Genomic DNA, 72,089 nt, shown 5'->3' with positions numbered 1-72,089 from the left:
ACCTGTGACCTCATTGGCATAGGAACTCCAGAGTAAGGAAACTCTCTGGGTCAATGCACGTACATACACCTGCTCTCTGCAACTTATAGTCTTAAAGAAATGGAGAGGTTAAGCTACCTAGCTCAAGCTAGTAAGAATTAAATTGGATTCATCATCCTAAGGTTTCCATATGCTCCACAACCCTGCCTCTATAGATTGAAACAAGTAAGAGAAAGGCAGTGTGGTGGAGTGGATAGAATGTTGGATTTGGCAACAGAAAGGCATGGGTTCAAATCCAGTCAGTCGTGTGAAGTTATTGTTGTGGTTGAGTCATTTTTTAATTGTGTCCAACACTCCATGACTCCTTTTGGAGTTGTTATTATTGTTGTGGGTTATTTGTTTGTTTGCTTTTGCAGTTATTGGAGTAGTTTGCCATTTCCTTCTCCAGCTCATTTTACAACTGAAGAAACTGAGGCAAATAGGGTTAAGTGACTTGCCTAGAGTCACATGGTTAGTGAGTGTCTGCAGGTGGATTTGAACTCAATTCTTTTTTACTCTAAACCTGGTTCTCTAACAATTTACAAGTCATAATCTCTCCGAATGCCAACCTACAGGGAACAACATGCATGGTGGAGTGGAAAGATCCTTGCTTCTAGAGTCAAAGACCTTTGGTTGAAATCCTCTTTGTGACACTCTCTCTCTCTTCATGACCTTAGGCATATCACTTGTGCTTCTTGGCCTTAGTTTCCTCATCTTAAAACAAGAGGGTTAGACAAGATGGCCCCTAAGATCCCTCCCTACCAGCTCTAAGACTATGGTATACGGTAGATAGTAGAGCAGGTGTTTCTTGATGGTCCAAATGATCTCCAAGCTTCCATTCATCTCTAATGACCATGGATGGTTTCAACAACCCTCCCTGCTGCTCAGTGATGTGCCTGTCCTGGACTTGTCTAAAAAGGGAAAGGACCTCTATTCTGATGCACCTTTAGGGGCTCAGAGCTCTTTCTTCCAAACACTCTGATGAGTTAAAGCAATGCTCTGGAACCATGAGCTTCTGGAAGTGTAGCTGGGTTACAACAGCTCTACCATGGTGACAAGATCACAGATCCTCAGTGTGATAGATGCACATGTCTGGAGGGCTTCCTGCCCACCAGCTGCCCTTCAGGATTCACTCTAAAAGAGCCCAAACATAAGAAGAAATATGGCAATCGGTGCCTGACCTTCAATACAGAAATGGAAGAGGCAACATGGCACCTAGACAACATGTGCCATGGACATGGAGTCAGGGCTGAAATCCTGCCGAACTCTCGAGATTCTTGTTTTGTTCCCCTTAAAGTCCCATTGGAATAGAAGTCCATTTCTCTTTTAGATAAGTCAAGGACAAGTGCATCTGAGGGGTCACTAAATCTGAAAGGACCTGAGAGATCATCTAAGCAATCAACAAACATTGATTATATATGTATACATATATATACATATATATATATATATATAACTATATACTATATACCAGACACAATAGGAGTTTATTTAATTGAGTGTAAACTTCTTGAGGACAGGGATGGAGCACACTGACTTGGATTCAAGGAGAGGAGTTTCATTCCTGCCTCAGCCACTTACTAGCTGTGTGTCCCTGAGCATATCGTTGCACCTTTCTCAGCCTCAATTTCCCCATCTGTAAAATGGAGATAATGCCCATCTTACAAGGTTATTGAGACAATCAAGTGAGATATTTGTAAAATACCATATAAATGCTAGCAATTATTATTGCTATTGTGTTCGTATCCCTGGTGTCTGGCATCTAATAAATACTTAATACATTCTTATTGATTGGTGTCTGAAAATGCACGCCTCATTCTAACTTCTATTGCCATGCCCAGGGCCTCCTAGAGGGCCTGTAACATAGATGTATAATCAATGCTCATTGAGCGAATGATTCATCATTTTAGAGCCCAAGCTTTCATTTACTAGATGGGTAAACTGAGGCTCAGAGAGGGGAGGCATTCTACCAAAGGTCCCCCAACTAGTCAGAGGCAAAGCCAGTAATTAAATGGAGACCTCTTCACTCCTTTCTCCATTGTCAAAGCCATAAAATGAGGAGGGTCCCCAGATTTTATTCCAGGGCTTCAAAATGGAAAGGGAGCTAATAAAATTTGGACTCTCTCAGCGAAGAGAAACAATTAAGGCTGGCACTGATTGGCCAGAATAAGGAGTTAAAATAAGGATCTGTGTGTGAGGGTTCTTTCTTGCTTCTGGGGATGGTGCACCAGATCAATTCTGCCTCCTTCTGCTCCCTTTTTCCCACTCTCAACAAAGGCTTCAGGTCCCTTTCTTCTCCCTATGGGACCCCTGCTACACCCTCTGCATGAGTCCTTGTGTCTTTAGGCTTCATATCTCTCCCCAAGCAGACCTTAGCAGTCATCTAGGCCAATCTTCCCATTTTACATAAGAGGAAACTGAATCACAGAGAGGGCAAATGACTTGTCCAGCATCACTCACATGGTGAGTGGTGGGGCTAAGCTTCTAGAGCAGGAGCTCTTTTTCCTCCTCTGGGTTCTCTGCCACCTGGATCCTGAGGCTAGAAAGCTTCCTAAGGGAAGAGGTGGAATTTCAGAAGCAAAAAGGAAGTGAGCTGGGGGGGCTCAGAGTGGGGGGAGCATTCACAGCCCACAGAGCCAAGAATCTTTGTGCAGACAAGGTAGCTCACTGAACCAGGGTCCTGGGGGGGGGGGGGGAAGACTGCCAACCCAGGACCCTCCTTGGCCTCTGCTAACCACTGTGGCATCCGAGCCAAGACCCCCTTTCGTCCACTCAGCATGAAAAAAGGCTCACGCTTGGGTTCTGGGAGGCTCGAGCCCTGCTGCACTTAATTTATTTTTCTTGGCCTTCACTGACAGATTTAGTAAACCAATTCTGGCTTGATAGTAAAAATAATTCTATCCTCCAGGCCCCTCAGCACTGCCTGAGTGTTTTCTATTGTTAGTTATTCACTTCAATGATAGGGAAAGAATCCGGGAGTCACTTTAGAGCTGGCCTGCTATATCTCAGCAGCCAAGGGAGGCTGAGGGAACCCCACCACCACCACAGTGCCAGCCAAGAGGCTTTCTTTGTGCCCAGCTGGATGTTTCCAGCTAGCCTTCGGGGTCTGGATCAGGTTACTTGGAGCATGTTAGCTCACCAAGGCGACATGAGAGAATTCTACTGCCCTTTCAGAGGAAATGCATGCTGGGGCTTTCAGAAAGAAAAATGGCTGACATAATCCAACAAGTGTTTACTAAATGCCTATGATGGGAAATTGAGAAAGAGCACTTTGGGAGAGCCAGATCTCACTTCTCAGCTCTTAAGCAGCCTGGTACAAAGTGGGACGAGCAGACAATTGGTGGTCAGAGGACCCGAGTTTGAATCCTGCCCTGCTAGTTGCTCTCTGTATATAATGGGCAGGTTATTTAACCTCTCTCTGTTTCCATTTCCTCATCTATAAACTGAAGGGGTTGGGCTTGATAGCCTCTAAGATCCCCTTTGGCTCTATATGAAATTTATCCTGGAGTCCAATTACCTTAGATTCAGGACAGGTCTGGGTTTGAATCTTTTCTGCTACTTAGAGGTTGGGTGACTTGGACTTCAGACCCAACTCTGTCACTTACTAGCCCTCTCTCAGCCTTAGTTTCCTTATAGGGATGGCAGTACCAACCTCCCAGGGCTAACAAGGGTTCAGTCAGATAAAATATTCCTAGTAGTGACCAACCAAGGAGTGGCTGTTTCTATGTTTCCTTTAATAAGAAGACAGAGCACACATGGGAAGGGCTGCATCATAGGGTAGCCTAGATGGATGGATGGATGGATGGTTAGACAGAAAGATGGACAGACAGACCGATGGATGGATGGATGGATGGATGGATGGATGGATGGATGGATGGATAGAAAGATGGACGGACAGATGGATGGATGGATGGATGGATGGATGGATGGATGGATGGATGGACATATGGATGGATGGATGGATGGATGGATGGACATATGGATGGATGGATGGATGGACATATGGATGGATGGATGGATGGACATATGGATGGATGGATGGATGGATAGATGGATGGATAGATAGATAGATAGATAGATAGATAGATAGATAGATAAATTTATATATATATATATATTTACATATAAGCCCTATAGCTATCTTGACCAAATGTCAGCTATTACTATAATTACTATTTACAAAGCACTGAGCTAGGCACTAAAAGTGCAAGTTAGACAAAATACAATCACTGCCTGCCTTGAAAGAACTAAAATTGTAAAAGGTCCATGGTGGGAGGTGGAGTAAAACAAAAATAAAAACAAAACAGATATTCACAAGTGAATTGGGGAGGGTCAAAACGAAGGATGGGGTCCATTAAACCTTCCCTCTCTTCAGGAATAACAGCTGTATATCTCTCTTACAGAGCTCTAACTAGCAATGTTGGTGCCTGGGGCAAACAGCTCGAAGTCCTCAAAGCAACTTTGTAATTCTATACTTAATAATACAAGAGGTAATTAAGACAAATGCAGTGGAGCAGAAGGGTGAATTAGTTGCTATAGTGCCTCACAGATGGATGCTATTAACAATGTACTGATCTGCTAGCTTCTGGTTTTAACTAATTATTCTCACTAAGTAGCTGCTGTGCTTGGTTGCTTCAAAAGAGGGATGAGTTTTAAATGTTTGTTCTAAATTTCTGTGCCCTGGGGCAAGGGCCTAGTTGCCCTGCCCTAGTTACATAGCTGCTCTATCATGTGCTTTGTGGCCTAGAAATCCAGATAAATACTAACCTTTTTCTGTCCTATAGGAATTTTCTTTCTTTCTTTTTTCTCCTGGTGGCAAAAAATAAAATAAAATAAAATAAAATAAAATAAAATAAAATAAAATAAAGGAAAGAGCAGGATGACTCATTAGTTAACTCATAAAGCAAATGTTTCCATCACCCTGTTTAAGACAAAGAGACCTTGTCCCATCTTCAAAGACCTTTTGGGAGTCTCCACTAAGTGTCTCCCAAAAGAGCTACAAGGAAAGACACTTTCACTCCCACACAGTAAAGATCTGGGGGTTTTTTTGGTGGAATTTGTAGCTCTTTCTGAAGTTGTATTAGACTATAGCAATCAGGTCCTAGTGACCTTTTGAATTATGATCTATTCCTGTGTGCTCTAGGGTCAGTGGGACAGAGAGGTGAGAGTTGTATGTAGAACCAGAGGACCTGGGTTCAAATTCTGGCTCTATGTGACCTTAGACAATCTCTTTCCTTCTCCAGAATTGGTTTCCTTCTCAGTAAGAGAGAGAGTGTACTAAGTGGTATCTAAGTACCATTTTCAGCCCCAAAACTAGGATCCTATGATCTGAGGGTTCTAGTCTCAAATTTCCTGTTTAATAGATGTTTTCCTATAGACAAATCACTTTCCTTTTCTTTAAACTAGAGAGGCAGTGTGGTGTAGTGGATAGAGTGACAGACTTGAAGTTAGGAAGACTTGGGTTCAAATCTTCAGATATATATAGTTATGTGACCCTGGTCAAATCATGTAGCCACCAGTTCCTCATCTACAAAATAAAAGGTTGGACTCCATAACATCTAAGATCCTTTCCAACACTAAATCTATGAAGGTAGGATCCTATGAAAATGAGGGATGGGACTAGAGAAACTGTGAGGTCCCTTCTGATGGGAAAGACCTCTATTCTAGGGTACTTTCCAGATCTGTCTCTATTCCCTGTTCTAAGAATCCTCCCAGCTCTGACCCCCCTATTCTAAGAATCCTCCTAACTCTGACATCCCCTGCTCTAAGAATCCTCCTAACTCTGACATCCCCTGCTCTAAGAATCCTCCTAACTCTGACATCCCCTGCTCTAAGAATCCTCCTAACTCTGACATCCCCTGCTCTAAGAATCCTCCTAACTCTGGCATCCCCTGCTCTAAGAATCCTCCCAGCTCTGATCTCTCTGTTCTAAGCCTCCTCCCAGCTCTGACCCCTCTATTCTAAGAATCCTCCTAACTCTGACATCCCCTGCTCTAAGAATCTTCCCAGCTCTGATCTCTCTGTTCTAAGCCTCCTCCCAGCTCTGACCCCCCTATTCTAAGAATCCTCCTAACTCTGACATCCCCTGTTCTAAGAATCCTCCTAACTCTGGCATCCCCTGCTCTAAGAATCCTCCCAGCTCTGATCTCTCTGTTCTAAGCCTCCTCCCAGCTCTGACCCCTCTATTCTAAGAATCCTACTAACTCTGACATCCCCTGCTCTAAGAATCCTCCTAACTCTGACATCCCCTGCTCTAAGAATCTTCCCAGCTCTGATCTCTCTGTTCTAAGCCTCCTCCCAGCTCTGACCCCCCTATTCTAAGAATCCTCCTAACTCTGACATCCCCTGCTCTAAGAATCCTCCTAACTCTGACATCCCCTGCTCTAAGAATCCTCCTAACTCTGACATCCCCTGCTCTAAGAATCCTCCTAACTCTGGCATCCCCTGCTCTAAGAATCCTCCCAGCTCTGATCTCTCTGTTCTAAGCCTCCTCCCAGCTCTGACCCCCCTATTCTAAGAATCCTCCTAACTCTGACATCCCCTGTTCTAAGAATCCTCCTAACTCTGACATCCCCTGCTCTAAGAATCTTCCCAGCTCTGATCTCTCTGTTCTAAGCCTCCTCCCAGCTCTGACCCCCCTATTCTAAGAATCCTCCTAACTCTGACATCCCCTGTTCTAAGGTTCCTCCCAGCTCTGCCAGTCTAAGAGTCCTCTGACTTCTCTCAAAGACTGGAAAGCTTCAGTCAATGGCTGTTGCCTCCCCTCTGTTTGGCTCTAGCCTTCACAGTGCACCAGGGGAAGGGCTCTGAGCTGCCATGATGGTTGCCATATAAGAACATAAAGACCCAAAGTGTCTTTGGACAAGGCACTTAATTTTTAGAGCCTGGAGTTAACTTGGCACAGAACAGAAATAACAGCCACTAGAGAAAGAGCTTCCACAGATAGCAATTACACTAGTCCTGTTGTTTGTTATTAAAATGGTTTTATTACCCCAGCAGAGAACTGAGCTCAGGTCCATAAAGGGCGGGTGGCTGCCAGGTATGTGTATATAACAGTCAGGCCATGTGGCCATGCCAGGAGCTCCTTCCTCCAGTTGTCCATGGAGCATTGATCTACACTTACCAACTGGCTGGACTGAACTCTCTTAAAATTGGCATGTGGGGGACACCTGGGGGGCTCAGTGGATTGAGAGCCAGGCCTAGAGATAGGAGGTCCTGGGTTCAAATTTGACCTCAGACACTTCCTAGCTGTGTGACCCTAGGCAAATCACTTAACCCCATTGTTTAGCCTTTACTGTTCTACCTTTGAACCAAAGGACAGAAGATAAGGGCTTAAAAAAAAATTGAGATTCTTAAGTTGGGGTCCACAGGGAGACTTGAGGTGCATAAACTTAACTGAGAAAAAAATAACTTCTTTATTTTCTTCAGCCTCAAACTGCACTTAAGCTTTCCCTTCAATTGCGTTGTTTGTTTGGTTTTTTTTTAACACCATTAGTCTGAGAAGGAGGCTACAGGCTTTACCCACTGCCAGTGGAGTCTGAGGTACAAAAAATGTTAAGAGTCCCTCCTTTAAAACCATCATCTCTGTGATAGCTGGGAGATTCAGTGGATTAAGAGCCAGTCAGGAGGTCCTGGGTTCAAATCTTACCTCAGACACTTCCCAGCTGTGTGACCCTGGGAAAGTCACTTAACCCCCATTGCTTAGCCCTTATCACTCTTCTACCTTGGAACCAATACACAGTATTGATTCTAAGATGGAAGGTGAGGGTTAAAAAAAAAAACAACTCTCATCCCAGTGGGTCAATAAGCATTTATTAAGGACTCACTTAGATAATACATGTATAACCCAGTGGAATTGCTTGTCAACTCCTGTGGGGGAAGGGAAAAGGGGAGGGAGACCACAAGAGTCATGTAACTTTGGAAAACTGATAAGTAAATTTATTAAAATAAAATAAAGATAATTTTTAAAGTAAATGGAATAATGCACATAAAATACATATTGATATTTTATTTTTTATTTTAATGTATTATTGATTTTTTTTTAACTCTTACCGTTCATCTTGGAGTCAATACTGTGTATTGGTTCCAAGGCAGAAGAATGATAAGGGCTAGGCAATGGGGGTCAAGTGACTTTCCCAGGGTCACACAGCTGGGAAGTGTCTGAGGCCAGATTTGAACCCAGGACCTCCCATCTCTAGGCCTGGCTCTCAAACCACTGAGATACCCAGCTGCCCCCATTATTGGTTTATTTTTAATTAATTAGGGACTCTCTAATATCAGAGAAAGGCAAAAATAGTCCCTGCCCACAAGGAGTTCCCATTGTAATTGGGAAGACTAGATGTAGATAACAAAATATGTGCTGGATATAAACAGAGTGGCTGGAAGGTCATATAAGAGGGACGTGCTCACTAGCAGCAAGGGGGACCAAGGAAGAGTCTCCTTGCAGTAGGTGGTGGGGGAACCTAGTCTTAAAGGAAGCCGGGGAAGCTTGGGGTCACCCGTAAAGGCTTAGAGTACTCCAGCCATCGGAAACAGCCAATACAGGGACCTAAGGTGGGAATTATGGGAAATCGCTTGTCTTGGGTAGAGAAAAAGTTCCTTAAATTTTTTAATGCTCTTATCAAATATTTTTATTAACCGCAGTGATTTTAATTTTCCTCTGAGCCTCAGTTTCCTTCTCCGTAATAAAGGGGGATGGGAATAGGTGAACTGCAACATTTCTTTCATCTCTAGCATTTCTCCATCCAAGGCCCCTTCTATCTGTCTAATTCTCCATTGGGAGGCCCCTTCCAGCTCGGACACTCCGTGTTCTCGGACCCCTGCGAGCTCGGACATTCTTTATCAGAAGGTCACTTCCAGCTCCGACCTTCAGCAATTCCATTGGCTTCCCGTTCAGGCTATCCAATCACCTCCTCCATTGTTTGGGGGAGTTTCCAGGGAATTGTTTGGGTGTTCTATAGATATCCGCGAAAATTCTTCCTTCCCGATAAGAATTGAGTTCCAGGTGGGAATCCGCCTCCCACTCGGCACTTCCTGACTCCACCCCCACCCTTTACTCATCCACTGTCCCTCGGAACCAGCCCAGCCCCAGGCTCCGGCTGCCTCCCGGAGAAGCTGTGGGAGGGTGCGGGAGCCCAGCCTGAAGCTGGGACACCGCCTTCGCAAGTAGACCCGGCTCCAGGCACCGAGTGTTCCGACGCCTCTGCAGTCCGATGAAACGGATTCTAAAGCGAGGGCTCCGTTAATGGCCCCGGGTGCCAGGGGGTGCCACGGCAGCCAAGAAACGCCTTTTGAGGAAGTTTGGCCATTCCCGGGGGGATGGCAAGTTGTCAGCCCTAGCTGAGAGCCGGGAGGCTTTTTAAAGGTGTGCGCGCGCGCGTGCGTGTGAGTGTGTGTGTGTGTGTGTGTGTGTGTGAGAGAGAGAGAGAGAGAGAGAGAGAGAGAGAGAGAGAGAGAGAGAGAGAGAGAGAGAGAGAGAGAGAGAGAGAGAGAGAGAGAGAGAGAGAGAGTGTTACTTGGATTGCACTGTGCACATTATTCTTTCCACAGATTTGTGGAGGCAGGAAGAATGGGCGAGATGAACTAGAGGAGCCCATATTGAGTCGCTTCTTTCTTTCCTTGATTTAAGAAGAATAAGATGGGAAGCGATAAAAGTGGGAAACCATCCGCTTTCTAGATGTCACGTTGGGAATCCCGAATGACAGAACCCAAATGTCCCCGTGGCAGTTCCAAGAGCTCAGACCCTGGTATTGGCTGTTCCCTGGGACTCGACTGTTCTCTGCTATCACCGGTGGTTCCAGGCTTTCCTGGTTTCCTTAAGACGGGGCTCCCACACCTCCTTGGTACCCCAGCTGCTAATGCTCCCCTTCCCATATGGCCTTCCAGCCCCTCTGCTTCTCTCTGGCACAAGTCTCTTATCTAGATCTAATCTCCCCAATTAGCAGTGAAGTCCATGCTGCCAGGGCATAGTTTTGCCTTTCTCTAATCTATGTGGTGTATTCTTCCGTCCTTCAGCAAATCAAACAATCTCCCTGCCCTCTTCAAAAAGATTTTTTTTTAAAGTTACATCCTTTGATAACACTGGTTTAAACTAAAAAAAAAAGAGGCTAAATTTAGAATGAAAAGATCTGGGTTCAAATCTCAGCTCGTCTAGTTACTACTTTTGTAAAGCTGTAATGCACCTCTAGGTGGCAATGATGTGGCAAGTCAGCAAGATTCACCTTCCTGAGTTCAAATCTGAACTCAGACACTTTCTAGATGACTGTGGACAAGTCACTTCACCCTATTTGACTCAGTTTCCTCATTCATAAAATGAGATGGAGAAGGAAATGACAAATCACTTTAGTATCTTAGCTTTGTTACTCTGGATAAGCCACTTCACCCTATTTGCCTCAGTTTCCTTCTCTGTCAAATGAGCTGGAAAAGGAAATGACAAACCATTCTGGTATCTTTACCAAGAAAATGACAATGAGAGATCAAAATGATTCCTGACTTAGGTTTGCTGTCTCCTAGCCCTGCCACCGCACTTCCTCTGCAGTAACTGGGGCTGACAGGCCCCTGATGTTCATGGTTATCATTAATACACTGCAGGACAGAAGGAGGATGAGGACTGGCTAAGAAGTGTTTAACGTGCCTGGCTTTGTGTGCTCTTTAAGCCATTCCCAGTTGCATGATGGGGGATTCAATTCTTGGCAGGGACTTTTTCGTAGAGATGAAACCGCTCCTGGCTCTCCTGCAGCATAACACATCAAAACGTTCCCAGCCAGGGTCAAATAGACCCAAAGAAAAGGGATTTCTAGGTCTGACGTCAATTTCAGATTCAGTTTTCTCCTTGGTGATAAGTGGGAAATCTGTGTGGAAGGAGAGGGAAGCAGGGAAGCTAGAAACCCAATTCCAGATTGCAAACCAAGCATCCAAAAAAGCCAGCCGGCTTTACAGAAAGGGGGTGGGGCACTGGGGAGTGTGCAGTGGACTGCAGGGCTGAAAGGAGCTTTTCAGGAAACCATGAGAATGGCTTTTCTTATGCACCAGGAAGCAGAGAACCTCGGGGCTGGAAGGGGGCTTAGAACAGGAAATGTCAGAGCTGGAAGGGGGCTTAGAAATGGGAATGTCAAAGCTGGGAGGGAGCTTAGAACAGGGAATGTCAGGGCTGGGAGGGGGCTCAGAACAGGGAATGTCAAAGCTGGGAGGGAACAGAACAGGGAATCTCAGAGCTGGGAGGGGGCTTAGAACAGGGAATGTCAGAGGTGGGAGGGACCTTAGAACAGGGAATGTCAGAGCTGAGAGGGCTTAGAACAGGGGATGTCAGAGCTGGGAGGGGGCTTAGAACAGGGAATGTCAAAGCTGGGAGGGGGCTTAGAACAGGGAGTGTCAGAGCTGAGAGGAACCTTAGAATAGGGAATGTCAGAGGTGGGAAGGGTCTTAGAACAGGGAATAGGCAGAGGGTTCTTCCAATGGGTCTACATTTATCTAACACTGAAAGACTCCCAGCCTTTCTTCCTGACAATAACCCTGACAGATAGGTGGTCTTATTATCTCCCTTTTATCATTGAGGAAACAACCTCAGTGCTGTTCCATTGACTGGTCCAGGGTCACCCAGATAGTATGTATACATAGGAGATTGGATTGAGACTCGGGTCTTCCTGACTGAAAGTCAAGGTCCTGGCTGAAGAGTAAGGAAGACCTGAGTTCCAGTCCTTCCTCAGACACTCAAGTTGTGTGCCCCTGGGCAACTCACTTAACTTTAGCAAGTCTTAGACTCAATTTCTTCTTCTGTAAAATAAGATTAATAGCAGCACCTACCAATTGTGAGGAACAAATGGGATAACATATGAAAAGTACTTTGTAAACCTTAAAGTACTATATAAATACTAAATATTATTATTTATTATCTTATAATGTTTGATTACTATGTTTTAAAATGTTAAATTCCCATTAACACAAGAGAATAGATTTAAACCGTTAGTCATCATCTCAGCTTGATTTTTTTTTAACTCTTACCTCCTATCTTGGAATCAATACTGTGTTTTGGTTCCAAGGCAGAAGAAAGGTAAGGGCTAGGCAATGGGGGTGAAGTCACACAACTAGGAAGTATCTGAAGCCAGCTTTGAACCCAGGTTCTCCAAATCCAAGCCTGATGGGTATCTACTGTGCTACCAAACTGCCCCCAGTTTCCCAATCTTTAAAGTAAGAGGGTTCAACTAGCTTGAGTCTTTAGCCTAGGGAATATGATGCAAATTTGATAGGGAAAAAGCAAATCACATCTTTATCTCAATATTAGTTTCCTTTGTAACCCTCTGTGCTTTATTTTATGCATTTAATTTTATTTGATGCATTCTTCTGAGGTCCCAGGCTTGACCAGAATGATAAATCCTGCAAAGATAAGAGTAGGAACCCCTGGGCTAGCTGAGCTCCAAGATGCTTTCCAGATCTATCCCTCTGTGGCTAAAGTTGTCTCCAACTTTGACAAGCCCTATGGTAGGTTGGAAAAGCTCCCATTCAGGAATGAGAAGACCTGAGTTCAAATCATTGCAAGCTCTGGTACTTTCTAATGCAGGAGGCTTCCAACAAGGTTCTTCATTTCTCTGGGTCTAGGGAGGTTGACTGGAAAGCCTTTGAGGTCAATTCCAGCCCGATTTGTGATCCTCATTCTCTTCTGCTTGTCCTGTGGATACTTAACTTTCACTGGCTAGTGGGGCAGGTGGGGGGAGGGATGGGTCCAAAGGAGAATAATAATGATTTTTCCTTTTTCAGCATCAGGGTAGTGTTTTGTGGGATAGAGATGGAAGATGGAGACAACGGAGAAAGTCTAAAAATAACTGGGAGAACAGCGCCCTCTGCTGACGAAACATAGAAATGCCTCTCCAATGTGTACAGTTAGTTTGGGTTCAGGCTTTCACAGTGTCTGGCACATAGCAGGGACTTAATAAATGCTTTTTGACTGACCGACTTATTGGGTTTGGCCTAGGCTAGAGAAATGGGCTTACAGGAAACGTCAGGCCTGGTTAGGACGGCAGGTGGAAAGGTAAAGAGAGGGTAAGGCCATCCTTGTTAAATTTGGATTTTTTTATTTCATCACTTTCTTTCATCCTACCCAATTCCCATATTTTGTCCTGATTAAAAGAAAAAAACTACTTAAAAACCAAGGGATAAATTTAATATATTACACTGTAATGTATTATTCATCCATTCTGTTAAATTAATATAATTTAATTATTATATAATTTTAATACTAAGAAATTAAATATTCAAAAATTCAATTATTTAATAATTTAATTTATTTAAATTTATTGATTAAATTAAAATTAAGTTTAATATAATTTAATAATATATTATATAATATATTGATAATATAATAATTATAATAGTAATTAGTAATTTAATAATAAATTATTTAAATAATTTAAGAAGCTGGGGGCAGGTAGGTGGTTCAGGGGATAGAAAGCCAGACCTAGAGATGGGAGGTTCTTGTTTTAAATCTGATCTCAGACACTTCCTAGCTGTGTTGACCCTGGACAAGTCACTTAACCTCAATTTCCTATACCTTACTGCTCTTTTGCCTTGGAAGGTATTTAGTATTGATTCTAAGCCAGAAGATGAGGATTTTTTTTTAATTTAAGAAATTGGACTCTCTTGATGAGTATTTCCAAAATGTCCTGTTTTGTTCTACCCCCAAAGGGGCTTGATTTTTTTTGAGGCTGTCTCCGGTAGTGGAAAGTCCACTGGTCTTGGAGGCAGAAGTTTGTCCCGTTGAGCTTTTAACTTAGGATCAGAGATTTAGTGCTGGAAGGAGTCTTAGAAGCCATCTAGTCCAGCTCACTCATTTTATAGGGGAGGAATCTGAGGCCAAGAGATGGGTGTCATATAGGGAGGAAATAGCAGAGCTGTGCCTGGGAACCCAAGATCTCTGATCTGAGTCCAGAGCTGGTGGGTTTTCCCTGCTGTACTCTGCTGCAACCCCAATATTGATTCCTATTCTCCTCAGGATATATATTAGATAGAAAAACCTCTGGCTTAGAAATAAGAAGAGCGGGTTCAAATCCCAGTTGTTCCACATCCAATAAGCAATCTATAGACTTTTGTGCTATGGACTTCTATAAAGAAAATCATATTATGGGCCATCTAACATTGTTTTTAAAATGACACCCAGTGCTGTAGTTTAGAGAAGCAGCATAATTTAGTGGGTAGAGACCTGACTTCAGAATCCAGAACTAGCTAAATTCAAGTTTCCCCTTTGGCACATGATGCCTGTGCCAATTCACCATTAGTTTAATGCAAAGACTAATGAATTTGGACTCATGGGACCTGAGTTCAAATCCTGACTCTGCCATTTATGCCCTGGATGACCTTGGAGAGTTCACTCAACTTTCCTAAACCTCAGTTTCTTTTTCTGGAAAATTGGGGGGGGAGGGGCTAGATGTGTATATGTATGTTTGTCAAGGATATCAACATTTTAGATCAGAAAATTAGAGCCAATTGCAGAGGGAAGGTGTCTTAGAGCATGGATTATCAGAACCAGGAAGGTTTCAAACACTGACTATTGGAGCTTGGAAGGCTCACGGGTCATGCTGTGTCCAAAGTGAAAGGAACCTTAGAACCTAGAACATGTCAGGTCAGAACTGGAGGGGGCCTTTGAAGAGAGAAAGGAAGAGCCAGAACATGGAGCACTAATAGGGGCAACTAAAATGTCAGAACTGGGATGAACCATCACCATCTCCTCCAACTCCTTCATTTTCAAAAGGAGGAAGTCAAGAAAGGAAGGAAATACACATTTAGGGGATGTTTGTTGTTCAGTCATTTGAGTTGTGTCACACTCTTTGTGGTCCCCATTTTCTTGCCAAAGGTACTGGAGTGATTTGCCATCTCCTTCTCCAGATTATTTTACAAATAAGGAAACTCAGGCAAACAGAGTTGAATGACTTGCCTAGGATCACACAGCTAGTAAGTATCTGAGGCTAAATTTGAACTAATGAAAATGAATCTTCCAGACTTCAGGCCCACCGCTTTATCCACTGAGCCATTTAGCTACCTATAGTCTTGTTCTAGGAACTGCAAATATTATCTCATTTGATCCTCACAACAACCTGGAAGATACGTACTGTTCAATTTATGATTTGACTGAATCTATTTAATTGGTCACCAGGGATTGAATTACTAAATTTCAAAAATGAATTGCTGAAGTCAGAATGGAATTTATGGTAGATTGTTTTACAATAGAGGGAAAATATTAAGGAAGAGAGAAAGAGGAAAAAAAGGAGAGAGGGAGATACAGAGAGAGAGAGAGAGAGAGAGAGAGAGAGAGAGAGAGAGAGAGAGAGAGAGAGAGAGAGCGCTCTGGCTTCCTCTGAGTCAGGTAGAAATTCCAAGGCCCCAGCCAAGGGAAAAGAGTCTCAAGATAATGGGCCTTTTCCAGAAGCTGACATCTCCAGAAAGGCCAAGGAAAGGAAGTCTTTACACTCACTACGTGTCAATTCAATCAGCAGATTCTTTATCAGCCTCCACTCCAGTAGAATGCTTCTTACTGGAGGCTCCACTCCAACTGTGTCTCTTTTAAACTCCCAGAAGAACCCCGTTCAGGCCCTTGTCTCTTTCTTTTAAAAAAGACGTTTTTTCTTGTGTCACTTCCTCTAATTGTACGTCTACCAATTACAGCTGACACTCTGTTCTGCTCTGCTCTAGGACTGCCCAGAAGGCAGTTAGTCGATTCTAAATCTTTACCCACTATTGTACATGTGGGTCACAGACCTCCCACTTCCTGATTAAGTGGGATATTTACACCTTTGGTGATTAGATGTAACATGGGCAGAGCTTCCCACTCAACTTTAAGTACTGTGCTTACATTTTGGGGGATTAAATCTAAAAAATAGACTGGGGATTACAATTTAGTCTTCACAATCAAGGAAGAGCTAAGCACCTTCATTGTTACAATCAGGGGAGAGCCAAATCCAATCTTCAGGGTACTATTGTTCTCATTTTATGGTTCTTGCCCATGGTCACACAGCTGGTTGGTGATTGAACCTGGCCTCAAGTTTTAGATTTCTGATTCCATACCCAGTGAAAAAGCAGGTGTACCTACTACATGAAACTGTTTCTATCATTTCCTTTTTTACAAAACCCTTACCTTCTTTCCTATAATCAGTGCTGTGTATTTGTTCCAAAGCAGAAGGACTAGGCATCTGAAGTTAGGTGACTTGCCCAGGGTGACCCAGTTAGGAAGTATCTGAAGCCCAATTTGAACCCAGGACCCTCCCATCTCTAGGCCTGGCTCTAAATCTACAGAATTACCTGGCTGCTCCAGTTTCTATCACTTTGAAAGCATTTGGTCCTCCTGACTCCAGGCATGGCATTCTATCTACTGTACCACCACCTCACAAATAATAATCTCTCAAACAATTGTTGACTGATTGATAGATTGAATCCAGCTCCAAGCTTGGGCATCCCTTTTATAGAATTTACCATCTCCTACTAAGTGGTATAATGAACTTGAGGAGGACCTGAATTCAAATCCAGCCTCAGATACTTACCAGCTATGTGACTCTGAGCAAGTCTGTTTGCAAACCCCGTTTGCCTCAGTTTCTTCATCTATCAAGTGAGCTGGAGAAGGAAATAGCAAACCGTTCCAATATCTTTGCCCAGAAAACCCCAAATGGGGATACAAAGAGCTAGACATGACCCCCCCAAAAAACAACTAAACAACAACATTATTATTATTTTAGTCAATATTTTTGCATCTTGTTCTTCCATTAACCTACAAGTTCCCCAAAGTATTTAGCCTCGTAGGTATTCAATAAATGGTTTTCAAAGCAATTACATCTTTGCTTGAGCCTGCTTTTCATTCACACACACACACACACACACACACACACACACACACACACAAGCACACTTTTATTTTATGTATTCCCTTTTGCCTTCCCAGCTTAAACCTGAGTAACAGTGACATCTTGACCATCTATGATGGGGATGAGGTCATGTCCCATATTCTCGGCCAGTACCTGGGCAACAGTGGACCTCAAAAGCTCTACTCCTCCAGCCCTGACCTCACCATCCAGTTCCATTCGGATCCCGCTGGCCTCATCTTTGGCAAGGGCCAAGGATTTGTCATGAGCTACATAGGTAAGTGTATTCCATTAAGTCATTCTTCCCATTGGACTCCTCCCTGTTGGACACATGGGTCATTTCCACTGGACACAGTCTTCCTTGGGACTGTTGACTAGAGCAAACCTTGATCATTGTATTGATCTCTGTGTTGTGAGAAGTCACCACTGAAGAGCAGCAGGGAGAATGTTAGAAGAACCACCCAGAAAACATGGTGGACCACATGTGTGGAATGAGGCAGTCGTATTCAGCCATGGCCAGTGGCCTGATTTATTTTTTTACTGAAGGCATTTCTTTGATAAAAGAGCTGTCTTTCATGAAGGTAGGAAGAAGTATTATAGAGAAATAGCTTTGAATGTTTTTGCTAGTTTTTTAAAAGGGGTAATGTAACAATGGACTGAGTACCAAGTCCATGAAATATAATACAGAGAACTGGGCACACATATATAATAATGGATGGATGGATTGGGCAGTGGAGTCAGGAAAACATGGATTCAAATCCCACCTTATTCACTCATTAGCTGTGTGATCCTAAGAAGAGACTATTTTGGGTTTTTTTTCAATCTTTGGTGCCTGGTATGTAGTAAGTGCTCAACAAATTCTCATTCTGACTGAATTCATTGTTGAGATGGGCTCTCCATTCCTTCTTTAGGTCTCAGGTCTTTCTGGGTATTTCATTGGTGTGAAGGAAGAAGAATCCCTCTAAATAAAACAGCTTAAGATGCATTATCCCATGCGGCCTGAGCAAAGATACCTCTACCAAACTCTCAGCACACCAAGGAGTCTCTGTGCCCTGCTTGCTTTCTTCCAGCTCAGTGATCATGATTCATTTTCATCAATGGTCTGCCCACCCCTCGGAGAGAGGAACATGGCAATCGATTGAGTCTGAACTCCTTGTTTATGTTTCTCTGGGGCCTCTTTACTCCCTGATTATGCTGATCTTTATATTTTTTTTTCTTCCGGATTTCATTTGCTGCCTTTCTGGGTAGGACTTCCCTTACAACTTCCCTGTCAGGGGTGCCCAGAGTAAGTGATACCAAATCTTGTAAAGAAAGGCAGCCATTAGTGGTTGTTTGGTTGAAATGCCCACAAAAGTTGCCTGCGTCTTTATTCAATTCATTTCAGAGTTGGAGGAGACATTAGAATCCACCCTCCCTTGGTGTTATATTTTTAACAGAAGATAGTGACTTTCCCAAGGTCACACAGCTAGAAGGGAATAAAGTCTGAAATTAAACCCACATAGTCTGATTCCTAATCCAATGGTTGTTTTGTTTTGTTTGTTTTGTTTTGTTTTTTTCCATGATGGTGTCTAGATTTGGGTCCATGTCTATACATGATTAGTCCAACCATCAGAAAAATCTCGAGAATCAATAGTTAATTCAAACTCATTCTTTGGCTTATTTAAGTCAACAGAATTTTCTATCTCAGATGACTGTCATTGAAATCAACATGGTTCCATAGTATAACTGTAGTCAGAGGCAGCAGAGGGGCAGGAATCCTGGGCTTGGAATCATACTTGGCACCACTGTTTATTGTCTATGTGATCTTGGACAAATGATTTTATCTTAGTAGGCTTCACTTATCTCATTTACAGAGTGGAGATAATTAATACATATATCACTTAACCTCTTGCAGTTTGTTTTGGGGGAAGCATTGTATGAATAAGAGTGATTCTCATTGTTGCTGCGTTCCAGACTCTGTCTAATATTGATTAATAATGTTGATTGGTTAGTGATACACTGGATAGAATGCTGGGTCTGGAGTTAGGAAGACTCATCTTCTACTCCAATCTGGACTCAGATACTTACTAGCTGTGTGATTCTGGGCAAATCACTTCACCCTGTTTGCTTCAGTTTCCTCATCCATGAAATCAGCTGGAAAAGAAAATAGCAAATCACTCTAATATGGTGATGGTGAACCTATGACACAGGTGCCAAAGATGGCACACAGACCACTCTCTGTGGGTTTGAGTCACTCCTCTCCCCCTCTCTGCATGCACTGAAGGCATTCCTCACTACATCACCCCTCCACCCAGCAGCTAAATGGGAGTGTTTTCTCCCTCCCTTGTGTGTGGGCACTCGGTGTGGGGGAGAGGCATGGCATTCGGTCTGGGGGTGGGTTGGAGGTGGGGCCTGGCACTCGGTCTCTAAAAGGTTCACCATCACTGCTCTAGTATCTTTGCCAAGAAAACATCCAATACGGTCACAAAGAGTTGGATATGTCTACGAAATGCCTGAACAACAAATAAATGTCAGCCAGTTATGATCTAATGCCTGGTGAATTTCAGTATTGGGGGAAAATAACCACTTTTAAAATTGTTCAATCATTATGTTGTTTATGAAGCAGTAATAATACTTCCTATTTAGATAGTGTCTTACCGTTCACAATATACTTTCTGAAAGTTTTATTGCCATTTTATAAAGGAAGAGACTGGAACTATCAGGAGAGAATTTTCTTGATTTTTTAAAACTCTTACTTTCCATCTTAGTAACAACTCTAAGACACAAGATAAGAGCTAGGGAAACAGGGTTAAGTGACTTACCCAGGGTCATACAACTAGGAAGCATCTGAGACCAGATTTGAACCCAGGTCTCCCTGACTACAGAACTACATAGTCTATATTATGCCACCTAGCTGCCTTGAGGGAGAATGTTCTTGCCCTTAGTTATACAACAAGTTTCTGAGACAGAATTCTAATGCAGGACTTCATGACTCTGAGACCAACACTCTATTCCCTACTCCATGATACTTACTACTAATAATAGCTGACACAAATTGTGAAGAAAATACTTTTTAACACTAAAAGAACTAGCTAAATGTCAGTTGTTCAGTCAGCTAGCATTTATTAAAATACCATAACTCTTTATTATTTCACTCAATCTTCACAATAATCCTGGGAAGCAGGTGATATTATTATCCCTATTTTATAGTTGAGGAAAGTAAGACAGAGGGTAATTGACTTGCTCAAGATCACACCAGCAGCAAATATCTGAGACAGGATTTGAATTGAGACCTTTCTGACTCTGAATCAAGCCTTTCATCCGCTATCCTCTATAAAATTTTGGGGGGGTTGTGGTTCTTGTTTCTGCCAACATTAGGCAGTGCAGACATGAGTGTGACCTGGACTTAATTCTAAGTCATGTCCCTTTCTGAAGGGGGCTAGATTGCTTTATGACATACCAGGGTAACCCTGGGGTTCATGGACTGCCCTGAATACTAGAGTCTATTCTAGAAGTTGAGGATCAGAGTAGATTAACCAGGGACTGTCCCCACCTATACCAACTTGTCTATACTTCTGGGATTCCATTAGTCCTAAGAATTCCTTATTGTTTCTTGCTTTCTACCTAGCATGAATACCAGAGATCAAAGGGAAGGAAAAGGGAAAACAAGAGGGAAAGGAAAGGGGGGAGGGAGAACTCCTGCAGAATTTTCCAGGGAGAAACAATTGACCACAGAAGATAGAGTGTTGGACTTGGAGTCAGGAGATCTGGGTTTAGATCTCATACTGAAACTTGTTATGTGATCCTGGACAAGTCATTGTGATGATCATGTGATTGTTGAGCCTCAACTTCCTCATCTGAAAAGTGACATGAAGGAGAAAGTATTTCCCCTCTCTTCACATGACACACATGACAAGTTGTGAAGAAAAATATTTTTAAAACTAAAAGTACTAGCTAAATGTCATTCATTCAATCAGCCAGTATTTATTAAAATACCATAGGGGCAACTAGGTGGCTCAGTGGTTGGGGAATCAGATGTGGAGATGAGAAGTCCTGGCTTCAAATCTGATCTCAAATACTTCCTAGATGAGTGACCTTGGCCAAGTCACTTAACTAGCCCTTACTGCTCTTCTGCCTTGTAGCCAATACTTGATATTGATTCTAAGACAGACGGTAAAGGTTTGATTTTTTAAAGTTTACTATGTGTTAGACCAGTGATGGTGAACCTTTTAGAGATGGAGTGCTGGGCTACGCCTCTACTCCATCCCCCCAGACTGAGTGCCATGCCCACCCACTTCCCAGACACTGCATGTCATGCCCCCCCCCACATGCTGGGTATACTCTGCCACTCCCTTTACCTCATGCTGGGAGGGAGAAAGTGCTCCCATTGTACTGCTGGAAAGAGGGATGGGTAAGGTGAGGAATGTCCTCAGTGAGTGTAGAGAGAGAGAGGGAAGTAGCCCAAGTTCTCTGCACTCCTCTGGCTCTGCCACCTATGAGCACCCCACCTTACCCCCTGTGCATTCCCATTGGGCTACTGGGCAGAGAGGCAGGTGATGTGAAAAAATGTCATCAGGCATGGTGGAGAGGGGAAAAGGAGCAGCTCCACCTGAGTCCCTCTGCCTTTCTAGTAATGAACTCTGGGGGCTGGGGGAGGGTGGCTGCATGCCCACAGAGAGATCTTGGTGTGCCATCTTTGGCACTTATGCCATAGGTTCACCATCACTGTGCTAAATGATGATGATATAAAGAAAAGTAAAGACAGTCTCTGCCCTCAAGGAGATCACAATCTAATTGGAGAAACTAACTAGAGATATATGTCATACTATGTGCCAACCACTGTACTAAACCCTGAGAACACAACAAAAAACTAAAGCTAGTGACCTATTTCTCTTATTTGATAGCTCCATACTTTGGGGGCCTGTTCAAAATATCCTCACTGCAAAAGTAAGTTCTCTGGGTATTTGTCAGTTCTCAGCCATTGACAAACCAGGGTCCTCAGAGAGAAACAGTTTGGCCAAAGCAGCATTTTAAGCAAGGGTTGCAATGAACAAGCACATGATATAGCAGAGGCAAAACACCAGATAGAGGAGAGACCCAGAAGGGCAGTGATGTCTCTGGGGAACACCTTGGTGGCTGCCAGAAGGCACTAATCCCTCAGAGTAAACTGCAGAGTACTCCTGTCTGACCTTGGAAACTGCTGTAAGGCTTCCCTGGGCACTGGGAGGAGAGGCTGCCGCAGGAGACAGTTCTCTAGGGTCTGATATCACCCGAGATCTCTCTGGGTAGACCTGAAGCAGACCCTACCAGCTGACAACCAATGAGGCTTATTATACTCTTGGGAAAGCCCAGATCTTCTCCAAAGACCACCCACTAAGCAGATTTCCCCAGGCTTGGTGGGCTTGGAGAGGATGTGCTTCTTTTCCAAAAACCTGAAAAGGAGCTGTGTGCCAACCACTGTACTAAACCCTGAGAACACAACAAAAAACTAAAGCTAGTGACCTATTTCTCTTATTTGATAGCTCCATACTTTGGGGGCCTGTTCAAAAGGGAGGTGGGAGACTTTTCAAAGAATCCCAGATTTAGACTTTGGAGGTCATAGATTCAGGATCATCAATTGAGAACTGGAAAGGATCTAAGGGACTGTCCAGACCAATCCCTCACTTTATAAATGGGAAAACATGAGGCCCAGAGAGGTTAAATCTATATTACCCTGCCTAGATTACCCAATATGTATATATCAAAAGTGAGATTCAAATCCAGGTATTCCAGGCTCCAAGTCCACTATATTATATTTGTTGTTGTCATCTTTTTTTCAGTCATATCTGACTCTTTGTGAACCCATTTGGAATTTTCTTGACAAAGACATTTCCTTCTCCAGTTCATTTTACAGATGGGGAAACTGAGACAAACAGGGTTAAGTGACTTGCCCAGGGTCATGCAGCTAGTGTCTGGTGCTGGATTTGAACTCAGGTCTTCCTGACTCTAGACGCAGCCACCTAGCTGCCCACCTTTGTGTTACAGAGGAGGAAAGTGAGTCCCAGTGAGGATGACTTTGCCCAAGCAAAGCTATAACTAGGAAGCAGAGGTATTGGTCTATGCCTATAGGTAGATCTCTCTTTGAACTAAATATTCTTGTTGAGTCTGTTATTTCCCTCTTGCTGAAAAACTATATCTTTATTGGGTATCATGTATATTTAGCATCCCAGGGCTACCACAATGTCCTAGTTACAGCTCTGTGTCTGAGGTCACATGGGTAGGAAATAGTAGGGCTAGGATTAAAACCCAGGTCTTTGGACTCCAGATTTAGTGCTCTTCCCACTATATTTTAATGCTTGTCCCTTTATTCCAAATGGAGAAGCTATGGCCCAAAGAACACAATTGACTCATGGTGAGGTACCATATTGAGGAAAGAGCCCAGAAGCAGAATCCAGGCCATTCCAGACATCTCACCAAATTATTCCTCCATTTTCACCCAGACAGTGAACACCTTATAACCCCAATCCAGGATTCTCTTGGAGTTTTTAAAGAGGAATAAAAATAGGGCTTCCCTTTCCCATCAAGCCATTTTAGACTTCATTTCCCTGTCCCTTCTCTTCACAGACACCCAAGAGATTGCTTCTTCCCAGTTAGAATCATGATAAAATCCCAGAAAAAGCTATTGCTTGTGTCTTAGAATTACTTCCAGCAAATGAGCCACAGCATTCTGCTATCCCCGACTCCCCAAAAGCACATAAGGACCGCAGATTAATTACATGACATAATTAGCTCTCTTTATGGAATCTGCATGGTGGGCATTTCTGAGCTGGGCAGCTATGCTGGTGGCACATGGGATTGTTACTTACATAACAGGAGGTCAGGGTGAATGAGAAGGTGAGCTCAATTGGAGGGATTTCATTATGAATAAAGAAAATGTTTCTAATGAGATCTATTAAAGGCAGCTAGGTGGTTCAGTGGATAGAGAGCCAACCCCAAAGACAAGAGATCTGGCTTCAAATCTGGCCTCAGACACTTCCCAGCTGTGTGACCCTGGGCAAGTCACTTGACCCCCATTGCCTAGCTCTTACCACTCTTCTGCCTTTGAACTAATATCTTGTATTGATTCTAAGACAGAAGATAATTTAAAAAAACTATCTATATATATTTATAAATTTGTATATATAAAAATGTGATTTTTAAAAAATGAAACATGATAGAATTTATAAAAGAATAAAGGGCAAGATCATAGATTTAGAGTTGTAGGGGACCTCAGAGTTATGACTGAGTCCGACCTCCTCATTTTACAGAGGAAAAAACTAAGGTGTGGAGTGAGAAAGTAACTTGCCTAGGATGACAAAATAAATAAGTATCTGAGGTGGGATTCAAACCCACTTCTTCCTGATTTGAGGTACAGTACTCTTTCTCTTACTACTACTACTAAGAGTGACAACAAAAGCTAGGATTTGATGCTTACAACAACTCTGGGAGTTAAGTGGAATTATTATCACCATTTTGCAGATGAGAAAAATGAGACAGAGGTTAAGTGACTGGTCCAAGGTCACACAGCTATTAAGTGTCTGGGGTTGGATTTAAATTCAGATCTTCGTGACTTCAGATCTGAATCCCTATTCACTCTGTAACCCAGTTGTCTATATTATGATAATAGAATTAGAGACAATTATCAGAAGACCTTAGTTCCCCTTTCCTTAGCTCTGGTTGGGAGACTACACTAAAAAGACTGAATTCTGTTTTAAGTAATAAGTTAGGAAATGCTAACACTGATAATAACAACTCATATTTAGGCAGTACTATAAAGTCTGCTGAGAGAGCTAAGAGACATTATAGAAAAGGAATCACCCACGAAAAGCGTCATGAAGGATGATATAATTCTATATTAGGATAGAGAGACCGACAGATAGATAGATAGATAGATAGATAGATAGATAGATAGATAGATAGATAGATAGATAGAAAGATAGATAGATAGATAGATAGATAGATAGATAGATAGATAGACAGACAGATAGACAGACAGATAGATAGATAGACAGACAGACAGACAGATAGATAGTTATATAGATAGATAGATAGTTAGATAGATAGATAGATAGATAGACAGATAGACAGACAGACAGACAGATAGATAGATAGATAGATAGACAGATAGACAGATAGACAGACAGACAGACAGACAGATAGATAGATAGATAGATAGATAGATAGATAGATGATAGATAGATAGATAGATAGATAGATAGATAGATAGATAGATAGATAGATAGATGATGGATGGAGATAGATAGATAGACAGATAGACAGACAGACAGACAGACAGACAGATAGATAGATAGATAGATAGATAGATAGATAGATAGATAGATAGATAGACAGACAGACAGACAGACAGACAGACAGACAGACAGACAGACAGACAGATAGATAGATAGATAGATAGATAGATAGATAGATAGATAGATAGATCAAAAAAAAAAGAGACCAATTTCATGGCTAGAATAAAGAATGAGTGACTCAAGGATATCCTTCACATTCTATTAGTGTGCATGTTATGTCAAGAAAATCTGAGAAGGACCCATATACATGCATACCCACATACTCCTCAGAAATTAATAGCAATATATAGATGATATTGCTACAATTTGGGTAGGTGTGGATAGTTTGTGATGTGGGTACTTGGAAGAAATTTCTAAATTAATGAAATAATAGGTCTAGTAGAGTACTGAAGATTCAATTCAATTCATTCAATCAATTAATCAACAAGAATTTATGAAGCACCTACTATGTTCCACACACTAAGTTAAGCAATGAGGGCATGAATAAAAAGTCAAAATAGTCCTGACACTCCAGAAGCTTATACTCTAAAGGGAGAGGCAATAGGGACAGATAAAGATAGGTCTAAAATATAGAGAGAGGAGCTAAGTGCTACAATGGCTAGAAAACTGGACTTGGAATCAGGAAGACCTGAGTTCAAATGTGATGTCAGATACTTATTAGTTATATGACCTTGGCCAAGTCACTTGTTCTCTGTCTCAGTTTCCACATCTCTAAAATAAGATAAAAATGGCACTTATCTTTTAGGGTTATTGTGAGGATAAAAAGAGATATAATTTACTTTACAAACCTTAGAGGGTTCTATAAATGCTATCTAGTATCCATTGACTTAATAATTATTAAACAAATGAAGGAATGTGGCGTAGAATGAAGCCATAGGAAGAGAGGTGTAGCAAAACTACTGAAATCACACTGCTGGAACTTAGAAAGCCTTTGAGAGAGAGAAAAAGAGTAGCTCTTTCTGAGAACTGGAAGAGAGATTCAAATTCCACCTGCTGACTTTTACTTTCTCTGCAACCCTGAGCACATCATGCATCTTAGTTTCCTCATCCCTAAAATGAGAGGATTGGCCTCTAACGGTCCTTCATTCTTTAGGTCTATCATTCATATTCCTTCCTCTAATTCCTCTAGATTCCCCAATCCAGAAAAAAAATTCTTACCTCTGATTTTTCCTAATTGTGTAACCATGGGCAAGTCACTTAATCTCTATGAATGTCTATTGCCCTAATCAGTTTAATCAACCAACCAACAAACATCTGTAAGTCACTACAATGTTCTAGATACTCTGTAGGCACTGAAGATACAAAAAAAGAAGCAAAATGGTCTCTCTCTTCAAGGAACTTGTATCCTATTAAAAAAGATAACAGTGTATATGTGTAGGTATTGCCAACACGCATATAAAGCAAAGAAGGTAACATGGGAAGAGAAAATGAGGATGTTGATACCAGTGATGCTGGCTTCATGAGGATTTTGGTAAAGTTCCAATAAGTTAGCAAGCCTTAAAGTTCTTTATAAATGTCTGGTCTTATTAATATTATCATTAGATGTGGCATATAGAAGATTGAAGTTAATCATTTGTTCCTTTCTCTTAAAGAGGTGTCAAGGAATGACTCCTGCCTAGATTTGCCTGAGATTCAGAATGGCTGGAAAACCACATCTCACACAGAGCTGGTTAGAGGAGCGAAGATCACCTACCAGTGTGACCCTGGCTACGATATCGTGGGCAGTGACACCCTCACTTGCCAGTGGGATCTGACATGGAGCAGCGATCCTCCTTTTTGTGAAAAAAGTAAGAGAAATCTCAGGTTTTCCTCTGAGTCAATAAGGGATCTGGTTGTAGCTAGAATCTATTTTGGAGTTTGAGGGTCTAGATATAGGAAAGTTAGGTTAGTGGTATAGCATTCAAACTTCCTTCATGTAGGACACCAATGAACCCTTTTTTCCTGAGGTTGAGCAGGGAGATGAAACAGAAAAAGGCTCTCTGTTTAGGATACTGCATGTACTCATGAAATCAGAATTGGAAGAGATCTCATATCTCATAAAGTCTAACTTCTGGCTGAATGGGAATCCCTCTATAATACCCCCCGTAGTGGGTGGGGAGGGCAGCTGAGTGGCTCAGTGGGTTGATAGCCAGGCCCAGAGATGGAAGGTCTTGTATTCAAATCTAGCATCAGACATTTCCCAGCTGTGTGATCCTGGGTAAGTCATTTAACCCTCTTGGCCCATCCCTTACCACTCTTCTGCCTTGGAACCAATACACAGTATTGAGTCTAAGACAGAAGAAGGTAAGGGTTTTTTAAAAACCCAAAGTAGTTGACCAACTTAATGCTTAGAAGTCTACAATGAAAGGAAGTTTGCTGCTTATCAAGGCAACCATTGTGCTTTCAGATCATGCTTATTGTTAGGAAGTTCTTCTATATATTGAACTACTCTCTCTTTGTCTCTCTATCTGTCTCTAGCTCATTTCCTCTCTCTTTCTTTCTTCCTCCTCTTCTCTCCTTTCTCTCCTCTTCCCACTTTCCAGAAGCCCATATGCTGAGACAGAATGTAAATATGTGTACCAGTGGGCCATTGGAAGGGGTAGGAAGGAGATCATTTAGCACATAGACACATAACACTTAACAAATATTTGTTGACTGCCTGCCTAACTGGTAGGCGGAAAACCAGACACTGCACCATTTTCTCAGAAACTTTTGGCTTTCCAGATAGAACCCATTTGACATCCTCCACCAGAGACATCATTTCTAATAGGCCCAATCCACTTAAAATCTAGGGAAACTAAAAAGTCCATAAAATATTTTTTATTTTTATTAGTATGATAAAAATTAAAGCAAAGATCTCTTCTTGAATATGTATAAATGTTACTGACTATATCTTGATTACATAGTATATAAGTCAATAGACATATATATGTATATATATATATATATATATATGAAATCTAGCCCACTATTCCCCACCATCCCCCTGCTCTATGCTTATCTAGGAAGAGGAAGGATATAATATCCTTTGTGACCTTTTATTTGAGCATTATTGCTGGCATATATGTGCATGCATGTGTGAGTATTTCTTAATTTTTTTGTCTAGACCTATGATTTAATCATTGTGGGAAACATATGGTCTAGAAACTTCCTCTGTTGTTCAAGGTCAATATCTGGATCATTTATCTGAAACTTCTCATCTTAGTGAGAAACAAAAGTCATAGAGATGCTAAATGACTTGCCCAGGGTCACACAACAAATATGTGTCAGAGGAAAGATGAGAAGCCTGATATTTTCTGACCACAAATCTGTATTCACTATACAACACTACCTCACCTGTAGATATGAATAGGTAAATTGCTCATTTAATCCTTGAACATATACATGTATGTCAAAAGTAAGTAATTTTGAGATTCTTTTCATTACAAAATCATATGTATCAGAAGTTAAGAACTTTCATGCTTGAAGTAAGAGGGTAAGACAGCACAGTAGATAGGGGTGGGAAGAGTGGAGCTCATCTCTACCTTAGCCACCACTGGGGAAGTTTTGACCCTGCTGGAGGACTGGGGAGGGAAGGATGAGGCAGGAAGCAAGGGGAAGAAATATTCCCTAGGATTATATTGTCATCATCCCTGAAATTTCAGCACCTTGGACCAAGACATCCACCAACTTTCCTTAATTATAGCTCAGAGATTTACTTATAAAAATACTTTGATAAAAGGGCCTCTGGAAAAAAAAATTCCTAGGGACTCTAAGGACTCATAGTCTATCTCTTTCTCTCAGCTCTGTTCTATATTTAGCTGGGAAGAGTAAGACAGAGACAGAGGAAGGAGGGAGGTGGAGGGAGAGAAAAGGAGAGGAAAGAGGGTCACTATATCCTTCATGACCCTTTAGTTGACCATTTTATTACCTTAATTGGTATTGTGGTCTATTGTTGGGAGCCATTTGACCCAATTGAAATTTCACTCAAGGATAAAAATTCACTCTTAAAGGAGCGCTAAATGGCAGAAATACCGCCTGTCTTTTAAAAGTCCACTTGGTTTCTTTTCTCTGATAGTATAAGACCATATAAGATGCATTGAGTGAAATGTAATCTCCCTGAGGGTAAGAAACATTTCATTTTTGCTGTTGTAATATATAAGGCAGTCTTCGGTACATAGTAGGTGTTTACTCATTGTTTCTGGAAGTAAATTGAATCAAGTTGGATTGGACAATAAAGGATGAGAGAACCTGTGTGTCTTGTGTTTTTTCTTGTTCAGTTATGTACTGCACTGACCCTGGGGAAGTGGACCATTCAACTCGTTTGATTTCGGACCCTGTGCTTCTTGTTGGGACAACAATCCAATACACTTGCAATGCCGGGTTTGTTCTTGAAGGAAGTTCCCTTCTGACCTGCTACAGCCGAGAGACAGGAACACCCATCTGGACATCCCGGCTCCCACACTGTGTCTGTGAGTAGTGTTTATTGACAGAATCCATATGGGCTCTGTGAACTTTGCTCTACAGTCCCTTGGCCTGCTATTGAGTGGGATATTTAGAAAGAGCCAATGCTACATTTTGGGCAGTTAAGTCCAATTTTTGGAAAATTGGTGAGCCTACAGGCTACTAGAAGGGATAGTCATCAACAATTTTCAGCCATTTACACAGAACCACCAAATTTTCTAGGCCTGAAGTCCCAGAGTTGGAAAAGACTTTAGTGGTCATCTATTCCAACCCCCTCATTATATAGAGGAAACACACAGAGACTGAGTAACTTGCCCAAGGTCATTCAGTGGCAGAGATACTCCAACCAGAGACAAATAATACTATGCCAGGAGCTTGGTGGAAATTTGGTGCATCTAATGGACCACAGAATTGGTGATGCCATTTCTTCACCTCTAAATCTTCTGGAGGCAATTATGGGTCAGGCATGGACAAAACCTGTCTTGTATGAAAAAGACTTGGAAATGTTGATGGATTGAAAAGCTCTATTTGAGTCAACAATGTGAGGTCAATCAGTCAGTCAACAAATACCAAGTATTAACTGTGTGCCAGATACTGTGCTAAGCACTGAAGAGAAAAAGGCAAAAGTTCCCTCAAGGAGCTCAAACTCTAATGAAAAGATGCAAACAACCATGCATGGGCCCAATATGTACAGTAGTCTCAGTAGGGTTTGGGTAGAGGACTTGGAAATTCTTATTGTAGAAAGTATAAACCAAGAAAGCAAATCCTTTAAGCTCCATTAAAAGAAGCATAGTGTCTAGTCCTGGAGAAGGAAGAGTCCTGCTGTTCTGAGCCCTGAGGCCAAGCAAATATAGTGTGCTGCATTTTATTCTGAGAGCTATATTCTATGGGGAATATGGTGGACCCCCTAAAAGTCCAACCACATCGGGATAAGTGAAAGGAATTAAGAATATTTTGCTTAGAGGAGAGAACACTTCATGTAGACACATAGTAGCTCTGAACAAGAATTTGGTTTTTTAAATTTTTTATTTTAATAACAAATTTCCACATAAGTTTTCCAAAGTTCTATGATCCATATTGTCTCCCTCCCTTCTTCTCTCCCCCCCCCATAGCTGACAAGCAATTCAATCTGGGTTATACATGTATTATCATACAAAACATGTTTTCAAATTAACTGAAGACGAATTTGAAGAGCTATCATATGAAAGTAAATTAGTTCAAGAGATATGTTCAGTTCCAAAAGGTAGAACTTGGGACAATGTTGAAAACTAGCAAGCTTTGGGGGCAGCTGGTTGGCTCAGTATATTGAGAGCCAGGCCTAGAGACAGGTGGTCCTAGGTTCAAATCTGGCCTCAGACACTTCCCATCTGGGTGACCCTGGGCAAGTCACTTAACCCCCATTGTCTAGCCCTTACCACTCATCTGCTTTGAAACCAGTATACAGTATTGATTCTAAGACAGAAGGTATGGGTTAAAAATTTAAAATCAAAAAAGAAAAGTAGCAAACTTCTGAATGATGAAATCTGTCCCAAAATGTGGTGGGCTGCCTTAGGAACTAATGAGTCTTCTCTCCTCACTGGTGATCTTGAAATGGAAGCCAAGTGATAACTAGTTGGGTAGGTTAGGGAGGATTTTTGTTTTAGGTTGCCTTATAAGTCCTCTGTTTTCCCCTCTGACTCTGAAGGGCTGTGTTTCTCTATAGGCATGTTATCTCTTGTGGCAAGGAAAAAGACCTTAGCAAATTTCACAGAGCAAAGTCCATCCTCATATTCCAATAAGGATTTAGAGAGCAGAGAATCATGAGATTTAGAGCTAGGAGGGACTTTGGAGATGAATTCCTCTAACCCTTTCATTTTCTTTTCCAGAGGAGTAAATTGAAACACAGGGAAGGGATTTGGCTGGTGCACACTCATACAGGGAATAAGTAGCAGAGCCAGGATCCATACGCAGATTGTTTTACTGAAACTGCAACTCAAGGACTTTTTTCACTGTAGCACCTGGCATAAGAAGGGAATTAGAATCAGACCACACTATAGTCTAGAATACAGTCTAGACACAGACCGCACATTGCCAGAGCTGAGAAGAACCTGAGAATGCAGAATTTTGGGGCTTTGAGGGGATTTAGAAAACAGAATAATAGATTTGCAATGTATTTTGAACCAGAGAACTAGGAGGAGCCTTGAAACAGAAAACTTCAGAAGCGAGAGGGACCTTAGAACAGAACATCAGAGCTGAGAGAGGACCTTCAAACAGAGGACATAAGGGTTTGGGGTGGGGGGAAATGCAACTTAGAACAAAGAATGTCAGAGCAAGAGAGGGACATTAGAACAGAGAATTCACAACTGGGAAGGGTCTTAGAATAGGGAATGTCAGAACTGGAAAGGGTCTTAGAACATGGAATGTTGGAGCTGGGAGGGGCCTTAGAAGAGAGAATGTTAGAGCTCAAAGTTAGAATAGGGAACTTCAGAACTCAAAGGGAACCTTAGAATAGAGATTGTCAGAACTGGAAAGGATTGTAGAATCATACAAGTGGAATTCCTTTTTACAGACAAAGAAATTAAGGCTCAGAGAAGGAATTCCTTCTTTTCTAATTCCCTTTCCTCCATCCTCAAATTTTAGAAAAGTTATAACTAGTCTATCAACACTTGTTGGGTTGAATATTTTTTTTCTTATTGACTGCAGGAGGTTCCCACCAAAATGTTCCACATGGTAGGAGCCACCAGGAATCTATTCAGCAAATGAAGTCACAGAAGACCCAGAAAGAGAAATTATAAACAAAAGCTTATTTTGAAATGCTAAACAGTGAGATGTTGCTAAAAGGAGTAGGGGAAGAGAGGGGCAGGTTTAATAACAAGATATTAGTGTGATGGCCCTCCAACACCCAAGAGATTAGCTGTATTCTCTACATCCAAAGTATCTTCTGCTCCAAAGATGCCTCCCTATGTGCATTATCTGTGCCATACCAAGTCATGTGGGATTCCCTACCACTGAATGCTAATGGTTTCACAAGCCACCAGGGTGTGAGGTGGCACTCGAGGCTTTAGGCATTCAGCAGAGAAATTATGATTACCAAGGCCTGATCAGACTTAAACTGATAAATTTGTCAGGACCATGGACAGGAACTGGTGCTCTTCAGCAATCCACTACTATATGGAGTTTGGGATCCTTGCTCTGAGTGTTTTTGAGATTGAGGTAAACTGATAGAGGGAATTTAAAAATGTTTCTGTTAGTGAGAAGTCAGAGTAGCCTTCCTATTAGGGACAGCTAGTAATTCTCTATGCACTTGGTAAAATCTACTCAAGTCCTCAGAAGCAAGACACACAAACTTTGTTCATAAAATAGTATTGGTAAGGATGTTTGGACATATTGAAGTGAGAATTTTGTGGGAAAATATCCAGGAAACTACTTAGTCTGGGTACAGAAAGCTTCTCCCCAGAGAAGATGCAGACCCTGTGTAAATTCCAGACCCTGGGGGCACCTCATGTGTATGAGCTAGTCATTTAACTAGAGCTTTGGGAAGTCACATCCAAATTTGAACTCCTGATATTTATCTAGGGCATTATTATTTGCAAAACACTTTATAAATATTACCTTTTCTGAGTCTTACAATAACCCAGTAGAAACTATATAACCCCAATTTCACTCATGAGGCTCTCAGATATTAAGGGATTTGCCCATGGTCACAAAGATAATGAGTATCAGAAGTAGGATTTGAACTCAGGTCTTCCTGATTGTGTTCAGCATTCTATCCACTACATAGGATTTTGTATTTTAGAGATGAGAAGGAGAGTTCTCAGGTTGAAAATTCATTTGAATTTCAGACTGCACTCCTTACATGAATTTAAGAAATAGTCTGCTCTCAATTAGAAAGGAGCATTGTTTGATAACATGTCACAGATCCAACTGAATGCGCACATATGAATGCAGTCAGGAAATTAATTTATTGACAGAGAGGCAGCATCCTTCATCATCTAGAGCTTGGGAGAGGCCAGGGATGATGCTAGATTTGAAATCAGAGAGATCTGGGGTTAAATCCTATTTCTGACTCTTGAGACCTTTGTGGCCATGAACAAATCATTAAACCTATGTAATACTCAATGTTCTATGTGGCCCTTCCAGCTCTGATATTTGATGTTCCAAAGTCCATTCCTTCTCTGATATTCTTTAATATAATTCTTCCCATCTCTGATGCTCTATCTTCTAAGGCTCTTCTCAGCTTTGACATTCTCTGTTCTAAGGTCCCTCCCAATCCTGACATTTTGTATTCTAAGCTCCCTTGCCACTCTGACATTCTGTGTTCCAAGACCTCTTCTGATTATTTACCCATAAAGTGTATTCAGTGAGTAATTATACTTTAAACAAAAATTCTTAGAGGGATGTCATGGGCCAGAAAGTCCAAAAGATCTATGGCAGTTTAGAGTTCTATTCAATCAAATAGCTATGTTCAAGTTGTAAAATACACACATCTTTAGATTAGTCATCATGACTTTATCAAGAATACTTCATTAGTGGGCAGCTGGGTAGCTCAGTGGATTGAGAGCCAGACCTAGAAATAGGAGGTCCTGGGTTCAAATCTGACCTCAGACACTACCCAGCTTGTGGCCTGGGTAAATAACTTAACCTCCATTACCTAGCCCTTACCACTCTTCTGCTTTGGAACCAATACAGTATTATAAGATGAAAGATGATGGTATAAAAAAGAAAGGACATTGAAAAGCTGGGACATAGCCCACAGAGGTTGGTCAGAAGGACAAAATTATTTGAATCCATGCCAAATATGAATTGGTTAAAGAATCTTATAATACTTAGCTTAGAAATTAGAAGACTTGGGGCATGTTTGGATGGGATAGGAAGAAGGGAAATGAGATCATAAATTTAGAACTACAAAGAACCACAGAATCCATCTCATTCAATCTGTTAACTTGTCACATGAAGAAACTTAGGCCTATGAGGATTAAGTGATTTAACTCAAGTCTCACAAGGATTGAGTGGCAAAGAGGGGATTTGAATCTAGGTCCTAGTATCATAGGATCATAGACCTGGAAGGACATAAGAAACCACCCAGTCAAATACCTTCCTTTTATAGCTGACCAACTAGGTGCCAGCTAGGTTGAATAATTTACCAAAAACCATACAGACAATACGTATCAGAGGTAGGATTTTAATCTAGATTCTCTGAATCCAAACTCAATTATCTTTCCATTATACTATACAGTTACTTTCAAATATTTAGAGAGGCATCAAATAGAAAAAAGATCAAAGTTGTTCTTCTTGGCCCCATTGGGAGAACTAGGATAAATGATAATTGCTTAACATTTTCAATCATGTCTGACTATTCATAACTCCATTTGGAGTTTTATTGGTAAAGATACTCACGTATTTAAGCAATTTCCTTCTCCAGCTCATTTTACAGATCAGGAAACTAAATCAAACAGGGTTAAGTGACTAGCCCAGGGTCACACAACTAGTAAGTGGCTGAGGCCAGATTTGAGCATTTCAAGGAGATGATTTCACTTATTTAAAAGAACTTCCTCATAAATTGGTACTTTTGCTTTCCTTGAAATGAAAAAATATTCCTTGAGAGTTTTCCATCATTGGACACCTCCAAGCAGATACTGAAGTATCACTTTTCCAGAATACTATAACTTTATGCTTCAGGCAAGATATTGTACCAGGCAACCCCTAGGGTTATTTCCCAATATTTTAATCTAAGACTCTAGGAATCTAATATAATTCATAATTCTGAGTTTCAATTATTCCATGCCACCTGCTGGCATTTTAACAGCACTGCACAGTTTATTGAAATGCTAAAGATATTCCAGAATATATTACTGAAGTGACAGTAATTCCGACCACCAATCGGGAGACAGAATGACAATTAGGAGAAGCTTGATTTTTCCTCCCCTCACCAGTACCCCTAGCCTGATTCTCATGGTTATGCTGCTGGGGCAATAGCTGGGGAGGGGGGTGAGAATCAGGGCATGCTAGCATAGATGATTCCTTCTGATTCCAAATCCAGTTCTCCTCTTATCAAGCAGCTGAGTGTTCAGGATCTGAAGTATAGATGGGATTCTAAAGGTATTCCTTTGTGAGGTGGAAGGTTAGTCGCAAAAGAGACTCTAATGTCTCTTTTAATTATAAAAACCTATAAGTGGACTCCATGGTTGAAGGAGACCTCTGCAGGGCCAGTTGTTTGGTCCAAGCAAGAATCATAGAATCACCAAACTTAAGAGTTGGAAGGGATTCCAGTGATCATCTAGTCTAATCCATTCATGAAATGAATCAACACTATAAAATGCCCAGGATATTGTTACCCAGTATCTTCCTAAATATCTCTGAGGAGGGGACAGCCTACTACCTCTCAAGGGAGGACATTCTACTTTTAGATAGCTCTCCTTCTTAGGAAAAGGTTTTTTTCCCGGTGTTAAGGTCAAGCTGACTCAGTTGGAATTCCTACCCATTGCTCCTGAAGTTTTTTCTCCAAAGTCAAACACTCCACCTCCACAATGGAAGCCTACCTTATTTTCTCTTCTCCAATCTAAACATACCCAGTTCTATTTCCTTGACTCTCACATGACATAGACTCAAGACCCTTCACCATCCTGGTTGCCTCCTCCAGGTATCCTCCAGATTATCAACTAATCTTTCTTTTCTTTTCTTTTTTGAACATTTTATTTAGTCAATTTAGAACATTATTCCTTGGTTACAAGAATCATATTCTTTCCCTCCCTTCCCCCCCTTCCCGTAGCTGATGTGCAATTCCACTGGATTTTACATGTGTCCTTGATCAGAACCTATTTCCATGTTGTTGATTTTTTCCTAGGATGTTCATTTAGAGTCTACATTCCCCAATCATATCCCCCTCGACCCATGTAATCAATTAGTTGTTTTCCTTCAATGTTTCTGCTCTCACAGTTTTCCCTCTGAATGTGGATAATGTTCTTTCTCATAAATCCCTCTGAGTTATTCAGGATCACTGCATTGCCACTAATGGAGAAGTCCATTACATTCAATTGTGCCACAGTGTATCAGTCTCTGTGTACAATGTTTTCTTGGTTCTGCTCCTTTCACTCTGCATCACTTCCTGGAGGTCTTTCCAGTTCACATGGAATCCCTCCAGTTCAACATTCCTTTGAACACAATAGTATTCCATCACCAACATATACCACAATTTGTTCAGCCATTTCCCAATTGAAGGGCATCCCCTCATTTGCCAATTTTTTGCCACCACAAAGAGTGCAGCTATGAATATTCTTGTATAGGTCTTTTTCCTTATTATCTCTTTGGGGTACAAACCCAGCAGTGCTATGGCTGGATCAAAGGTCAGGCAGTCTTTTATCGCCCTTTGGGCATAGTTCCAAATTGCCCTCCAGAATGGTTAGATCAATTCACAATTCCACCAGCAATGAATTAATGTATTCTCTCTTTTCTTAACCCATGGGACCCAGAATGGAAACTCAATCACCCGATAAGATCTGATGAGGTTAAAAAAAACACACACATGGAACTATCACCACCCTATTCTTAGAAGCTCTACTTCTCTGAATGTGGCTCAAGACTGCATTACTCTAGAGCCTCTAGGTGGCCCCAACTGCCTTGTCCTTACCACTCTTCTGACTTAGAACAATACTAAGCATTGATTCTAAGATATATGGTAAGAGTTTCTTAAAAAGATTGCTTTATTCTAGAGCTCAATGTTTTTGACAACCTGTAAAGCCCAACAATTTTTTGTCTAGATGACCATATCACCTAATGACCTAATGAATTCTATGGTTTGTCTTGGGAAGAGGGAGAGAGACCCTGAAATAAATCTTACCTGACTGAGGACATTTCCCAGGTCATTTTTTGACTCATTGCAGTGTGTAAAATATAAGGAATGCCTCCCAACAGTTCGCCTCCTATTTTATAGACTGGCTTCTGCAATTTTCCATTTCCCAGCAACGTGGGGATTATAGAACCCTCCAGGGACCATTTATGAGAAATCCTTGACTCTAGGAAATACTGTATCCATTAGTCATAAAATGAAGCATGGTAATCCTAAGAATGAATGAAAGAAAAAGCATTTATTAATAATGTAGTAAACCTAGAACATTGTATGAAAAGTGCTGGAGATACAAGTAGAAAAGTTAGACATTTGATGTTTACAAGGGACTCACAGTCTAGTGGAGGAGGCACCACATAAAGGAGGGCTTAGCTGCAGGGCAGATGGAAAGGCTAAGCTGTTCACAGAGTATAGCAGCAAAGCAGATAATAATATTATGATCCTAATGGCAATCACAGAGTGAGTGAGCCCCAATGCTTTTTATTCCACTGTGTCCTCTTCCTGCTCCTTCCTTAGTTGCCTAAGGGGTTGCTACCCACAGGGATCTAAAGAAACTGGTCTTAGAAAAATGTATGCATTCTCTAATGCCAGAAGGAAACTAGAAGCATCCCACCAAAAAACACTAGCAAGAACATAGAGTCTTCCCATCAATGATCCATACTTGAATATTATCATCCAGAAAAAAATCACAATAATATCTACATGATTGAATGGATTTTTCATTTTGAATTCTGGCATGATGTAGTCTCCTTTACACACACACACACACACACACACACACACACACACACACACACACACTGCTAGAGTTGGAAGGAACCTTAGAAATTATGGAGACCAAGTCCTTTATTTAGCAGAGGAGCAAATCTAAGTTCAGAGGAAGGAAATCACTTTCCCTAGGTCACACAGCTAATTAATTAGTTGTAATAGTACTTGAACCCCAAAGACTAAGCCTTTTGACTCTGAGTCTGGTGTAATTCCCATTACACCACACTGGCTCTTTTGACAAGTTAACACTTAATATGCACATAGCACTGTTCTGTAAAGATTACAAAAAAGATTAAAAAACCCACTCCTGCCTTCTGGAATGTCATAAACAAATTGGAAAATTATGGAGTTTCAGAATGTCTGTCCATGAATGTGAAAGGCCATTAAGACCAATAGATACATTTAAAAAAACTCCCCTACTCCAACACACTCAAGTTGTCACTGAAAACTTTTTAAAAATTCTTACTTTCCATCTTAGAATCAATACTGTGTAGTATTCCAAGGCAGAAGAGCAAAGAGGACTAGGCAAGAGAGTTAAGAAACTTGTCCAGGAAGTGTGTGAGGCCAGATTTGATCAGTGAAATTCTGAAGACCTTTTAAAGGCTATTCCACCAGGTTTTCCTGAAGGACTCAAATTCTGAATAGCGTAGATTATTTGGAAGTTTTGTTTTGTTTTCCTCCTGTCACCAAGAGTAAATATACTTATTTGAAATCTCTACCTTCTCCTCCTAATTCTACTTCTGGATCCCTTTAAAACAAATCTAAACCCTTTTCTATGTTGTGTTATTGTTCAATCATTTTTTTCAATCATGTTCAACTCTTTGTGTCCCCAACTGGGGTTTTCTTAGCAAAGATGCTGGAATGGTTTGCCATTTCCTTCTCCAGCTCATTTGACAAATGAGAAAACTGAGACAAACTGGGATAATTGACTTGCTCAAGATCACTAAGTGTCTGAGGCCAGGTTTGAGTTTAGGTCTGACTAACTCCAGACCTGGCTCTCTATCCACTGGACCACCTAGCCATGTTACTGCCCTTTAACATCCTACCTAAGCATTCTCTTCTCCAAACTAACCATTCCTGGTTCCTTTGATCTTAATAATGGCAGGCCTGAACTCAAGACCTGACCCTTCACCATGGTTCCTCTCCTTTGGACACTCTCCAGATTATCAATGCCCTTCCTAACCTGCGGTGTGAAGAATTTAATGCAACATCCCAGAGAGGGTCTGACCTGGGAACACTATCCTCTAGTGTGGTTGTCATATCCATGAAGCAATGGAGCTCAATATCACATTCAGTTGGGGGAGGGTAAACGAACCAAACAACAAGGTTAACAGTTTAGCCTATACATAATCAAACTCTATTGAAACAGCAGAGATCCTATGGCAAAGACCATGTGATTAATCTAAAAGATAAGCTCTGTAGGGGCTGAGATGGTACATTCTGGGCATGAGGAGTAAACTGTACAAAGGCCTGGTGGTGGGAAATAGGAAATTATAATGCCCCTCTCTTCAGTACTCATGAGATTAGCATTGCCCATCAGATACTTGTATTCCCACATTGGGTTTCTACTCCCTCATGCTATAAGGTTTGTTAGAATGTAAGTTCCCGGAGGGCAGGAGCTATTTCATTATTGTTTCTGTGACCCCCCATCTAAAGAAGTTCCTGGCACATATTAGGTATTTAATGAAAGCTTATTGAGTACCTGATTGGTTGATTAGTGTTTTGGAGTGTAGGTGAAGTCATTTGAGACATACTTTAAGGAAAGTACTTCATAAATTAAAAGGTTTTATAGAAATGGGTAAAATGGTGTTAATGTCCCTGGGAAGGGGATCAGTCTGCAAGCTTCTTGCTCTGAGACTACATAGACTTTGAATCTACTGGAAGGGCTAATTGCCAGTAGCTGTTTGCTAAGTACCCTAGGTTATGTAGACCACAGGCAAACAAATCCCTGAATCCTTGAAACCTAACGGTAACATTCTGCTTTCATTGCAGCTGAAGAAACTCTTGCATGTGACAATCCAGGACTGCCTGAAAATGGCTACCAGATATTATACAAGCGGCTCTACCTGCCGGGTGAATCCCTCACATTCATGTGCTATGAAGGTTTTGAGCTGATGGGAGAAGTGACTATTAAATGCATCTTGGGTCAGCCTTCCCATTGGAGTGGACCATTACCTGTCTGTAAAGGTAAAGAGCCATCTCTTCATTCATCATGGTCACACTGAAGGGTCACTCAGAGCTGATCAAGAGAAAAACATAGCCTTCCCAGCCTTCTCAGACAATTCTGGGTATGAATTCTATCTCATAATGTTGAAGCTGGGAAGGAACCTTGAATGAATGAATGAATGAATGAATGAATGAATGAATGAATGAATGAATGAATGAATGAATGAGCGAATGAATGAATGAATGGATGGATGGATGAATGAATGAATGAATGAATGTATCAATGAATGAAAAACATTATTGATATTTTCCATGTGCCAAGCACAGTATTAACCTCCTAATCACACACAGTAGTCACTTAATAAAAGCATATTGACTGACTAATTACTAAGTTACAAAAACAAAAGTGCGACTATCCCTACTTCAAGAATCTTCTAATTGGGGAAGCCATTACATATCATAAGGTAGTGGGGCCAGTGAGTAATTTTGCCCTGGGGAATCAAAAAGGTGCTGAGTAGTATAATAGAATGGTCCATTAATATACCCCTTCTCAGACAGCACGATAGCTGATTTAATTCTAGTTCCCGGAGAAGAAATCAAAAGGAGTGTGTTGAGGATGGGGAGGGATAGTATGTAGTAGCTTTGGGGTGGACAATGTGGTCCATGGTCCCAGGGAGTCCAGAGCTGAGTGGTAGAACACAAGGCACAGACTATGGCAGCAGAGTGATACTTCAGAACATAGAAAAAAAAGAATGTTTAGTGCTAGGACATAGGATGTCATCTAGAAGTAAGTGACTTTAGAAACAAGCTAATCTAAACTCCTCATTTGACAGAGAAAAGAAGCTAAAGTCCAGATGGGGAAATGATTGGCCCGATTAGCCAAGTGGCAGAGCTAGGGCTTAAACTCAAGTCTCTTGACTCCATATGCAATATTCTTTCCCACACTCTATGCCATCTCTCCATGAAAGTATTCTGAACTTGACTCTAAACAATCAGGATGTGCTTTGTCACAATTCACAGAGTCTTAGATTTAGAGTAGGAAGAGAACCCCCAGAGATCATCTAGTCCAACCATTTCACAGATGAAGAAACTGAGGCTCAAGGAGAATAAGTGACATGTCTAAGGTCATTCAGGTAGCAGGGTCCAGAGGAAAAGTTTAAAACTGGGTCATCTGACTCCAAAGCTAATAGAATCTTTCTAGTATACCACATAATCTCTCCTTAAGTTAAAACATACAAATATAAAAAGTCTGTGTGTAGACAGAGTAATCAGCTATCTTTGTGATAAAAATGAATAGGTGATGGATAAGTCCCTTTCTAGCCTCCATCCTGAAAGAAAGTATTTATTCATTCTGCTTATTGATTCCCGGAATCACACTGTTAGCAACTCATTCATCTGGCTATAAAAAAAAAAAAACAAGTGTCTTTGGGAAAGACAAAGAGTCTTTTTTGCTAATCAAGTAATTTATGACTTGGAATAAATGATTTTTTAAAATCTCCTTATCTGAATACAGTCTTTCATGGAGGTTAGAGAACACACATGAGGTAGACTGGGTACCCTGGACACAGACTTTGCAGACTTCTCAGTTTTGTCAAAGGAGGACCAGCCCTAATATGCATGTTTCTCTTTAATAGTTTAAAGGTTCTGATTCTCATGGTGAAAAGAGTTGTGATTTCTAAGAACAGAAGTACCCTCTATCTCCTCTATCTTCTGACTATTACAAAGTATCCCACGAGCACCTTTGTTTCCATGGAATATTTAACAATGCTTTTTCTTACAAAGAATCCATTTGTAATTTTATAGAGAACACCATATTCTGTGACAAAGTAGCCTATAACTTCTACACCATTATAAAGTACCCTATAAGGATCTTTTTTATAAGAAGAATATCTATAATCCTTGCTACTATAAAGGATCTTCTAAACTTCTGGTGTTACTATGATACATAGTATTTTACTGGTACAAAGTATCCCCTTGTATCATCACAAAGCCTGCTATTAAAGCATTAATTAATAATTACTGAGCTTCCCCACCTTGTGAGCACCTAATCTATGACTCAGTCTTGTTAGAAAATATTCTATCATTCATATAGGGTTATATTTTATCCTAGAATCTTAAGAAGTATTCTATAACTCCCCTACTTAGCAAATAATTCGTTTTTAGTATTAATTCTCTATAGGAGGGAGGAAATTAAAAGGTTTCTCTCTTGATACATGGACACTACAAGAGAGAATATTGATTCTCACCTTAATTTAGAATCATGGATCTTGAACTCAGAGCTGAAAGGGACTTTTTCAAATTATCCAGCCAGTAAAAAGGTAATTAAGTAGCCAAGCTGGTCCAGTCTTGAATTCAAGACTTCTTGTCTCACATCCTATGCTCTCTCCACTTTATTGAGCCCCAAGGAGAGAATTGGTGTCTGGATTAAAGTCACATCATATCATGAATATTCTTTGGCCTCTAACCCACAGCTCTCCCAAGGATGTCATCTGATTTCCTAGGTAGCTCTTCCTGTACTTTTTGGGTTCTGACACTAAAGTTTCCATCAGTATAGGAAATTCCCTCTGCCAGTATAGATGCATGTATGCTCAGCAATTTATAGTCTTAGAGAATTATCAGGGAACACTTAGAGTTTAAGAGACTTTCCCAATCTCACACACCTGGGATTTGTCCAGGACTAGCTCTTGAAGCCAAATCCTAGATGATTTGTTGGTTCTCCTTCTGCTGACAAAACCCCAGAGAATTTGTGTATTTGTGGTATTTGTGGATGTACCAGGCACTATGCTGAGCACAAAAAATAAAAATCAAAGAGCTTGCATTGTACTTGGGGGAGGATGGAGTCAGGAGGTGCACCATGGAAACTGATCTGTGGATACAAGGGAATTTGAGGAGGGAGAGAACACTGCTTCCTGGAGAAGAAGGCATCTTAGTAAGTGGTGATGACAATGAGTCTTTGGGCATTTATTAAGCATCTGCTACATTCGAGTCATTTTACAAAATGCTAAAGAAACAAAGACAAAAAGTAAAAAACAGTGCCTGACCTCAAGGTGTTTATATTCTAATGAGAGTGACAACTCATGCACAGCTAAGTATACATGAAATACATGCCAAAATAATGCAGGGAGGAGACAAGTCATCTCACAAATAAAGATGAGAAGGGAGGACATTTCAGGTGTGGGTGATGGCTTGTGTGAATGCACCATGACAAAAGACAGAAGGTTCAGAGTTAGGCTGGAAGTACAATTTGGCTGAAAAGGAAATATGAAAGGCTGGGAGGGAAGATTGGGGCCATATTGCAAAAGTCTTAAATTCCAGGCTGAGAAGTTTATACTTCATCCTAGAGACAACGGGAAACCTCTGAAGATTTTTGAGCAGGAGAGGGACATGGTCAGACTTCCCTCTTGGGAAGATTGTTTTGGTGGCTTTGGGGAATTTCCTTTAAATGAAGGATAGAAGAGGAAAATGATTTCTTTAATGGAAAGATCCCTGTCTTTGCTGCCATGGGACACATTGTACGGGGATCGGATACCCACACAAATGCAACAGCTAAATGCCTGACTGTGAAGGTGCCTGGTAGGAAGGATTTTGACTGGCATTTACTTTTTATGTTTCATGGGACTGGGATGAATGCATTTACCATGTCCCAATATCTCCCACTTTCTCTTTCAGTTAATCAAGACAGCTTCGAGCATGCTTTAGAAGGTGAGTTGCACAATGAAAATCCCAACAACACAACATAACAACAGGAAAGATGGGGGCAGGTCACTGAGTGTCTTTATCAAGTTTTCACAAAGCCCATTTCCATCTCTGCCAACAGCTGCATGGGCAGGGCTATTGTGAAAAAATAATTGGATATTCATCTTGGATGCCTAAATACTCCAGGATAGCAATTTGGCACCAATCCCTTGTACAGGAAGATATAAGAGAAACTGACATTTCATATGTCAGAGAAACAGTTTATTCAAATAACCCAGTTGTAAGATTTTTCAGCCAATTAAGCAATTTGACTCATCACTTCAGGGACTGCATTAAGCATTCTGATGATAAGTAGCACACCTGGAAATGGGGACTAGGTGATGTCAAATCCATTGGCTATAATTGATGGCACTTTTAAAGGGACTCGGGGAGAGGACCAGCCATGGAGAAGGAAGGGGAGGTGGCAGTAAGGGGTGGCCATTTATTCACTCATTTTGAGAAATTGAAAGTGGTTGTTCTCATGGAAAGGCCAGAAGGTGAAGATGAAATTCCTTAATTGAGAATTCTGAACTTAGAGTCACAGAACCTTTGTCCAAATTCATATACTTGCTCTTGGTCAAGTATTTCCCCTGCCTGGACCTCAGTTTCCTTGTCTGCAAAGGGTTGAATGAGATGAATTCAAAGAACCCTTCCAGCTCTAAATCAACGATCCAATGATTGTTTTGCTGCTGAAATGCTCCTTTTTTATGCTTGAGAGCAGGGGCTGGAGGGGAAAGCAGTGAACTATGGGAACTTCTGAAATGCCTTAGCTGCTTGATATCAATGAAAGTATCAAAGGAATGATAGACATTAATCAGGAATTCTTGATTGAAGAATTCTTTCTAAATGACTCCTTACAAGCGATCTCCCTACCTAGTGCTCATTCTTAGCTCCATATAAATAATTCCTTAGGCATCATTCCCCCAAGGAATAAGATCTAGCTTTGCCCAAATCTGGAAAGTGACTCAGAAAAGTGACCCTCAGAGTCTCCTATCCCTAGAGATACAAAAGACGAGTAATTCATAATTCAGCCCACAAATCACCCCTCCTGAAGCCATAACTACGATAAAGCAATTAGAGCTTTTGTCCCAGGGCTAGAGAGAGAGCACACAGAGAACACTGCCTTTTGCAGTATAAAATAGTACAATTTAGTATGTAGTTAGCAAAAATAGTTCAACAAGATGTCTGAGTGAGCTCCCTCTCCTTCTCTTTATACTCCCTACCACTGTCTCCTAGAATAGCATCTTTGTGCCAGTCTCAGAATGTCTCCTTAGCCCTACCAATAATATTCTCCCCTCAAATGAGGTGATACTTTATGCTAACCAGACTGGTTCTGTGGTCCTTTCTCTGAGCCCAGAACTCTGGTTATGACACTGGCCCCCTTCCTCAATTCCTTCCCCCTTCACTAAGGCAAAACCCCTTCCCTTCTACTTACTTCAAGGATGCAACCAAGTACAGTAGAAAGAATGTTTTATTTTAAGTCAGAGAACTGTGGTTCATATGTCTAAATACCATTTCTATTACTTGCCTACTGTGTGACTTTGGACAAATTATTCCATCTTTCTGATCCTTAGTTTCTTCATCTATAAAAATGAGGAGGTTGGACTAGATGACCTCCAATCATCTCTTTCATCTCTGCATCTATGACCCTAGTGCTTTTTTTTCTGATCTCAAGGCTGTCACATAATCTTGGAGGTATCTGGCACTTTAAAAATCATTGGGTCCAATGTTCTCATTTTAGAGATTGAGGTCAGTTGGTGAAACATGATTTCACCAAGGTCACACTGAAAATTAATAGCAAAATCAAAGCTGGAGATCACAGTTCCCAGTGCCTAGTCCTGAACTTTCTCTACTATCAAACTAGTTCTTTAAAACCCTATAATGGGGGGCAGTTGGGTAACTCAGTGGATTGAGAGTCAGGCCTAGAGATGGGAGGTCCTGGGTTCAAATCTGATCTCAGACACTTCCCATCTGTGTGACCCTGGGCAAGTCATTTAACCCCCATTGCCTAGCCCTTACCTCTCTTCTGCCTTGGAGCCAATACACAGTATTGACTCCAAGATGGAAGGTAAGAGTTTTAAAAAAACCTATAATGTTTCTTGTCCTCTTTACTGTAAAAATTAAAATTAATGTGCAATAATAAAAATATCATATTTTAGGAGATTTATTAAAGGTCATTATAAATAAAGGAATAAAAGGGATACAAAATAAAAACCATGTGCCCATGTTCAAAACTCCCATGCTTACCACCACCATGCTTGAGACATCAAGCCAAAGAGCTCAAAAGTAGAGCCGCCCACTCAATATATTCCCTATCTACAGGAAGTACGTAATGATAGGAAGTCAGTGGGTTCCCAGGAAATGTAGTTCTTTTTTAGGGTAACAGATTTTCAATTATACATTACCCACATTCACTCTTCTGGACTCTGTCTCTTCTTCCTCCTCAAGATAATCATCTGGCACTGAAGAAATCTAGGCTTTTCTACTTCAGAGGAAACACTAACTGACTAGCACCCTATAGAGTATGTAGGGTGGACAGAAGAATCAATGACAGAGTTTTAGAGTTGGAAGGGACATCAAAAGACATCTAATCCAATCTTACCACAATAAAATTGTGGTTCAGTTGTTTCAGTCATGTTTGATTCTTTGTGATCCCATTTGGAGTTTTCTTGGCAAAGATACTAGAATGATTTGCCCTTTTCTTCTCTAGCTCATTTTACAGTTGAGGAAACTGAGGCAAACAGGGTTAAGTGACTTGCTCACGGTCACACAACTCAGTTCTTCTGACTCTAGGCCTGGGCACTCAATCTACTGAGCTACCTAGCTGCCCATAACCAGAATGAAAATTCCCTCTAAATACTCCCTGACAAGAGATCTCAATTAGCCTTTGAATAAATACTTTTAGTTAGGTGTTTATTCAAGATATATATTATTTCTTAAGGAGGTCCATTCCACTTTGAGGCAGTGCTGATTGTTAGGAAACTTTGTTATTTTGTTGATGTTTTCCCATGAAATCAAGACTATCTAATAATAGGTCTTGATCAATGACACATGTAAAACTATGTTATGGGGCTATGGGAGGGGAGTGGAAGGAGGGGAGGGAAAAAAAACATGAATCATGTAACCACAGAAACATTTTCTTAATTAATAAAAAATTTTAAATCACAAATTAAAAAAATAAAAATAAAAGACTATCTCTAAGAATAAAGGCATTGCTCCTGATGTGACATTCTGGGGTAAAATCTCATCTCTCTTCCATAGGATAGCCTTCCAAACAGCAATCATGACCCCCATGAGTCTTCTTTCCTCCAATCTAGGGCAGAATGCTATTCCATGGTAAGGAGAGAGAGACATTCTGGGGCTCTGGCCCAAGGATATTGTGCTGGGGGAGAAAGGTAGGGAGTGTGAAGAGGTAGAGAAGATCTCTCCAGGCACCAGTTTCTCTTCCCAGTTCCTTGTTTTCAGCAGGTTTGCAGGGCAGGGATGTCAAGGAGCCAAACATGAGTTCCTCTAAGGATGGAGATTGCTTTTAGGTATATCCTAGGAGCATAGAATTAAAGTTGGAAGGAACCTTTGCAATCCACAAGTTAAGAGGGACATAGAGTTATCAGGAAGGCAATCAGGATGGTGAAATGTATTGAGTGCATGCTGTATTGGAGGAATTCCATGTACAGAGGGAGAGAAGATTTAGAGTGGGGGGGGGGGTGCTTGTGAACAGTTACCATGTGGAGGAGAGATTACATTTGTTCCATGTGGTCCCAGAAGGCATAACCAAGAATCACAGGAAGTTTGTGGAAGTTGCAAAGAGGAAAATGTAGGCATCCAATCATGAAAATATTCCTAACAATTAGCACTGTTTTTTGGACAGCAGAATGAATGACCTTAAAGGATAATGGGTTCCTCCTCCTTGAAAATCTCCAATTACAGGCTGGATGACCACTTGTCAGGGATGCTGTAGTGACTAGATAGCCATTAAGCTCTCTTCAATTCTCTGTTATTCTGTGAATCCCTTTATTTTATGTTAAGAGGAAACTGAGGCCCGGAGAAGTCAAGTGATTTTTCTAGGATTATATAAGTTATAAGTGATTGAGCCAGGATTCAAATCCAGATCCTTATGACTCTAAATCAGTTAGTTAGCAATCATTTTGAGGCCCTTCTGTAAGCCACACACTGCTCTAGGAATTGGGGTTAAAAAAAAAGCAAAAACAAACTAGTCCTTGACCTCACAAAGGCAGGGACAGAAAATATGTGCCCATATGGGGAAGGGGGAAAGGCACACAAGACAAAGAAAAAGGAGGAAGGGGAAGACAAGGCAAGGTAAAGAAAGGGAAGACAAGGCAAGGGAAGGAAGAGAAGACATGGGAAAGCAAGACAAGAGAAGAGAGGGGAATGGAAGGCAAAGGAAGTCCAGAGAAGGGAAAGGAGTATATCAAAGGAAAGTATGTAGAAACTAGAGATTTCAAGAATCAGAGGTAAGGAGGGCACTGGGAACAACCTATGCAAAGGCAACAAGATGGAAAACAGAGTATGTGGAAAAGCAATAAAGCTACTTTGGCAGGCACAAATGGTTCCTGAAGGGATAACACATATAATAAATAAGGTTAGAAGGTTTGGCTAGAGCAAATTGTGAAGGGCCTGAAATGCTGAACTAAAGAAACTTTTATCCTAGAGGCTAATAGGGAGCCGATGAAACATATTGAGCAGGGGAATGATGTGGGCAGAGTTGCCACAACTCCTCCCTCAGTGCCTCCCCTATCAAACCTCTAAAAAAGAGTTCCTAACAAATGTTACCTTTTTAGTAGCAGAAGCGGCCGCAGAGACCTCCCTGGAAGGGGGAAACATGGCATTGGCCATCTTCATTCCAGTGCTCATCATTTCCCTCCTGTTGGGTGGGGCCTACATCTACATCACCAGGTAAGAGCCAGCCAACCATGATGGCAGATTGCATGAATAAAGCATTCTCTAGAAAAATGCCTCCAATCCCCTTTGAGAGTTTCATTAAGCCACACAAGCCCAGGTAGAGTAGGGCAGGGGTTCATTCTTTCCTAATGTCTGGGTCCTGTTCTTGTTACTACTGTTAAGAAGTAAAATGATGATGGTTAGGTTTTATTTAACTAAGGGAAGAACTTTGGAAGTGGCAATGGGATCTCTTTTAAGACTTTTGAATTATTCAACCAATTAGCGAACATTTATGAAACTCAGGCACAGTGCTAAGTGCTGAGGATAAAAAAAAAATGAAACAGTCCCTGTCTTCAAGGAGTTTGCATTCTTTTGGGGGCACAACATCAATGAATTGACAGGCATTGATATATTTTATATCTTAGTTAATCATAATATATGATAATCATAGATAGCTTTTAGAATTTGCAAAGCACTTATAAATACTCACAACAGCCATGAGAGGTAGACGTTATTTTCCTCATTTTATATATGAGAAAATATAAGGTAGTCAGAGGTCAAGTGACTTGTCCAGAGTCACAGCTAATAAGTGACTGAGGCTGGATTTGAACTCAGATCTTCCTGACTCCAGGTCCAATGCTCTATCTGCTGAATGACCAAGATGCCTCATTATCACATTTAATGCTGGGACAAGAGTCTCACAGTGGGGCTGGAGGGGTTATAAAGGCACCAGACAATTGTTATGGTAGAGAAGGGATCTGTTTGCCAATAATATTGCCTTAAGTCAGCCATCTCTAATTTATTAGTCTTATCTTCAGCAGTTTCATTAAGATCCTCTTATGTGCCAGGTACTACACAGAGTTCTGGAACCACAAAGATGAAACCAAAAGAGTGCTTGTCTTCAAAGAGCTTACAATCTAGCTGGGGAAGACCATATGTATACATATAGATACAAAAAAACCATTCAAGAGAGGTTCAGGATAATTTGGGAAGAAGAAACTCAAAGCAGTGGGGCCCAAGAAAGGCATCATGGGGAGGTGGGGCTTGAGCTAAGCCTTGAAGGAAATGGGGGATTCTTAAGAACATGGCAGCAAGGCTGCTTTCCTTCAGCACTGAACCTTGTTTCCTTGGGAAAGTAACTGCTTTTCTCCCTCCCATGTTCTCTTCCAGGTGTCGATACTACTCCAACCTGCGCCTGCCTCTAATGTACTCTCACCCATACAGCCAGATCACAGTTGAGACTGAGTTTGACAACCCAATTTACGAAACAGGGGTGAGTCGATCTCTTTCTGGTGCTTTCATTTTCTTGGCACTGGAATGATGGGAAATTGAAACTGAAGGTTTAATTCCCTTTAACTCCCTGGGCAGCTGTCAGTGGGAAGCAGCCACCAGGACTCTCTGCATCCCTACCAAAGGCAGGTAATGAGATAACCATGAGGCTTTTCTATCTCCTTTGAGAAAGATGCTTCAGGAGTTTAGGAGGAGATAAACACCTGGTCCCTTTTCATCAACAGAGAGTGGCCACTTGGCAGGTTGGGCTGACCCTGAAGGCTCCCCAGGAGAGGAGATTTAAATGGGCTGAAACTCTGAGAGTGGCCAGCTGTCTTTATTTATTGAGGCCATAATTCAGAAGGTGATGAGGGATAGAAGCCTTTCAGAGAATGGACTAAAGAAAATAACAAGTAACCAAAGGCAATTCTTCTGTGCTTTATACATGCTTACAAAGGGCTTTACTTACATTTGGCAGTGAGGATTAGTGAAGAAGGAGCCAACCTTGGAGTCCTAAAGAGGGAAATGATTGGCAGGTCCAAGGATATTATTCTAAATGTGATGGTGACAGATGAGATGATATGTATGTTCCCTTCCAGCTCTAAATTCTATGGAGTTATATTTCAAGGACTAAGAAAGGATGTTAGAGGAATGGCCAAAAGACAATAATAGAGTGGAGCATTTTGAATCCATTTCCAATAAGGGATCATTGAAGAACCTGGGAATTTTTGGTCCAGAGAAAAGAAAACTGAAGGAGAGGAAGAAAGCTGTAGGAATGTGATCTGATACTGTCTTTGGGGATTTGAAGAGCTGCCATGTAGAATAAGGATGTGACTGGTCCTGCTTGGGGCTGGAGGACAGAACTAGAAATAATGGGGGAAGTTTCCAGGAGGAAAATTTAGGTTTGGTGTCAAGAAAAAATTCCAGATGATTAGAGCTAGACCAGAGTAGAATGGGCTGCCTCTGGATGTGTTGGCAACTCATTTCCTGAAGTAAAAATTCTGGATGACCACTTGTTGTATAGAAGATCATAAGCTTAGACACCCAGACATGGAAGGTCCACAGAAGTCATAAGTTACCAAAGGTCACAAAGAAAGTAACTGATAGAATCAGGATCTGAACCTAGACCTAGAATTTTAGATTCAAGTCTGGAAGGGAACTCAGATGAAACTAGTTCAAAGGAGGTTACAGATGAGGAAATGGAGCTCAAGAGAAGTTAAATTATTTAACAGAGGCCACACAAGCAGTATCAGAGACAGACTGGAACCTACGTCCTAGGATCATAGTTTGAGAAATGGAAGGAAACTCAGAGGAACTGAGGTCCAATGAAATTAAAGATGAGGGAAGAATGAAAAAAATGAGGGATCTGAGGTCCATAAATATTGAGTGATTTGTCCACGGTTATACAGAGAAGGAACACTAGAAAAAGGATTCTTATTCAATTGTAGGTTACACTAGATTACTGACCTTTAAGCTTCCTTACTATTCAAATTCTGTGGCTGTGGTACTATTAGTAGGTTACTTTTATTTAGTGTTTTGCAATTTATAAAAGGTTTTGCCTACATTAGCTCATTTCATCTTGTAATTTCTTCAGCTTTTTAACAGGCAATTATCAGTTATGATGTCCACATCACTATTGAGAAAACCAGTTAAGAAAAGTAAAGGATGTTGGTGGAACTGTGGACCAATCTAATCATTTTGGAGAGCAACGAGGAATTATGGCCAGATAGTTATAAAACTGTGTATACCCTTATACACTTGCATGGATCTAATTCCCAAAGAGATGAGGGAGAAAAGGAAATCGCCTATATGTTCCATAGCAGCTCTCTTTGTGAAGGCAAAGAACTTGAAATCAAAGAGATGTCCATCAATTGGGAAATGGCTAAACCAAATTATGGTAGATGATTGTGACAGAATACTACTGCACTGCAAGAAATGATAAGCTTTCTAAACTTGGAAAGAACTGTATGAGATAAGGAAGAGTGAAATGAGTAGGATGAAGAGAACATTATATATAGTTACAGATTTTTAATATTTGAAGAATAACTTGTGAATGTTCACCTCTAGAGAATGAACTGAGAAGTGGAAACACAAAAGACATAATCTATGTATCTGTTTGCTGGATGAAGCCTTCTACAGTGTAGGGAGTTTGGGGAAGGGGAGGCTAAAATATCTAAAAAGAAATTATTTTAATAAAAAAAGTAAAGGGCCTGAGTCTAGAAGGTGAAGGCATATTGCAAGGCATGCAACTAGGATGTGACCAAGCCACCACTAAAACCTAAGCCTCTGATCCATTTTCATTTCCCCAGATGCCATGCAAAATTTAAATGTATATTTATAGGGGTAACTGGTATAGAGTAGATAGTGAGCAAGGTCTAAAGGGAAGGTCCTAGGTTCAAATCTGACCTCAGTCACTTCCTAGCTGTGGGGCCCTGAGCAAGTCACTGAACTGCCATTGTCTAGCCCTTACCACTCTTGTACCTTAGAACCAATACACAGTATTGATACTAAAACAGAAGGCAAGGGTTTAGGAAAAATGATATCCATTTCCCTAGACACAATGCAAAATTTAAGTGTATACATACAAGGAAAGTCAAGTGGCTCAGTGGATAGAGCACCAGGCTTAGAGATGAGAAGTCCTGAGTTCAAATATGGCCTCAGACACTTCCTAGCTGTGTGATCCTGGGCAAGTCACTTAACCCTAATTGCTTAGCCCTTGTTCTCCTTCTGTCTTAGAATTGATATCAAGACAGACTATAAAAGGGCTTTAGTAAAATAAAATAAATGTTTATTTTTTCTTCCCTCAATCACAGGAAACAAGAGAATATGAAGTTTCAATATAAAGACAGTTATGCTCCAGATGTGACCTTCAAGATGTGAATGACAATAGGACTTCCTCAGTAACTCATCCAGAGACCACGTGGCATTCGATTGAAACCCTGGCTCTTCCATTGTCTTTCCTTTAGACTCTTTATTGAAGATTTCCTGTTTTCTTCACTGTATTTATTATATTTAAGTGAAAATAGGTGTACACAGCTGTTTGGGGTGGCTGTCCAGGCCAGGCACTTGGCACAGTTTCAGTCCTAAGTGCAGGTGTGTGTGTGTGTGTGTATTTGGTCATTAAGGTTAAAGGGGAGGAAGATGGGCCATGAACTCACTGCTGATGAAGTCTCTCTGGATGACGGCACAAAGGAAAATGGTGCATTGGCAAGGTTGCTGCAATGTCCAGACTTAGGGCCACTGGGAGTGAAGGTTTGAAGGTTTGGGGGGGAGTGTCTCTAGGCAGCTAAAGAAATGTGAGGCCATATGGCTCAGGCTCCATGGGACCATGATTTGGTTCTTGGAGATGACCCAGGGACTTTGGCCAGTTTGATCTCAAATGTGATGCTGTATTCTCATGCTCATCCTTTATGTTGTATTGACACTTGGTAGAGGAGTACCGAATCTTTCCGGTCCCTACCCATTTCTGGCAAATTCCTTTCCTCTGTAGGAGATGTCCAAGCATCAAAAGCTATTTTCCTCATTGTCCCACCTTTTCTGTTTTACCCACTCATATCATTGGCTGTTTATGGGGGTAAAGGCTTATCTGCAATGCCACTGAAATCAGAGATATCTTCCCTCTCCAGCTTCATCCTTGACTCAGGAAATTGGTACAAGAAAGGGTCAGCCGCTTCTCTAGGTCTCAGCAGGAAAGGGCACAGAGGGAAACCTGACCCCGTGTTCACAAGCTGCCTGCATGGCTTCTTTCCCTGATACCTGCTCAGTAGTGACAAAGAGATGTGTGACATGTTGTAGCTGCCAGAAATTAGCATGCATTTAGGCAGCAGGGTCTACCCAATTCTGCTTGCCCAGGAGCCCTGGGGGATGCTTAGCTTTCTTTTCTCTTATTTTGAACACAGTGTCAATCTATGGATTTCCATGGGGGGGGGGGGGAGTGTCTTAAGATGAGAGGTTAGCTGAATTGTGTCTGACCCTTTCCCATCCCCATCTCTGCCACATAATCCCCAGCTTGACTCTCCCTCCAAAACAAGGGATTCAGTCAACTCAATTATTTGTAAAGCTCATATTATGTGCCAGGAATCTACTACAACTACAAAGAATGAAGCAATCCAAGACCCTCAAGGAACCTGCAATCAATCCACTGAGAGAGGATGAACTGGATCAATCAGCAAGGATTTATCAAGCAACTACTATGTGCCAAACACTGTGCTAAGTGCTAGAGATACAGAGATTTAATGTAACAGTACCTGCCCTCAAGAAGCTTACAGTCTACTAGGGGACACAACCAGTGGATGTATAAATACATGCAAGACACATCCAGAATGGACAGGAAGTAACCATGGATGGGAAGGCAGTGACTCAAAGGAGCTCCCGAAATTGGTCTTTTTAAAAAAGCACCTTCAGAGTCCTAAAGGGGCAGTCCTCATTTCTCTGAATGACTAAGGAGTAGGGATTAAGAGTTACAAAAAGAGATGACAGGTGATGGGAAAAAGCATAACTGCAGGGAGCTAGGCTTTCTTCCCTCGTGGACAGAGGGTGTAACCTTGATCAACCACCAGGGACTCCAGTAAGACTGAGAATGTAATGTGGTATAAGCAACCTGCTGGAAGTCTCCCTGGTGAAATAAAGAAATCTCCTGGTAGAAACGGATCTACTGTAATTTGATAGTAAAGGTGGCAATGTAAAGGTGACAATGAGCCCAAGTATCATCTCACTGCAGTTTCTCCTTTTTTCTTCTCACTGCTTCTTATGTTGACCATTGACATAGAAAAGACCCCTCTTAGTTACCTGCATTGCCCTTCTCTCCCTTCTTGTATCTCAGGGTAATGGGAAGAATGAGAAAGAATCATAACTTAGATGTGGGAGACTTTCTAGGGCTTCTTTCTAGGATATCAATCACACTGGCAGCATTCACTGCTCTAGACAACAGTTTAGAGTTGAAGAATCTTCAGGACACCGAGATCAGGTAGTTATATTCAGGCCATCAAGGTAGCTACAAATCTCCTTTGGCTATAGAGTGCCAGGGTCTTTTCCCTTTTCCCCCAATCCAGGCACATCAGATAGCTATATGTGATGGAAACCAGCACCACGTGGAACTCCTTGCCCTCTGGGATAGTCATTCAAATAACACTGGAGGTACAATAGAGGATGGGGATGGAGTGGAAGGATGGAGAAGCCCTATCCTAATATCCATTGCCCTCCTCCCCTCTCCCAACCTAGTACATACCTGGATCAGTGGGATCCTTTGTTTACAACTCCCATGTGATGTCCCCTGATATGGCCCCAGTTTAGGGTATAGGATTTGGATAGATCTGGAAGCTTTAGTCAATCACAGTCTCAGAATTAAAGAATTACAGAGTAGAAAGTGATCTCAGTGTCATCTAGGCCAGTCTATATCTGTACAAGAATGCCTTTACAATATCTTCAATCATTCCTTTAAAACTCCCAATAAGGCCTCAGGCACTTCCTAGAAGTATGACCTTGGGCAAGTCTCTTCACCCCCATTGCCTAGCCCTTACCACTCTTCTGCCTTGGAAGCAGTACACAGTATTGATTCTAAGATGGAAGGTAAGGATTTTTTTAAAACTCCCAATTAGAGGAAATCCATTGCCTCTCAAAGAAGCTGGCATCAGTTTTGGATAAATCATCAAGAAACATTTCCTTGCATCCAGCTTAAATTTACCTCTTTCCAACTGTCACTGTTGTTCCTAGTTCTGCTTCCTGGGCCCAGGGAGAAACAGTTCTCCCTGTAGCAGCATCAAGATTATTTACTACAAGCTGACTTATAGTGTTAAAAGCCCCTCTGCTCATATGTGGCACCCCTTGGGAATTTTAGTTGACAGATTGAAATATCTTGGGATGAATGGAACAACAGGTTCATCACTTCCTCTGTGGAAATCTAGACTTGTTTCTGAATGGTCCAAGGTTCAGGACTTCCCCTTCTTGGTGGAAAGCTATTCCATACCCATATTGGTCAAGTTCAACCTCTTCTATAACTATCAGAGGAAAACCCAAGGTTTACTACCAAGGTCAGATAGGATATCCATGTTTTTGATGGTATCCCCTGCCCCCTTAAACATAGTCAATACACTTCCTGGAGATGAATGGCTGATGCAACATTTGGGGAAGTAAAGGCCAACTTCAAAGGAAAAACAATGTTTTGTTAAGGTAAAAATCAATCTTTTATTTACATTTGACATTTCATCTAACATTTTGCCAACTGAAATGATGGCATTCTATTAATCTTTTGTGATCCTGGAACATACTATATTTTGTGGAAAAACTAAACATTTTCTTCTATAAGGTCTTAACTCTAACCCTGCTCCCCAAAAGGGATACAGGCTGGGATGGACCTGGAATTCCTTGTAATGTTCTGATGGATGGAAAAGCTAGTGTTATTTGGGGGGGTCGGAATTCCAATGTCTTTTTTCCAGTCTTCTGTAACCATGATGATGTTTTAAAATTTTATTCTAGTCTAGAGACAGTTAGGATGGGTCCCTGCATTGTAAAATACTTTAGAGAAGGGTTTTTTTCTTTTTTCAAATATCTGAATGTGTTTGTAATTTGTAATGGCAAAACAAAACAAGTGCCAAAAATGCACCAGGCATGTCATTTCAATTCATATATGTCTGTTTTTATAAGGAGAATACTCAAATCATTGGGATTAAATATTTTTGGACATAATACTTCCTTGGAGGAATTTGAGAATTGGGTGGACCTTTCTACAAACCATACTATGTGTTTTAACAGTTGAAATTAAGTTTACAAAAATTGGAGCTTCAGAAAATGTTGATGCAAGCTTATCACCAGATCTTCATTGCTTAGAAACTTGTCTCTTTAGCACTACCCACTTTGAGTTCATGGTCATGTTGAATCAATGTAGAAGCATGCTTCCTGCTCCCCAACCCCCACTAGATCTTTGATTTCATGGGCATTAGGAACTCCCAATAAGGAAATTTTCTCTCTCCCAATATGGATCACTTAACCACTTTGCCTCTTATAGCCTTAGAGTATTGCTTGATGCAAAGGAAGGTTATGGGCCTTACCCAGGATCATACAGCCTTTGGGGTCATTGGGAGAACCTGAACCTTCAGCTTCCTAACTCTAAGATGATCTCTTCATCCACTGTGCTGTGTTACCACACAACATTAGTATTCTGATAGAAGCTAGGCAGATAATAATATGATACCTTGGAAAGAGCCCTCCTTTGGGGGTCAGAGGACTTGGGTCTGAATACAACCAGTATGATATTGGACAAGTCATTTCCTATTTCTGGGCTTCAGCTTTCTCATCTGTAAAATGGTGAGGTGAGAGGATGGGCTCAGTGATCTCTGAGGTCCCTCCCATCTCTAAATCTGTGATCCTATGATAATTGTTTAAATATGTTTCTACTTATTCTCAGACAACTCCTTAAGGCTATAAGTTGCAAAGCAAATGCCTCTCTGCATTGGCTAGGAGTTCCTCATTGGGAACTCCCTTTACTGATGAAATTATATCATGTACTACCTATATGTATATGTCTATACTTGCTGCGAATATTAGTCCTTTTCTATCACCCTGAAGGCAAAGGCCAGATGATCCTTTGAAATATCAGATCAACAGCTTTGGACACCTCCTAACAGCCTGAAAGACCCATGTTGCCAAGTAATCAGGATAACCTGTGGAATGCTATGGCTGAAGTTTGCAAAGAGCTGTCTAGGTCCTTCCTGGAGATAGGACACAGTGTCTCTTTTCCACAAAGAAAGATTGGCTGGAAATGAGTGGCTTCCAGTGTCTCGTGGAGGACAATATCTTCTCAGGAATGACTGAGCCAGGTTTTGCCCTGTGGATTTTCATCTTCCTTTTCTTCTCCAAATGATTGTGCTCTAGATTTTTAAATCCAGATTTGGGCCTCTAGAATTGGTACCTTAGAACTTTAAAGTGATAAGACTGGGACATTGTTTCCACATCTATAAAGTGAGGATATAGGACTAAGATCCTATGAGTGTCAGTTCTCCATCGGTCATTCCCCAGGCAATCTTTTCAGAAAAGTCCTGAATAAAATTACAATACTGTCTCTTCTTTTCTTTCTTTCTTTTTTTTGGAGGCAGTGTGGAAAGAGCATTGGATTTGGAGTTAGAGGCTATAGCTATGCTACTTATTACCTGTGTGGCCTTGGGCAAGACATTTAACATCTCTAATCATGAGATCCTCATCTGTAAAATGAAGGTGTTGCACTAGCTGATTCCTGTCTAGCTATAAACCTGTGTCCCCAAATGGCTGCCATTCTCTTATTTGTAAATATTAACTCCAGTAACAGAAATGAAGTGCAGCAAATTGTATGGGTCACTTTTGGTCACGTGACAGAATGGATCATGGCCAACTGGCACATCCCAAGGCTCTCTGGTATGTGATTCAATGAACTTGATGTTTATACCAATTGGCCCTTCAAGGTCATGAGGAGAACCAGGACTGGGCTACAAGACTTGGCATGATTCTAGGGTCATCTGAGTCTGTGAATTTGGACAAGATGGACCTGGAAGGATTGCTATGCTCCAGAATATCATCTCCTTTCCCTGCCCTAGAAAATGAAGAAGAACAATTGAATAGGCAGGTTTGTTCTGAGGACCAGGCTTCTGATATGGGGAAGAGGAAAGATTTCCTGTTCCCTTGGAACAACACATTGAGAAATGTAAGAATGTTCTCACTTTTTTGACCTGCCTGAGTTATTTCCAGATCATTCAAACCTTTTTGTGTACCTACTATGCGCTCAGCACTATGTTGTAAACATCACCTGGATAAAACCCAAGGATGATACAGAACCTAATAAGTATCATGGGGTCACAGAATGTCAGATCTGGCAGTGACTTCAGAAGCTTTATCATCCCATCTGTACCTGAATAAGAGTATCTTCTACAATATATTGAACAAGGAGCCCCCACTCCCACCTTGCCAACCTCTCTTTGAGGAATTCCAAATGGGGGAAAAAACCACTGTGTCCCTATCTCCTGGGCTGACAGTACAAAATGAAGAAGCTACTTGAACCAAATCTTCCCTAATCAATCAGATTAGTAAGATACCAACTTGGATAATTGTACCACCATCAAGATTGACCAAACAGTTTCAAAGGTAAATAACAAGAAGAATACTCAAATAGTTCTATGAACTCATTGATTCAAGAGCTGTCTTAGATTATATTAGTAGCATAAGTGCTTTTAACTTCACTAGTCTAGTTCTAAGACCCATTGCTTGTGAAATGCTTAGGCTTCAGTTGGTAATTACCCCATGCCAAATGACAATCAATGACATCTTTTCAAGAAAACTATTCACTATGAAGTCCTGGCTTCCAATCTTGCTGACTGGCTGAATTCTGCATGGTCACATGATCATAGCTGAAAATCCAATGTCTGATGAAGAAGGGGTCATAGAATCACAGAATGTCAGGGTTGGAATCAACCTCAGAAGGCAACTAGTTCAACTCATACTTCCAACTACCCCTCACCCAAACCTATAACATACCCAACAGTCATTCAGCCTCTGCTTGAAGACCTCCAATTAAGGAGGGACCTACTACCTCGTAAGGCAGCTCATTCCACTTCTGGAGAGCCATGCTTGTTGGGAAGTGTTTCCTTAGTCAAATGTTCCAAGGAATCTGTGATTTTATGAATGTGGGTATTCCCTCCAATGATACAGATCACAACCATCCATGCCTTCTCATTCTAGGTGACTCTTGTCTGTGTCCTCCCTTGGGTTTGCCACAGGGGCTCCACCCAACATTCCAGGAAACCTACCTCCCTTTTTCTTGCCAACATGAAAATTTCTGTCTATTGAGCCTGAATGTGCCTCTTTGCAAACATCCACCCAGTAAGATCATCTGGAGAAATCTTCAGGATGCAAAATGAAGTCAATTGAAAATAGGAGTGAAGAACTGAACTTAGAACTTTAAGTGTTCCCCCCAACTTAGACAAAGGATGTGTGTTGTGAAAAGCTGGGGAGGGGAAAAGTTGGCAATTTTATGGTTTCCATCCCATTCCAAGAATCAGAAAATGAACTGCTAAAGAATGAATCCACCATTATCAGTAAGTTACATCTCTCTCCTGGAGAGGCTTGGAGGGAGGGGGCCATTTAAAAGGACCAGTGAAATAAATAGTGAAGAAGTCCTAGCCAATGCAAATTCTCATGGCTCAAAATCTCTCCATTTGGGAAGGGAGAATGTGTTCTGTGCCACCATTTTTCTTATGACTCAGTTCGTGACTTTTTATAAGTGGTTTGTATGTAGTATAGGGGTTTCACAGCAGCTTGATTATATAAACTACTTCCTATTTTGTTCCTGAAGTCAGGAGTTTTCTCCTTTACATGAACTAGAACCTTTGTAGAGCAACAGAAATGTATATTTTCATGCAGCTTTTTTTCCTGAACGTAAACTACGGTTTCCTATTTGCTTTTTAAATTGTCATACAACTTGAATCTTTAATCTCAATTCAGAAGAACTGACTGTCTGCAGCAAAGCTTTTCCAGCCTTGGTTCCCATCCCTGAAAATTAGAGTAGAGCTCATTCCCTGGCGCTCTCCATGGTACTGAACCCCCACCCCAGTGCAATAAATCTCTCATTTTTCATCACATTTGATGTGTAGTCATTTATCTTCACTGTCCAATTGTGGAATTTCCAGGACATTTGGTGCAAAATAATCACATCCCTTTTGCTGTCACTTATTTGCATTTCTGTGGTCATTTGATAAATGAAACAATCATCCCAGAAGGTCCCTAAAGACCAGTGGAAGAATAATGTGAGGTAGTAGAAAGAGCCTTGAACTAAATGTGAAGCTGCGATTTACATTAACTCTTTGCATTACCTTAGATTACTTATCTTCCCCCATCTCCTCACCTGTAAAATGAGAAGGGTCTAGACTAGCTGTTTCCTATGGTCCTTCCAACGCTTACAGTCTGTAATGAGAAAGGAAAAGAACCAAATGAAGTCAGCTAAATAGAATTGCTGCTCCAAGGTTGCTATAATTGATTACTTCAATTACAGAATGTTCTTGTGTTATGGACATGAAAAAAGAGAGTTGGACAGAATGCCGCTCAGGGTATAACAATCCCTCCAATGAACCACGAACACTTCCATATATCTGAAGGCCAATCTGGGGAAAAGATCTAGCATGCCTTTTATCATTGCATCCATTATTGTACCTCCAATCAAGTTCTTATGCAAGGTGTCATCCTGTTGGGGAAGTCACCTTGAGTTCTCATAGACTATGACAGCAAGATATGATTTCTGCCAGCACTCAAGAATGAGCTGTTGATGAATAGAATCTCAGAAATTCAGAACCTTAAGAAAACTTAGCAGCCATTTAGAATAGCCCAGGTTACCCAAAAGAGTCTCCCATCATAATATCCCTGGTAAGTAGATGTCTAGGCTAAGTTTGAAGACCTTCAGGGAGGAGAAAATCATTATTTCTCCCAGCTGCCAAATCTACTTTTGGCCAGTTTTCATTGTAAGGAAGTTCTCCCTGACACCAAGCCTAAATTGGTCAACCTGTTGCTCTGTGTTGTGTCTTCTGGGAATAAAGAAAACAAGTCTCATCTCTTCCATATAACAATCCTTCAGAAACTTGAAGTCAGCTGTCATAGGCCATGCTCCAACTTTGCCAGGACAAATATCCCTAGTTCTTTCTGTATGTGTATTACCTGGGTCCTGCTTAGCTGAGCTTAGGGAGACTATCACAAAGTTGGCCACACGGAAATAGGCGTCTTAGGGTGCAGTAAGTCTCAAATATCATCTGAGTCATTGGAGAGAGTGTCTGCACCCACTAAGTTAACAGCTCTTTCAAGGACTGATGCTGATGTTGTGATGTATAGATGCAAAATACTGCTAAAATGCTATATCAGGCATTCCTCCATTTGGCAGGGATAGGTGGCAAAGGAGGTAGAGCACTGAGCCTGGAATCAGGAAATCCTGAATTAAAATCCAAACACTAAAACACTTCCTAATTATTGGACCCTAGGCAAGTTATAACCTCTGTTTGCCTGTTTCTTCATCTGTAAAATGGGATAATAACAACACCTATCTCCCAAGATTACTTTGAGGATAAAATGAGCTAATGTTTTAAAAATATTTATGAATATTAATTGTTATAATTTCATTGTTATTGCCATAAATGCATATTACTAATTAACTTTATTTTGTGATCATGATTATAATTATTTGTTAATAATTTATAATAATTAGATGACTTTTTAAATTCCTTCCAGTTTCAATATATTGTAGTTCTCTGTTCCCTGTGACAAACTTCTTCTTTTGGGTAAGTTTATGTCCTCAAGACTAATTCACAAGGAGCACCCAACAGGCTCAAAGCTCTCCTTATGACTCACTCTGTGATGGAAATGAGTAGAATACCCCCTCCACCCTTATCCCTGATTCTCCAAGGAGTGAGACCAGGGAATAAACTCAGCTACCATGCTTCCAGCTGTCTCACAATAAAGTTTCTCTCCCCACTCAAGATGACAAATCTATCTTAAAGAGCAACCACAGAGGGCAATGGTCCAAATACTCTAGCTTTGTATCCCCCTAGATGATAGTGACAGTGGTGGCCATGATGACAGCAATAATAATTATTATTATAATACTACTAACAATGACAAACAGGTTTAAAGCCTGCAGATGTATTTTTGAAACCAGATATCATTTTATAAAGCAAAAAGAAGGGTGATGCAATGGAAAGAGAGCTTAGTGTGGGGTCAGAGGATACTGTTCCAAATTCCAGCTCTGCTACTTAACTAGCTGTGTGTCTATGGGCATGTTACTTATCCTCTCTAGGTTTCATCTATAAAAATGAAATGGTTGGACTTGATGGCATCTAAGTTCCCTTCTAGACTTAAATATTATTTATAAATAATAGTATCCATGTAATGACTTGTCCTAAGATTATTTATACCTGAACCCCATTGAATAAATCAAAAGATTTAGAAAATAATTCCCATTTATAAATTCAGAGTTTGTAAGTATTTGAACTGAAACTGGAATTCAGGGCTTCTGACAGCAAGTCTAATACCAAGTCCATTACATCATGTTGCCTTCAAGGAGTTTGGATCTGACCTGGGGAAAATATATATTTTTTATTTTATCTATTTTAATATATATATATATATACACATATTACATGGGGTTGTGTAAGTCTCCCTGAGAATAGAGAGAGCATTAATAGCAGAGAATGGTCAGGAAACACTTCACAAAGAATGTAACATCCCAGCTAATCTTTAAAAGAAGACAAGAATTCTAAGAGGTAGAGATAAGGAGGGGCACTATTCCAGACATAAGGAATGGATTGTGAGGATTCACAGAGGCAGGATGGGAATTTGGGGGTGGAGAATGGAATTTGGAGACCAGTTTAAAGTCTAGTTTGATCAAGATGTAGAGATTGTGAAAGGAAAGCTATAGAAACTAAGGTGGATATGGTAGTGGAAGTCAGAATATGAAAGTCATTTAATGCCAGGCTAAGGAGTTTTTATTTTGTTTTAGATGGAATGAAAATCTACCAAACATAACCTTCCATTGTTTCTCATGATCCTCTGTTGTGTTGCATCTGTGTAAACAATTCAGCTGGTGGAATCTTCCATGCAATGAATGGAATTCTCCTGCTTCAAACATTCAAGGGTCTGTGTTTACATCTATAAATCAATCCTTCCGTTTTTTCCATCATCCAAATCACAAACCTTTCACACCTTAGGATAGTGATGGTGAATCTTTTAGAGATGGAGTGCTGGCCTCATCCTCACCCCACCCTCTCAGACTGGGTGCCATGCCTGCCCCCCACAAAGTTCTGGGGGCACCCTGTTCCCTACTTTACTCCATACAGGGGATGGGGGAAGTGCTCCCATTGGGCTACTGGGCAAAGAGGTGGGTTATGTGAAAAAATATAGTCAGGCATGGTGTAAAAGAGGGGAGAAACTCCATCCAATTCCCTCTACCTTTCTAGTAATCAACTGGTAGGGTGGGCATGGGGAGGGCAGCCATGTACCCACAGAGAGTCCTCTGCATGCCATCTTTGGCACCTGTGCCAAAAGTTTTCCATTGCTACCTTAGGAGATGGTCTTCTTCGTTGCTGTGGTAAAAAAAAATCTTACAAGGGAAGGTAGTTTGATTCGATGGAAAAATGTTGAATTTTTAGTAAAAGGATTTGTTTTCAAATCCTGGCCTTGCTACTTGCTGTCAATTTGACATTGGTCCCATCTCAAATTTGGAGGTTAAGTTGAATGACCTCTAAGGTCTCTTCCCAATTGAAATCTACAATCTCTTTGGTTTCTCTGAGACTCATTTTCCTCAACTATAAAATTAGAGTGCTAGATGAGATGAAATGAAAAGTCCCTTCTAACACTAAATCACAATGCTATCATTTGCTAGTTCCCACAACTTTTTAAAAGCTATAATCCCCAGGCAAAGGAAATAAACTAATTTCTTCCTTCTTCCTTCCCAAGCATTGTTTCACAGTTACTTTAGGCTAAGGAAAGAAACTATATCTAACAAATAGAAGCTGTGATTTACATTGCTGGCTGAAGAATATAACACAATCAAGAATTCCTTGCATTAGTTCAATGGCACCAAAAGTCAAGTGAATTGCTGTGTCCCCTTGAACCACCAGATGTCAGCCAGTGACAATTCAAAATCTTTCCATACTTTTTGAGATCTAAAAAGAAGACCTGATTTCCTTATCTACACTATTTTCATTTTCCAGCATCTTCTAATGTACCACAAAGGGTCAGATACAACAGCATGTCCTGGCTAGGAGTGTGGATACAACTTCTTTCTTATTAGAAGGAAGAAAGCCATGGAATTCCAGAATCTCAGAGATTGGAAGGAACTATGTGTTCAACCTAGACATGAGCATGACTATCCTCTAAACATTCCCCCAAAGTATTTATCTAGTCTCTGCTGGAACCTTCCAATGAGGACAACCTAACTCCATCCCAAGGAAGTTCATTACACTTTTGGATCGCTTTGGTTGTGCAGAAGTTTCTCTTGACATTAGGTTTTAATTTATTTCTTCATAATTTCCACTCATTGCTCCTAGTTCTTTCCTCTGGACAAGCACAAGTTTATTTTCATTTTCCATATGAAAGCCCTTTAGACACTTGAAGGTATCCATACCTCCACACTATGGATAAAAATCTCCTCCAAGCTATACATTCCCAGTTCTTCTCATCAGCATATGGCTTAACCTCAATCTTCTTTCTATCCTCAGATCTCCATATAATGAACACTACACCCCAGTCATAATCTTTTAAAGAACTATTAAGTAGTTGGTTCAGTAGACAGAGAGCCAGACCTAGAGACAGGAGGTCCTAGGTTCAAATCTGACCTCAGATGCTTCCTAGCTGTGTGACCCTGGGAAAGTCATCAAACTTCCATTGCCTAACCCTTCCCTTTCTTCTGCCTTGGGACCAAAACTTAGTATCAATTCTAGGATAGAAGGTAAGGTATTTTTTAAAGAACTCTTTTCTAGCCATGTCTCCACCATCTAATGCATGTGGAGTTAACTTTTTACATCCAAACATCAAATGTTACATTCATTCCTACTAGATTTCATCTGGCTAGATTCAATCCAATGTTTTTATCAGCCAATATTTTTTGAATCTCGACTCTGTTATTGATCCCTCTCAACTTTACACCAGCTGAAAATTTAGTAAGAATGCTATCTTTTCAATTCTATTCTATTCAACAATCCTTTCTAAATACTGGCTGTGAATAATACACTGTTCTAGGACCTAGAATATTGTTGTTGTTGTTGTTGTTGTTCAATTGTTTCAGTTGTGTCAGACTCTCTGTGGCCCCATTTGGGGTTTTCATGACAAAGAGAATATAGTAGTTTTTCCATTTCTTTCTCCAACTCATTTTATAGATGATGAAACTGAGATAAATGGAGTTAAGTGGCTTGCCCATGGTCACACACCTAGTCAAACTATGTTAAGTGATTTGCTCATGGTCATGCAATTAGTAAGTGTCTGAGTCCAAATCTGAACTTGGGAAGGTTAGTCTGGGACTCATGGAAAGAGATGTCAGGTCCTGCACTCTTTACACTGCTACTAATTGTCCCCTAAAATATATAGAGACCAAATGAAAAGAAGAAAGCATTCCCTGACTCCAAAGAGGTTATATTCTCTTGGGGGATGGAGGTATAGCATTTTTTAATATATGTCTTATTTTCCTTATTACACATAACAACAATTTTCAACATACATTTTCCAAAACTATAAGATCCAAATTGTCTTCTTCCCTCCTTCCCTCCCTCCCTCCTGGAGATGGTAAGTAATTTAATCTGGGTTATACAGATATGATCATGCAAAACTTACTTCCATATTGATCATTGTTGTAAGAGAATACTCATATAAAGCCTAAACCCCAAAATAAAACCATAAATAAACCAAAGGGGGAAATCATATGCTTTGATCTGCATTCCAACTGCAACAGTTCTTTCTCTGAAAGTGCATACCATTCTTTGTCATAAGTCCTTCAGAATTGTCCTGAAACATTGTATTGCTGAGAGTAGCAAAGTCTTTCACAGCTGATCAATAATATTTTACTGTTAATGCCTACAATGTTCTCCTGGTTCTGCTTATTTCACTCTGCATCAGTTCATGAAGGTCTTTCCAGCATTTTCTGAAACCATCCTTCTCATAATTTATTATATATATATATAATATATATATATATATATAATTTATTATAGCATAATAGCATCCTATTACCATGCCACAATTTGTTCAGCTGTTTCTCAATTCATGGACATTCCCTCAATTTCCAATTCTTTGCCAAGAGCTGTAATATTTAAATAAATCAATGAACATAATAAAATCTGTGGAGGCAGAGAGTAATAATGGGACAGGCTTCACAGAAAAAATGACCCCTGAATTGAGCCTTGATGGAAGCTAAGGCTTCAAAAAGATGAATATAAAGTATGCCTCTCCTTGCAGATGTTCCAGCCACATGTTTTCCTGATGTCTATGCCCTTCATGCATGATCTCTATCAATGCCCACTCTGCCCATTGACAACATGTACATTTGTGGGAGAATGCACCCACTATTTTGGGAAGGGAGACTTCTATTGCTACTTTTTAATGTTTAACTCATTCTGTTTAATTGATGTTTCTGCTTTAATCCAATACTGTCCTTTTGTTAACTAGAAAAAAATGGTGAGAATTTATGAACTATGGTTTGAAGTAACTGTGGACCAACAAAATAGTTTCAATCTGGGATAACTTATCTGCTCTTATGAGTGTCCCTGATGTTTTGAGTAACTAAGGAACTGAAGACTCTAGTTCACATTCAGATGCTGATTCTAATCTCCCTTCCACCTTTTGTCCAGAGGCTGCAGGAGGTCAGAGATTATATTGTATTAGTCTTTCAATCATCCCCATCTTTTCTGTCATCTGGGAATTAGAAACAAGAGAATATACAAGAAACCCAGTTGCTTCCCAATAGAAAAGAGTTTTGAACCCATCACTTTTAATTTTCCATTTCCTCTTCCCAAACTAAGTAGCACAGTCAGGAGTTAGTTTCCAGGAGTCTCTTTATACCCCTAATCCATTTCTATCTTGAAAAGTCTTCATTTTCTGACTTCTTTCTAACAAAGGAGAAACTGGATTTCCCCCATTACTCAGACTATATTTTGGAGGAACTGGGCATTAAGGGGATTAGATTAAATAATCCTCAAGAGCCCCCAGAATTCTCTGTCTCAGTGAGACATAAAGGGAAAACTTCATCTGATGACCCAGGACTCAGTTTGTTAGAGAGATTCATTTCTATGAAGGTAATCAATCTTGCACTCAAGGCTAGTATTTAGGCAGAGTGTAAAGGCTGCTGCTAAGGGCTGAGCCTGTAGGAGGAGTGAGAGTCTTGCTGGAAAGGGAAGCTGCTGATCAACCCACCATGGCAGAGATGAGGTGCACTGCAGGCAAAGCCAGAATTCTTCTCAATCACCCCCAGCTCATTTTGCATTCTCCTTGTGTTTCTCTCTGTTTGTCTTTCTGTCCCTGTCTTTTTCTGTGTCTCTCTCCCCTCTTGTTATCTCTTCATCCCTACACACACAGAGACAGACAGGCAAGCAGGCAGATAGAGTCTCTCTTGACTTTCTTGGTTTTCTTTTTTCAATCTATCCCCTCCCTTACCTTGATCCTCCTCATTTCTCTGTCTTCCCTTTCTCTGACCTGCAGTGGGGTGCTTTCTTTTTGGGTGTCTCCCCTATCTCTTTCTCTGTCTCCTCTCACCACCTCACCTCACTCTCAAACCTGTCTCTCTCCCTTGCCATACTATGCTTTTTCTCACCATCCTCCCCACCCCCGCCACATACACAGACACCCAGCATCTCTGCATGATCAGGGCATCATGCAGCTCACATTGCTTGACTGCCTCATCAGACCTCAGAACTGTGAATTCTACTGAGATGGATTTGAACTCTGATGATGATAACCAGAGAGGATATATTAGCAGAGGTGCTATTGTGATTCCTCTGCAGAGATCCAGATTAGAAAAATGAAAGAAAGAATATAGGTAATTCTCCTCTTTACCTTTTGGAAGTAGCCTCAAAAAGGCATGAACCCACTCTAACTTGGGAAGCTGCTGCTAGGCTTGTATTTGTCTGATTGGCCACTTTCCCCAAAGGTAAGCACCCAAGAAGTGGCAATGTTTATTTACATTGTGTGCTCTGAGAGACTCTCAAAGCAAGCCACAGACAGGCAAGGGCAGAAAGCCTAAACAAGACTTTTTTCCTTATCCCACCAGATGGTTTTATATGTTTGTCAAGCAATGAGTGATCTGAAACTGAAACGTTACTAGTGCTCCCTACAAGACACATGGGATGCATTCCCTCATCCACCTATGTTACTTACAGGAGGTGAGGCAAATCCTGAAGCCCACCAGCCTCTCATCTTCTTTCCAGACTGCCATTGCATTACAATGATACATGTAGACACTTTTCTGCCTTGGAAATGGTACTTGTATTGATTCTAAGACAGAAAGTAAGGGTTGTTGTTTGTTTGTTTTTTTAAAGAAGAAAATGTATGTAGAGAAATGTTTGGGGCACTTCTCCCTCCCATTTAGGGTATGCTGGTAAATGATTATCAATTGGTTCTCCCCCAAAAAGTATACATAACACACTTTCAAGTTTAATTTTTCCATCCAACTTTCTTAAATCTAGAATGACAATTAATAAGATGATATCAACCCTTTATATCATTTGCTGATTTTTGTTTTAACAACAGGATGCAGCTATGTGGCTTAGAGGATAGTGAACCAGGCCTGGAGATGAGAGGTCCTGGGTTCAAATACAGCCTTAGACACTTCCTAACTGTGTGACCCTGGGCAAATCACTTAACCCCCATTGCCAAGTTCTTATCTCTAGTCTACCTTGAAATCAATACTTAATATCAATTCTAAGGCAGAAGGTAAGGGTTAAAAATGTTTTTTTAACAACATACTTTCACCAGTCAACACCTCCATGCTTACATTTCCCAACTTTCCAAAAAGGACCCATTGGAATAGAGAGGCATTGTAGCCTTACACACAAATTGATCTTATGTGGTTTCCATAGGTCTCTGAGAGGCAGTGTTGTGCAGTAGGGAGATGCTAGCCTACAGCTATCAAGATCTCCATTCCCATCCCAATTCTTGACCTTATTACCTGTGTGATGGAGGAGTTAAAATTAAGGTTGGACTAAATATAAGAGAATGTGGTCACTGAAATTAATATAACTCAAGTCAAAGTGACCTTTTATCAATTTTATTTACAAAATAGAGGGAAAGAATGAAAGGAGAGGAATGTGAAAGAGGGGTGAGAAAGCAGTTAACCTAACAAGTGAAATATTTGCTCCGTTGCCTGGCTCTACTCCAGCAGGGCTCCAGAAGCCCCAGCTGGAGGATCCAGAGGTAAATTAAGCAAGGGTTTCACCCATGCTGTCTCCTCTGAGAGGGAGGCCTATCTGGTGTTAATCTCTCTGGATATCAGGAAAGGAGGGTCAGCTTTTTCCACTCACCAATCCATAGTCTAAAGGGAAAAGATCCCAGAACAATCTTACCAAATTCTAGAGTCCCAGGTCCATGCTGAAGAAGGTCCTTCACCAGCCTCCAAAGCCTCAAAAGAGCTCCAAAAACCCTGTCACAGGAAGTTGCAGCCACTTTTAAAGACCCTTCTTTGTGTCACTTCCTTCCCTTCCTCCACTTTACAGGGACCAATTATACTCTTAAAATTTGCTTAGAGAGAGGTGGAGTCAAGATGGTGGCATAGAGGCAGTGAAAGTTCAGACCTCTGAAAACTCTTCCTTACTGATTACAAACTAAATGCTCCTAGGGTACTGAAAGTAAAACCTAACAACACGAAAGAGCCAAGGAACCCTCCTGCTGGACTCAACTAAAAAGGTACACCCCCAAAAGTCAGAATTCAAGAACACTCAAGTCTAAGGGGAACGAAGAAGGTCCCAGGACCCCTCCCCCACCTAGAGCACTAAGCCCCCAGCAGTAGCTGTAACCTCTGGGTGGGCAAGGGTGCTGGTCTGGAGGAGTACTTTATAGGCAAAGCTGTGCCATGCTCAGAGCATTAAACAGGCAGTGGGAAAGCAGTTAGAGAAGAAGCACAGAGGGGGCAGCCTAGTTATAGCAGTGGAGACACTCCATATCGCCCCCCCATTGGAAGTTTTGGCCTCAGGGCACATCCAGTTCTGCAACTCAGATGCACTTAATCCCATAAAGGCCTCCAGAGGGAAGGGAAGCTCAAGATTCAACACCCCTCCCCCTCAGACTGCACAGAGAGATTTGCTGACAAAACTCCAAGGGTGAAGGCTGACAGAAAAGTCCAAACACACAAAAAGAAACAAATGAAAGGAACAAAAGCGCAGGCAACTGCAGGGAGTAAATAAGGGGAAAATATGAGCAAACAACAGAAAAAGAAAAAAGAAATTACAATTGACAGCTTCTATATAGGCAATGAACAAAGAGTAAACAGAACAGAGAAGGATGAAGAAACAACAAGCAAAAACACAGAAACTCCAGCAAATTGGATACAGGTTTTGGAAGAACTCAAAATACAATTCAAAACACAATTAAGAGAGGCTAAAGACAACTAGGAAAAGAACTTTAAAAGTAAGATAAGTTATCTGGAAACAGAAAGCAATGTCTTAAAAGCCAAAATTAATCAGCTTCAAAATGAGACAAAGGAGACAAAATATGAGGCAAAGAAGATGAAATATGAGGCAAAGAAAAATGAAATATGAAGCAAAGAAAATGAGAGATGAGGCAGAGAAGATGAAAGATGACCTCCAAAGAAAATCAGAACAGAAGGAGAAGGATGACAAAATAGCCAGGGAAGAAATCCAGTCTTTAATATCCAGAATACAACAAAAACAAGCAACTTCACAAGGCAACAGGACATTATAAAACAAAACAAAATGAATGAAAAAATTGAGGAAAATATAAAGCACCTCATTCACAAAACAGAAGAATTAGAAAATCATTTCAGGAGAGACAACTTAAGAATCATTGGTCTACTGGAAGACCATGATAAAAGAAAAAGCCTGGACACCATAGTACAGGAAATTATCCAAGAAAACTGCCCCAATATTCTAGAACAAGAGGGAAAAGTGGAGATTGAAGGAATCCACAGATCACCTTCTATACTTCACCCCCAATTAACAGCACCCAGGAATGTTATCGCCAAATTCAAGAACTAACAGACCAAAGAAAAATATTAAAAACTGCAATGAAGAAGTCATTCAGATACCATGGAACTACAGTGAGGATAACGCAGGATCTGGCTGCATCTACACTGAAGGACCAAAAGGCATGAAATATGATATTCCAGAAAGCAAGGGAACTAGTTCT

The 72,089-nt window shown here is 40.9% G+C and overlaps 1 protein-coding gene across 1 annotated transcript; it reads left to right on the top strand.

Moving 5' to 3' along the window:
* Window positions 1-16,942: 16,942 nt before the first annotated feature.
* SEZ6L (seizure related 6 homolog like) lies at window positions 16,943-60,847 on the top strand. The gene is made up of 8 exons (XM_056821570.1): window positions 16,943-17,133; window positions 26,758-26,952; window positions 29,404-29,595; window positions 40,170-40,364; window positions 44,013-44,045; window positions 48,878-48,992; window positions 50,148-50,250; window positions 53,060-60,847. The coding sequence occupies exons 1-8, from the start codon at window positions 16,989-16,991 to the stop codon at window positions 53,087-53,089; spliced, it is 1,008 nt and encodes a 335-aa protein (XP_056677548.1). The 5' UTR covers window positions 16,943-16,988; the 3' UTR covers window positions 53,090-60,847.
* The last annotated feature ends 11,242 nt before the right edge of the window (window positions 60,848-72,089 follow it).

The sequence above is a fragment of the Monodelphis domestica genome, chromosome 3 (assembly GCF_027887165.1).
Source record: "Monodelphis domestica isolate mMonDom1 chromosome 3, mMonDom1.pri, whole genome shotgun sequence".
Classification (NCBI taxonomy): Eukaryota; Metazoa; Chordata; class Mammalia; order Didelphimorphia; family Didelphidae; genus Monodelphis; species Monodelphis domestica.
This window is presented reverse-complemented; position numbering and strand designations above follow the sequence as displayed.

Bases quoted from the DNA above. Each gene is read 5' to 3' on its own strand.
- SEZ6L (XM_056821570.1), top strand. From the start codon at position 16,989: ATGTCCCATATTCTCGGCCAGTACCTGGGCAACAGTGGACCTCAAAAG. The intron at 17,134-26,757 runs GTAAGTGTATTC...TTTCTCTTAAAG, and splicing joins ATTTGTCATGAGCTACATAG to AGGTGTCAAGGAATGACTCC. The intron at 48,993-50,147 runs GTAAGAGCCAGC...GTTCTCTTCCAG, and splicing joins GCCTACATCTACATCACCAG to GTGTCGATACTACTCCAACC.